At 48.2% G+C, this 72,089-nt stretch overlaps 1 long non-coding RNA gene across 1 annotated transcript; it reads left to right on the top strand.

Annotated features, from left to right (window-relative positions):
• The first annotated feature begins 31,861 nt into the window (after positions 1-31,861).
• LOC146865980 (uncharacterized) lies at positions 31,862-55,812 on the top strand. Its single transcript, XR_014976745.1, has 5 exons — positions 31,862-31,966; positions 52,667-52,715; positions 54,765-54,864; positions 54,979-55,073; positions 55,677-55,812. It is a non-coding gene; the product is annotated as an uncharacterized LOC146865980 (long non-coding RNA).
• The last annotated feature ends 16,277 nt before the right edge of the window (positions 55,813-72,089 follow it).

Here is a 72,089-nt window from a genome sequence, read left to right as displayed (position 1 = left end):
CCTATTGCTATATTTGACTACTATACAGCCAGACACAATTTCAGTTCTCTTTCAGTTAAAAGGAACTTGATCTGAATGGTGCTGCAAGTGCAGTGGCACTGGGACCAAAATCTCTAGGGTCCCCAATAAATGCAAAATATTACTAAATTTTACTACTATACAGCCAGACACAATTGCAGTTCTCTTTCAGTTAAAAGGGGCTTGATTTAAATGGTGCAGCAGGTGCAGTTGCACTGTGGCCAAAACTTGTCATAACCCCACTAAACACCAATATATTGCTATATTTCACTACTAAACAGGCAGTCACAAGTACAGTTATCTAGCAAGCGACAGGTTCATTATTTGAATGGTGCTGCGGGTGCAGTGGTACCGAGTTCAAACGTTGGGAGTACTCTTTTAAACACCTAATAATGCTGTATTTTACAGCCATAAGTGCAGTTATCTAGCAAGTACTAGGGTCATGATTTCAATAGTGCAGCAGGTGCAGTGGCACCGGGACCAAAAGCTCCAGGCACCCCACTAAACACCTAATATTGCTATGTTGTATTCCTAAACAGGCAACCACAAATGCAGTTACTTTGCAAACAACACAGTCATGATTTGAACGGTGCAGTAGGCGCTTGTTTTAATTAGGTCGCCATCCTTCCAAGTGGATTAAACAGGCGTGAGGCTCACTCTGGTTTGTGCCGAATTTAAAGCAACCTTGCAGAAAATGTACCTCAACTTCTGTATAGTAGATTGATTGCATTCAAAGGATGTAAACAAAAACTATTTGGATCATACAAGCACACCCTGTTCACGTCAGGTGATCTGGGAACGTTTCTGTTGTGATGCGTGATCTTATCAGTGAGGAGGGTAATTATTTGAAATATATAATTCCTTATTTTGTCAACAAAAATGTGTAGGCATTACATTAATGCTGAAAGGCATTCCTTAGATGTTGCAATCACAAACCAATACCGATAAAACGTGTTTCCAGTTCTATTTTTTTAATCTACAGGACAATGCTATGTGCATGTTTTTCATAAAGAATGCGTCACTTCCTCCCAGTAGGAGTCCAGAGGCTATATTAAAGGTGTACACTAAATGTGGCTCACTGTATTCCAGGAAGGAAAGAAACAGCTACACTGTTTCTGTCAGCAAATTTTAGATTTCTCCATTTCGGTTGTTACCAACCAGACCTGACATGATGGTGACAAAACTGGAAACCGCTGCTTTAAGAGTGGCTACAAATTAAAATAATAACACGTTAAATTGATATCAAACAAACGAGTATATGAATAATTGCCTCTCTGATCTCAATTAACCCGCAGGATGAATATGAAACGGCCTTTGAAGCAGTTGGTGTTAGGTCTGGCTGAAAGGCGTTTCAGCAATGGCATGTGGCAGCTGTGTGTCATATCATAATAAACCAGAGATATGAGAACATTTGCATCACAGCTAGACATTACCCTTGCGGATGAAATTGCCATCGCCCTAGATAAGTCATAGCACGAGCCCAGACAGCTATATATTTGCCATGTAAGTAGCATATGTATACATGAATCCTTACATAGGGTTACTGACAAGCTATTGTTAATTTCGTAAGAGAAGTTGGCACTCACTGTTATGAGAAGTGGCTATTCTAATAGAGAGATGTGTCATTTTTCTGATAACTGCTGCACCTTGCCATCTTTTGTTAAAGTTAATAATTTAAATAGAGATAAACCTTTTTTGAAAAGACAAGAAGTCAAGGGTTGGGTTGCCGTGCTCAACTCTTGAGTTGTCTTGCATTTGGTGTTCTCATTAGTCATTTTTTTGCTTTACAGATGTTTGCATTGTAAGCTGAGATATTTTAATTTAATTGACATCAACATTCAATTCAAATTTCAAAAACTGAACAGATTTGCCAGTTCAACAAACCCGAACCACACCTGTGTTGTCAAACCGAATATACCGAGGCAAAGCTTCAGGCGCTGGTGGAAGGGCTGGACGCAGTGTTTAATAGACGTCTTGAACAATTTGTCTCACACACTAGTGGACACATGAAACATTTACTGTGGCAAAGTTTAACCGACAAGGTCAATGTTGTGGTGAGTGTTGTTCATACCATCCAAGAAATAAAGAAGCAATGGAATGATTTAAGGGGCATGGGATGGCAGAATGGTGTGGGACATATCAAGAAATTGCCAGTGGTCTTGTATGGCAACAGGTGGTGGCCTACCACCAGAATTTCTGATCTGGCCTTGGGGGTATTTAACATACACCATAATCGATGATGCGTTGATTTCTGGAATTCAAGCCATAGAGTGTGGATTACAGGGTGATTTACAGATACCCTGCCCCCTTGGCCTGGTGGGGAGGTTATTATTTTATTTATTAGCAGAGCAGACAGATAGAAAATGCATTTATTTTATATAAAGTTTATAAATATTACATTACAAAAGCGAACATTATATAGGCAGTGACCTAACTGCTCCCGAATTCTAAAAATTGGGAATGCCATCTCAGATCCAGTAAGTCTGCAACAAGGGGTCACACAAGGTTCAATTATCTTCCCAACCCTTTTCAACCTCTTTCTCAAACCCCTCTGTACGATCCTCAGGAACTCAGGAGTACTTTTCCACCTATACGCAGATGACACCCAAATCTACCTGATGTTGAGGCTGCGGGTTCTGACTATGCTGGCCAGCGGTGTCATGTAGATGTTGAACAGGGTGAGGCTGAGGGGTGAACCTTGAGGGACACCACAGATGAGGTTCTTGAGTTCTGAGGTGAAGTGTGGCAGGTAGATACTCTGTGTTCGTCCTGTGAGGAAGATGCAGTCCATTTGAGGGTGACTTTCTGGATGCCGGTGTGATGGAGTCTCTTGATGAGGGTATGGTTGGATATGGTGTTGAACGCTTCAGTTGGTCTCAAGAGGTTATAGAGGTCAGTGGATTGGGGTGCAATGTTTCTTTAGATGGTGTATATATTGGAGTGGAAGTAGTCCGCCAGGGAGTCGTAGAGTTCCTAGGAAGGAGAGATAGTGTTCTCTGGGTCTGTTGGGTGGGAGAACTCTCTGGCAATGCTGAGAAGTTATTTGCTGTGGTTGGAGCTAGTTTTGATGCGGTCTGCCAGGGTGTCTCTTTTCGTGTCTTTTAGGTGTTGGTGGAACCTGTTGAGGGCAGACTTGAATGTGGCTAGGTCTGTGGGGTCTTTGCTGGTCCCCCATCTTCTTTCTAGCTGTTTACAGTTGAGTTGTGTTTCATTGTCCTGAGTTCCGGTGTATACCAACTGGCTTGTTTGGGAGATATACTGGTCTTGGCGGGCTTGATAGGGGCGACTTTATCGGCACAGTTGGTCCACACAGAAAAGTTCTTGACATCTTGTTCAAGGTTGGTAGCGGAGTTGGGATGGGTATTGTTGAGGGAGTCCGTCCATTAGGTCTCTGCTACTTTCTACCAGCTGCGGTGGGGGGAGCTGGGAGGTTGTTGGTGCTTTATGGGGATCCTGTATTGGTGAAGTGCATGATTGCATGGTCGGTCCAAGTGACTTCAGTGACATGACTGTACTCGACTCTGTCGCTGGCCATGAAGATCGGGTGGAGCGTGTGTCCTGCACTGTGTGTGGGTCGGTGACCAGTTGAGTGAAGATGATGTTGCTCATGCTTTCCAGGGGGTTGGTGGTGTTTGCATCTTTGGGGCGGTGGAAGTTGAGGTCCCCAAGGAAGATGTAGTGATTGGAGTCATGGCGAGTGGGGCAATGAAACCTCGAATGGTGATGCAGAAGCCAGGGCGAGGTGCTGGGGGTTTGTAGGGGAGGGTGCCTCTGATGGTAGTTCTGCCATTGGTTTGAAGCTGGAAGTTGAGGTGTACCATGAACGGTATAGATTTGTCTTCGGTGGTGGTGCAGAGGATGGTTTATTTGTGGATGATAGCGATGCCTCCTCCGTGTTTGTTGGTGTGGTCCCTGTGTATTGTCTTGTAGCCACTGGGCATCGCGGTGGTGATGTCGAAGATGGATGAGGGGTTGAGCCAGATCTCTGTAATGAAGATAACATCAGGGCTGAGGGTGGTGATGATGTCCCAGATTTTGGTGGCGTGTTTGAAGATTCATAAGAGACAGAGTGGCATATATGTATTATATGTATTCTGGGGGATCTGCCAATCAGGGGCTGAGAAAACAGGAGGGGGGGTCTCAAAAGAAGTTTTCCATATGCATTTGTCCATAGAAAAATTAGACACAGCTACAGCTAAAACAACTGAGCGAAATTACACCAAATTTGGCAGAAACCTAGATTTTAGTCCAGAAAGCCCTTTTTTGTGACTTGGAGTAAACCAGTTCAGTAGTTCATGAGAAATTAAGTTTCAACAAAATTGTATATTTTTGCAGAGCTGACAGATCTTCAGATAAGATCAGATTAGCTGCCACCACACAATAAAGATGTGACAGCAGCCATTTTAAAACTCAGCAACTCAGTCCCCTGTTCTGGAAAAATGTTTAAAATATCATATAGGGAGGCAGGGTATTTTGTTTTATTGGCGGTGCAGACAGATAGAAAATGCATATATTTTATATATAGTTTATATCTATTACATTACATAGGCATGTGACCTAAAGAACTGCTCCCAAATTCTAAAAATTGGGAATGGCATCTGAGATCCAGTCAGCCTGCAACAAGGGGTCCTACAAAGCTCAATTATCTCCCCAACCCTTAAATACTTCTACCTCAAACCCCTCTGTACAATCCTCAAGAACTCAAGAGTACTCTTCCACCTATTCACTAATGAAACCCAAATCTACCTGAAGGTCTCATACCTAGATGACTGCACCCACTTATTTAACTTCCTGAATAGAATTCACACTTAAATGGTGAACAACAACTTCAAACTAAACCCAGCGAAAACAGAATTTCTTCTCATCTGTCCAGAAAAAGGGAACCCTCCAATTCAATACTGGATGGATCTCCTCCCAGACATGGATGGGGCCCCCTCCATCCTGCGGAATGCCAGTTCTCTGGGATTCATCCTAAACAGGTGTCAGAACCTCTAGAACCATATCTCCTCCATGGCTAAGAGAGCCCATTTCCAGCTAAGGCTTCTTTGGGGAATCAGGAACCTCATCCTTGCACACAACCTTAAATTTGTTGTCCAGGTACTTGTGCTCTCCAGACTCGACTATGGAATTTCACTCATTTACAGCATTCCCAAAGTTCACCTAGGTCCTTTCAGAGCAGTCCTAAATGCAGCAGTCCACTTTGTGACAGGACACAAGAAATGCAGCCACATCTCCCCCATTCTGTGTTCTCTTCAGTGTCTTCTCATAGAAGCAAGAGCTCAATTTAAAACTGCCTGCATCACTTATAAAGCTCTGCACTCCTCTTTACCCTCCGACCTCTCTGAGAAAATGAAAATCTCAGGTGCTAGCCGAGACTCTTGAAACGCTCCTCCTCGAACCGCCCACCTTCAAGCACAAGCAATAAATGAGCCAATCTGTTTCTAGAGGCGCCACAAGATTATGGAACTCTTTCCCGCCAGGTGTCTGCCTGACCACGTCATGTCACCTTCAAGAAAAGACCTCACAGCTTTTCTCTTTCAATGACGTCTGGCCTACCCTGCTCGTACCCTCTCACACTCCTGACAAGTGCAGACTAACCTCAACTAGCACAAACAATTGTTGTACAGCTCATGGTACTGTACCACCTGCCTGTCACTGCTATGTTGTACAATGAATACTTGTGAAACGCTTTACCTCACGGTGAGGCTAACCTGGTGTTCTCTCCACCTTTAATGCTGCATGTATATTTTCTATTTGTTATTGATATGTCCGGCTTTATTATAGAGAGCTCTGATGCCAAAGGGCCAAGTCTGTGCTATATAAAACCACAAAAATAAATATACAAATCCCAGTTCCCAAATATATATTCTCCTGAAAGAAACCGCTTGCACACAAATGTAAAACTACGAGAAGCTTCATGATCACATCTATGGCAATGGGCCTGAATATTTTTGGTTTCAAGTCCTCACCTTCTAACCAGCAGCGGCCTGTGCAGGTAAGAGCGAGGAGGGGGGGGGGGGGGAGGGGTGGAGCCGGGTGGAGGTGAGAGTTTTGACAAATAACCACAAGGGAAGATTAATTATGTATTTACTTTTCCCTGGTGATTGTCGGTCGAATCCCCCCCCCCCCCCAAACCTGTCCTACCGCTCTTTCCTTCACTGGCCGCAGCTGATTCTAACCCTAGAATATACTTACTGGTCCCCATGTTAAATTTAACATTAGTAAGTACATGTTCTTACTCATACCAAGTGGATCCATTCTTCAACGGAACACATGTGGAGCTATCTGTTGCCATCGTGCCAACTGAGCACTTGAATACACCCTTAATGGAACATATCCTTGCTCTTCCTCCTAGTGTAGTGTAGACACAGGCATAAGAAGCGGAACTGTTTGCACCTTATGGACAGTGACACTACCAAGGTAGGGAAAGAGTGTTTCACTTGCGATACAACCCAAAACAATCTTTTACATTTTTCACTACAGGAATAAAAAATAAAAAAACAGAGGCTGGCAACCACTTCAATTATTAAATTGAAAGAATGTAATTTTTCATAAATAAGCCAGCTAAAAGCAAGCGGTTAATAAACCCAGTCTCTCGTCCACACGGAAGACATTCCAGCTTCTGTAAATAGGGGAGAATGAGATAATGTCCTGTGAAACTTCATTGACAAGATCTGATATTTCACTCCACATTAGCCCCAATGTTTCTTCAAGAAATCCCAATACATTAGCTCAAAAACGTCACCATTTTAACACAAGGGAGGAAAGGTTCTGAATAGATCTGATCTGCATTTTTTACTCAAAATCACTACGCTCTTTGCTTTAAAAACAAGTATAAATGAGGGCATTAATGTAGGATAGCCTTACCTAGCAATATGAGGCTGTACGTATCATCAGGTATGATGCCAGTACCTGGTATGTGATGTCACTGTAATGTCAGTTGGCGCTGTACACAGGCATATGGCGGCTAAAGCTGCATCCATGCTGGATGTACCCCGACATGTGAACCTGCATGTGAACATAAGACACAGTACCTGGACATGTGTTAGCTGTCAATTAGCAGCGAAGGCTGTACCTAGAATATGACGACAGCACCTTTGTATATGAAACTGCACATGGAAAATGAAAAATCTACATATCATATGAGGCTACACTTACCTTACACAAAAGGTGTAGCTGAGCATATGATTGAACCTGGCAAAAAGGTGGTAAATAGATTATGAAACTGCACCTAGGCATGTTATTAGAGTGTACCTACTGTAGGGGGAAGTGCTTGGGCAAAATGGTATCTGATGCAGCATTGGGCATCTTAGGGCAATACCCAAGTGCTAGCTCTGTTAGATTGTAAATGTGTTTAGGGAGCTGTACCTAGACACATGATGTCTGTAGATGGAAATATAGGGCTGCACTTGATGTGAAATGGCAGTGCTTGGGCATATGATAGATCTAACGGGTTTATGATGAGCCACGTGATGGCTGTAATAAGGATGTGAGGTTACACCAGGTGTAGGTTTGCAATTCCAAAGCATAAGAGGGTGCAACTAGCATATGATGCCCGATTTTGGGACCAATCTTGCTTCTGCTAGCCACACTGCCCTACATTACATTGTGGAATACTCTGAAGCCAAGGCATATGCCTTACCTAACTGAACAGACTTGTATGACACCCACCACTGATACTCGGTCTCCCTTCACTCCCTTCCACTATTCAATATGTGGCTCTCTGAGTAACTTCCTTATTTCTCTGCCTGCGTTGAATCAGTACTACTATGTTGGATATAATATTCATTCACTATTATTATGGGCATATTCCAAGACATACAACTTATGTTATGTCAACTTATGCATGCATGATATGCCTATCCTCTTGCCCCTTATCACTGCACCCAATCCCCACCTGCATTCTCCTAGTGCTGGTCTATTCTGCAAGAGTTATCATACTGCCATCCAGTTTCCTGAATGGAAAATATACCAGAGGCCATAATATACTAAGTGCACAAAGATATAACTAGCATGTGTACCTGCTTTATGCTCCCGAGAGGCTCTAGGTTATTACAGAAGAAGTTAAAGATGCTTGTGCAGCCCTTTCTGTAATACAGATGGTGCCAGCACATATACAACACCAGTGTGATCCTAAGGGGGTGTTTCCTCATTTATATCATGGTGAGGCCATGAAAACCTGGGAACACTTACCACTAGAGCCCGTACTGTATTATAGATACTGGCACAGAGGCAAAGGAGCTGTCATGATGTGCACTGACTTTGTGCCACAAAGAGATAGCTCACAGTTAGGGTGCCCTCTGAAGGCACCCCTGTTGATGGAGAAAAGAGGGTGCCAGGCACCACCTCAAGCAACCTCTTGGAGACATGCAGTTACTCACTGCATCCGCCTGCAGGGGGACCTCTGCTCCCCCTTATAAAAAGAGGTTGTGTTGCTGCCTGCACAACAATACAGTCCAGTTGCTTCAAACAGCTGCTCCATCTTTCACTAATGCACTGCTCCCAGTGCAGGCGAGAGTTATTAGCAGTGTTGGGGCAGCGCATTAATTGCATTAGGGCACACCAGCAGTGGGCCCTGTACATAATAGGGGCCTAGGTCCACCAAAAATGGTCAGATTTAGACTGAGGCAAGAGATGTCAAACCCAAGGGAACCCCCTGACCAAAACAGATATTTGGCCACATGCTTTCACTTAGTTATTTAAACTTTCAAACATTTGTCGTAGACTTGTGGTTTTGGGCTGTTCTGTGCTTGATGCTTGCCAGTGTGATATCAAGTGTAGTACTGCCCTGGATATAGTTAAGGAGGACTTTGCATGTGTGGTGTGTGTCTGGAAATGCAGGAAAGGGGAAATTGGTCCATGTCTGTTGGACAGGCCACATAAAGGGCTTGCTCCCTCCCCGCATGACAGGGCCCGAGCCCCGGCCCTCCAGGTGTTACCCACAGAAGCAACCCGCACCCCGTCTCATACGGGACTCCTGCCCCCGGACACCTCTGTATCATGGGGTCGAACCACTACCGGCTCCCTCGCCCGGCCCGGCCGCCATCTTGGACACTGCACCACGAGGCCGCGTGGCCTCAGCTCGACCCTAACCCTGGGCCTGGCCAGGCCCCGACATCCCGGCACCACCATCCACCCAGGAGGTGAACGGACCACTTGGCAGGTCAATGGGAGAAAGAAGTGTCGATGGTTCTCCCCCGCCAGGTGCCGATCGCCCCCCAGCTCCCCCGGGCGCTGGCTCCACCCCCCTGCTGGGTGTCTGGACTCCCTCATCCCGGACCTCCCGACCTCCAAGTGCGAGGGTCCGGACATCAAAGGGCGCCAGACCTATAACTGGGGCAGCTCCAGAGCAGGAAGGCAGTTGTATCCTGGAGTCGAGAGACACCGTGAAGAACTCATCCTTGACGGACTACTGGCGTTGCCGTAGCCCGGCCTTGCGAACTATCGTCGGGACCTGCTGGCGCTTCCGCGGACCGTTGTCACTACCAACTTCACCGGGACCTGCTGGCGCTGCCGCGGACCGTTGTAACTGCCACCTTCGCCGGGACCTGCTGGCGCCGCCGCGGACCGTCACTACCTACGATCCTCCCGGGACCTGCCGGCGCTGCCGCGGCCCGTCCATCTAGAACGCCGAGCTCGAGGATTGTGAGCTATTCATCATATCATCGCATCTACCCGATTGGTAACAAGACTGTCCCGCTACCCCCTTTCCCAACCAAGAGACTAGAATCGAGGGGACCCCTGAGTCCTGACCTCCTTGTACCATTCTATCGTACCTAAAGATTGCTTATAAAGAACGTTAAACCTTATCTTCGTGTGGTGCACATCTGTGGGGGGGAAGTTACTCGTCTGTACGATCGCTGGAGACGGCTCTCCCCGGAGACCTCTCCCCTTGTCCTCGGCCGACCCTCCCGGTCCGTCTAACATTGGTGGCCAGCGGCGCGATCCGAATCAACGCGTAATCGTACAGAGAGTAGCTCACCCCACGACGAAACCACAATGACAACCAAAGAGAGCGGATCCACCGAGAAATTCCAGATGGAGAAATTGGAAGAGTACAGCCATCGTGAGTTGAAACAATTCTGCATTGAACTAGGCATTGCTACCACCGGTCTGAGTACCAAAGACGACTTCAAGCACGCCATTGAGTCGTGGGCAGAAACCGGGGCCGCCAGACCCCCGGACCAAAACATTGCAGCATCAGAGAGGAACACCACGGCTCCCGAGGAGCGAAGAACGGGTCTCTCGCAGGAAGAGATCCAAGAGAGAGAAAAAAACAGACTACATGAGTTAGAAATGGCACGGCTCAAAATGGACGGTGAACTAAAATTAGCCGAACAAAAACTGAACCTAGAACATCTGCGGCTCCGAGAAGAACGGGAAGAAAAACAGAGGCAGAGAGAGCTCGAAGAAAAGAGATTAGCGTACGAACACGAGCGCAACCTGGCAGAAATAGACCTACGGAAGCAGAACAAAGAACTGGGGGTGCCCGAGCAACCGCGCACCCCAGGAGCGACAGAAAAGAAAGTCCACATCCCCAAGGATGTCGTTCGAGAGTATTTCCGAGAGGACGACATACAACAGTGGTTCAAGGCCTACGAGATCGCCATGACCTCCCACCGGATCGATCGAAGTGACTGGAGAGCCGGTCTATGGGGGAGGTTCGTCAATGAAGGCCGCGATGCCCTGTTACAGCTCCCAGACCATCTGATGACATCCTACGACCACATGAAGGCTGCCCTCCTCACCCGATATGGGCTCACACCCGAAATGTACCGCCAGAGGTTCCGAGACTGCACCCGGATCCCGGGTACAACTTGGGTGGAATATGTAAACTATTTCAGCCGAGCCTTCGAGGGTTGGATCAAGGGAAGCCACGTAACGACCTACGAGCAACTTTTTAATCTCATGGTGTGGGAGCACCTCTCTAACAACTGCTTCGTCGAGCTCCGGCAGCACCTCCTCGACAGTAAATTGACTGACCCACGGCAGCTCGCCGCCGAAGCTGACCGGTGGGAAAGCACCCGAGTAGGCCGGAGGGGGCCGCACGAACAGAACCGGAACACCCAAGGTCAGCACCGTCCCCGAGGAGGAGGAGGAGGCCAGGGACGAGGAAGAGACACCGTCCCGGCCGCCCCCGCTGCCAGCACCCCGCCCCCGGCCAGCCGGGGCAACCCCCCGATGCGCCCGGGGTTCCGAGCCAATGTCACGTGTCACCGATGCCAGCGAGTCGGCCACTACGCCAATGACCCGAACTGTCGACAGAACCAAACTCCGAGACCCCGCCAGGTAGCTGCCGCCGCCCTGGGGGGAGAACAAATCTCCGAAGAACAGGAAGAATGCGAACAAGAACAACAAGAGTGGGAACCGGCCGCCATGATTCTAGCGTGCCTAGGGGGAAGAGACATGGTCCCGCGGGCTCCCCTACCCGCCAACACCAGAAAATATAGTCAGTGGGTGAACATTAATGGACGCAGGGCCGAAGCACTACGTGACACGGGGGCCAGTGTGACGGCCGTCCGCTGTCACCTGGTGACCCCAGAACAGATCCTGCCGAACATTCTCTGCCCCGTCCGTTCAGCCGACAATTCGGAGAGTCTATGTCGGATGGCCTGCGTCCCCTTCGAATGGGGAGGAGTCTCCGGCATGTTGAAGGTGACGGTCCGAGATGATGCCCCCGTGGACTGTCTCCTGGGGAATGATCTTGAGAGTTCCCCGTGGGCCGCCGTGGAAAGAAGAGAGCACCTGGGGATGTTGGGCCTCCCGGACTGGGCGTGCGTAACCACCCGGTCCATGGCCGCCCGTGCCATCCCCCGACCAGAAGAACCAGAATGGCCAGCCCCTCCTCCCCCGATCGCTCCAGTGGAGGACACCGACCATACCGACCCCCCAGAGCAAACCCCCGAAGGACTCGCTCAGCCCCAGGACCTTCCCGACCTGGCTCAGTGGTGTCAAGAAGGGGGGCCCACCCAGGAACAGTTCCGTCAAGAGCAGAAGACCTGTCCCTCCCTCGAGGGACTCCGCCAGCAAGCCCTCGCCCAGAGCGCAGGGGACACCACCGGAGCCCATTGGATCTATTGGGACAACGACCTGTTGTACAGTGAACAGAGAATCGCGGAGTTAGGGGCCAGTCGAGTGCTGGTGGTGCCCCTCCGTTTTAGAGACTTCTTGTTAAATTTGGCCCACGATGTCCCTCTGGCTGGACACCTGGGCCAGGACAAAACCTACAGTCGCCTGGTGACCCACTTTTTCTGGCCAAAGATGAGAAACGACGTCCTCAACCACTGCCGGTCCTGCCCCACGTGCCAGGCCAGCGGGAAGAGCGGCCGCAAACTTAAAGCACCTCTGCAACCCTTCCCAGTTGTCACCACTCCGTTCGAGAGGGTGGGAATAGACATTGTGGGGCCCCTGGACCCCCGTACAGCACAAGGACATCGGTTCATCCTGGTACTGGTGGACCACGCCACCCGCTACCCCGAGGCTGTTCCCCTGCGAACTGTAACAGCCCCGGTGGTCGGCCGGGCCTTAATGGGGATCTTCTCCCGGGTGGGCTTCCCCCGAGAAGTCGTCAGCGACAGAGGCACAAACTTTATTTCAAAATATATGAAGTCCCTCTGGCAACAGTGCGGGGTCACCTACCGATTCACGACCCCCTATCACCCTCAAGGAAACGGACTAGTCGAGCGGTTCAACCGCACACTCAAGGGAATGATTGGGGGGTTGGAAGAGCCCCTCCGTCGCCAGTGGGATGTGCTACTTCCGTGCCTCCTCTTCGCATATCGAGAAGTCCCCCAGAAGTCCCTTGGCTTCAGCCCTTTCGAACTCTTGTACGGGCACCCGGTGCGAGGGCCCCTCAGCCTAGTCAAAGAAGGTTGGGAGATGGGCCCCCTAAAGACCCCTCCAGACGTTTTCAAGTACCTCCTGACCCTACGCAATCAGACCAGGCGATTCAGAGAAATGGCGAAAGCGAACCTTGAGGCCAGTCAGGAGGACATGAAAAAATGGTACGATCAAAATGCCTCCTCCATCGAATTCGAACCTGGCCAACAAGTGTGGGTGATGTCCCCCACCGAACCATGTGCCTTGCAGGACAAGTGAACGGGGCCCTTCAAAGTGGTCGAGCGCAAGAGCCCCGTCACCTATCTCATCGATATGGAATCTCCACGGAACCCCCTCCGGGTCCTCCACGCCAACAGACTCAAACCCCACTTTGTGCGCTCGGAGCTCAGCCTCCTGATGGCTACAGACAGTGGAGCGGAAGAAGACTCCGAGCCTCTCCCTGATCTCCTAAAGACTCGTGAGAAAGATGGTTCCGTGGACGGGGTCCGACTCTCAGATGCCCTCACCCCGGAACAGCGCCAAGGCTGCCGGGACCTCCTGCTGCAGTTTGCGACCCTGTTTTCCCTCACCCCAGGGGTCACCCCCTGGTGCGTGCACGACGTGGACACTGGGGACAGTCCCCCTATCAGACATCGGGCGTACCGCGTACCAGATCGGGTACGGGCCTGCATCCAAGAGGAGGTGTCAAAGATGCTCACGCTCGGGGTCATCGAGCCCTCGGACAGCCCCTGGGCCAGCCCGGTCGTGCTGGTCCCCAAAGCTGCTGCCCCCGGCACCACTCCTGAGCTCCGATTCTGCGTCGATTATCGGGGCTTGAATGCTGTCACCAGAACCGACGCTCATCCCATCCCCCGAGCAGATGAACTGATCGACCGCATGGGGGCTGCCCGCTACCTCAGCATCTTCGACCTGACAGCGGGCTACTGGCAGATCGGTCTCACACCCCGGGCTCAAGAACGATCCGCCTTTTCCACCCCCGATGGCCACTACCACTTCAAAGTCATGCCATTCGGCATGAAGAATGCCCCAGCTACTTTTCAGCGACTGGTGAACCAGGTCTTGGCGGGACTCGAGGAGTTCAGCGCCGCCTACCTGGACGATATCGCTGTGTACAGCCGCCACTGGTCCGACCACCTCCACCACCACCAAGAGGTCCTGCAGGCCCTCCAACGGGCCGGCCTCACAATCAAGGCCAGCAAGTGCCAAGTTGGTCAGGGGTCCGTGACCTATCTCGGACACCAGGTGGGAAGCGGTCTGGTGGCCCCTCTACAACTCAAGATCGCTGCTATCCAGTCCTGGCAGCCTCCAGTCACGCAGACCGAGGTCCGAGCCTTCTTGGGGCTCACCGGCTACTACCGGCGGTTCGTGAGGGACTATGGCAGCATTGTGGGGCCCCTCACGGAACTCACATCCAAAAACCACCCGAAGAAGGTCAACTGGACCCCAGACTGTCAAGCGGCCTTCGAGAAGCTGAAGGCCGCCATGTGCACTGCCCCTGTGCTCCAGGCCCCCGACTACAGTCGGGAATTCATCGTACAAACAGATGCCTCCGACCATGGCATCGGGGCGGTCCTCTCCCAGTTGAACTCCGAGGGACTTGACCAACCAGTGGCCTTCATCAGCAGACGCCTCCTGGCCCGAGAACAGCGCTGGAGCACCATCGAGAGGGAGGCCTTCGCAGTGGTGTGGGCCCTCAAAAAGCTCCGGCCCTATCTCTTCGGTACCCACTTCCAGGTGCAAACAGATCATCGGCCCCTGCAGTGGCTAATGCAGATGCGGGGGGAAAACCCCAAACTATTGCGTTGGTCCATCTCCCTGCAGGGGATGTACTTCACTGTGGAACATCGACCTGGCCAAGACCACGCCAACGCGGATGGCCTGTCACGCTTTTTCCGCCTCGACGAGGAGAGTCCCCAAGAGGATGGGTGACTCTCCCCGCCTTCAGCTGGGGGGGACGCATGTTGGACAGGCCACATAAAGGGCTTGCTCCCTCCCCGCATGACAGGGCCCGAGCCCCGGCCCTCCAGGTGTTACCCACAGAAGCAACCCGCACCCCGTCTCATACGGGACTCCGGACACCTCTGTATCATGGGGCCGAACCACTACCGGCTCCCTCGCCCGGCCCGGCCGCCATCTTGGACACTGCACCACAAGGCCGCGTGGCCTCAGCTCGACCCTAACCCTGGGCCTGGCCAGGCCCCGACATCCTGGCACCACCATCCACCCAGGAGGTGAACGGACCACTTGGCAGGTCAATGGGAGAAAGAAGTGTCGATGGTTCTCCCCCGCCAGGTGCCGATCGCCCCCCAGCTCCCCCGGGCACTGGCTCCACCCCCCTGCTGGGTGTCTGGACTCCCTCATCCCGGACCTCCCGACCTCCAAGTGCGAGGGTCCGGACATCAAAGGGCGCCAGACCTATAACTGGGGCAGCTCCAGAGCAGGAAGGCAGTTGTATCCTGGAGTCGAGAGACACCGTGAAGAACTCATCCTTGACGGACTACTGGCGCTGCCGTAGCCCGGCCTTGCGAACTATCGTCGGGACCTGCTGGCGCTGCCGCGGACCGTTGTCACTACCACCTTCACCGGGACCTGCTGGCGCTGCCGCGGACCGTTGTAACTACCACCTTCGCCGGGACCTGCTGGCGCCGCCGCGGACCGTCACTACCTACGATCCTCCCGGGACCTGCCGGCGCTGCCGCGGCCCGTCCATCTAGAACGCCGAGCTCGAGGATTGTGAGCTATTCATCATATCATCGCATCTACCCGATTGGTAACAAGACTGTCCCGCTACCCCCTTTCCCAACCAAGAGACTAGAATCGAGGGGACCCCTGAGTCTGACTGCATGGCCAGTGCAGAACCTTGAAAATTGCCTCTTTATGACAGGATTCTGATTGAAGCTGTTAAAGAAGGGAGGGAAAATCAAAAGGCTGAAGAAGAGGTATTTTGGGGTCTGGCAACCATTTCTGTAAAGACACTGACTTACCTGGTTTCAGATCTCCTATTTACTCTTCATTACATACATTGTGTTGCAAAACCACATTATTGCATTGATCACATTTTGGGAGCTGTAAATTGAATTGCTCTTGTGGACATATTTACTGACTCCAAATGTGAATAATTTGATATTTTTGATCCAATCTCAAACTGTGCCGTTCTTGCATATAAAGTGGCCCAGCACTTTGTGGAAGGATCACTGCTTCTAATACAGTGTTTTTTTTAACGTGGTACCTTCCTAGCCCTTGCAAAATAATCTCTCAGATTATTTCCCTATTTAAAGGCAAAAAGTAGGTGGCCCATCATGAAACCATCATTGTGCCCAGCCTATTTGACAGTAACTCAAACCAATTATTAATCATCAGTCTTATTAGTCTTGGCACATAGTTTAGATATGGCCTGCCTAGCATAGAACAAGTCTCTCTTCCTTGCTTCTCTGACCTGAGCCTTTAGATGGCCCATATTAGATCATCAGTTGTACAGACATTCTAATTTCTGAAAATTAGTCTCTCTTTAAAACAGCTATGCTTAAAAATGAGAACTTGCTATTTTTTGTCCTCTTACCACCAAAGCTACTGCCCTCTCATGTGAACATTTAAGGGGTGAAGACCATTTTTACACCTGATGCATTTGCGGTGGCCCCACCACACCAAACTTGGCTAAAACACCTGTACCGATTTGGTATTAGATGGAATCATAGGACAGATCGACTTTCTGGTTCCAACACACCACCACTCCATCTCAGGAAATCTGCCCAAATAGCATCCGCCCCTCCCAACGTAGTCCTAAAATCCATCTCATAGATCTGATGTACAGCTTTGAGCCAATCTTCCGGTGAAGGTGGTGTTGGATCTAACCAACGTTTATATATCTACCTTCTGCCCAACAGTACAAAATAAAGCATCAAACATCTCTGAGTTTTCCAGAGAAGGCAGAAAGAAGCAGTGTCCACACCAAACAACATCAGCACTGAGTCCAACTCAATTTTAACTCGCAAATAAGGTTACACAAAATGTCCCAGTACCCGCGGATCAAGGAGCAGGTGGTAAACATGTGCTTGTTGTTCACTTTGGGGTGGCCACATCGTCTACATTTAGGGATCAGGTTCTGCACAAATCTAACCAGCCTTTGGGGAGTTCAATAAATTCTCTTGAGAGGAAAAAAAAATTCCTTTTTAAATTAGCCGGCTTAACTGTGGAGTACAACAAATTTAAAGATTCTGACCACAGATGCGGAAGAGCGGCCTCTGGAATCAACCCATCCCAAACCACATACAGAACCTTCAAAGCTTTATTGTCGGTATCCAAGGACTTCCAATATCATATGAATACTTCTTTATTAATAGGACAAGTTTCTTGCATGAGTGACTCAGGTTTCCAAGTCTCCGCCAATCTCCTGCTTAGCGCTTACATACCACGAGGAGAGTTGCAGGTATTTAAATCTAGAGAGGGACTGGTCCTTGCCTTGAGTACCTCCCACGGTAATGGCCTCTGAGCTGTAAGCAATTCTCCCCAAGGTGCTACCCCAGTCTTCTTAAGGAGATCACTCAGATCATCCAACATGCACACAGTGGTACCTGGGTAGTCTCGGACTGGTGCAAAATCTGAGTAGTAATAAACCCAGGATCTTCCTAACTCAGCACCACAAGCCTAGAGCGGCCTTTAAAACCTTCAAATCGACCTTTTTTTCAAAACTTCCGGCCCCAAGGTTCATCTGGGCTACTGGTGGGGCCAGACTCTCTTGGAAAACATTAAGGAGAAGGTTAAAAAAAGGGAGTCTGGTGCTACCAGACCTAATTCTTTGTTGTATGGTCTTCCAATTCAAGAATTACAGGATTCTTCTTGGGACACCGGATAATTCAACCTTAGGTAAGATCGTAGTAGAAATTATTAGAGGGTTGGGACCCAGAGGTTTTCTATATAGAAATTGCTAATTGCTCCAAATGCAAACTGTCCCTGAGCATCATTGAATAATATCTTTAGAAACTCAATGATTACTTCTTATTAGTGAGTTTCTTCTAGACTGCAATGCATAATAAGTTATTTTCAGGTATTACAGTCACATCCAGAAAATGCAGTTGTTTAATGATGCAGTTAATGGGGAATATTAGATCTGGAATCTATCAATTTTGTTTCAACATATCTCGCAACCCTACCAAACTACAAAGACCACCATCTATGTTGTGCTTCCATGTTATATTTGAAGCAAAGGATTCCGGTGACAATGGTGCATCCATTCTGGTTCATATGAATCTACAAACAGAGCAGCCAATAGGAGCAAATATACATAATTGAGCACTGCTGATACAGATCTCAAGTAACTATAACTCCTGCCATAAGGTAACTATAACTCGCGCCCTCGCCATGCACTGCTAATTACCCCACATATTACATCACTCATGACATCTTCTTTTACATAATTGATAATATAACTGCAACATTTGCAATTAAATTATTGATGAGAAAACTGTGCATGGCAGGGGGGTGAGTTACAGTTACCTTAGGGCATGAGTTATAGTTACTTGACATAACAATAGCTATAATTGCTCAATTTCTGTAGTTTGTAGAGCTTAAAACGTTAAGCTGAGTAATAAATACCATATGCAATCAATCACTTAATCGGAAGAAGAAAGAGCAACAGGAGTTAAAATGTAATCTATTTTAGCAGCTACTGAAAAATCCAGTACTGGAAAGCAAGAATATACCTGGTAAAAAAATAATACATATCACATTGAAAACGGAAAAGTCAAAAAGATTTTAAATGACACATACCATACAAGTTCAGTGTTGTATAATTTAATTTGTCCAAACACTGGGCTAAAATGCAGAAGGGTGAGAACACCCCAGGCACCCTTCTAAAATTATAATTTGACATACGATAGACAGCTATGGCCACCCAACGGTACAAAGGAGGGGGAAAAATATAATATATTTCATGTTTATTCTTCAACCATTCTAATCACATCTAAGTTACATGTGTTTGTGTTAAATGAAATCTACATCAGAAGTAATGATATCTTGACTGTGAAGCTCTAAAGACACCACTTAATTTGGTTTAACTCTAACAGTTATGATGAAAACATACTCTGGGGCAGCTAATTAGCTGTAATAAGTTGCACTATCCCTGTTTGCACTGTGTGAGGAAAAGGGGTGCATTATATGGTGTGGTTATGCGACCTCCCCATGTAATACAAAGACCAACTCCTTTAGGTTCAGTAGGTTTTGTCTGTAAATCCCTCAGCTGTGGCACTGAGTAGCAAGTCTTACACAGAGGAACAAGTGTAAAGAATTCAAACAGCATCAAACCAATTGAAAAAGTCGACACGACACTCAAGAAATCTGGCACCAATTTATAAAAATAGACTGTATTTTTAGAAGAATTTAGGCACTAGAATGAAAAAGATCCACCACAGTGTTCAGGAGATATTGATTTTACAAGTGATAATACATTAAAGCAATTTCACTCAAATGCGAACAAGCCTTGGAAAAGTAATCAAATTGGACACTTAGAAACTTTTTCAAAGAAAATGTAGGTAAGTGTTAATGCGGTTGGTTAGAAGTTCTTGAGGTGACCAACTCCGACAGGGAGATAGGAGGACCAGTATGGTCCCCAAGAAGAGTAACCTTCACAGAACAATCACTCCTTCAGCAGTTCTAGATAACTTTTCCGCATTGCAATGGATTTTTATGCATTGGCCCTGATGAAAGGGATGAAGGATGCCGCAAATGATGTAAGGATGCTGTGCATCCTATAGGGTTGACTGGGTCCTTCCTACAGGGGCTCCTGGGTCCACGAAGATGGTGAGCGGGTCCTGGTTGCTGGGTCAACGACCCTTAAAGCCCTCTCCATCCTGGCTGAAGTTCAGTCGCCACTGGACTACGAGTCACCCGTTATTGCAGTCATAGGCCAATCCTTCCTGAGTCAATAACTTACGTTCTGAGGGTCCCAGCGACACTTTGACAGCACTCCCAGGTTCAGTGAACAAGGGCGCAACTCTGTGTTGGGTCTTGGGCCACAGTGCTGCACAGACGCAGTGGTAGCTGTTAAAAGACTGTGGGCTACTTACTTGCCCCAACAAGCTTCTTCAGCTGTTGTGTCCCTGTACTGCGAACAGGAGAAGAGTCAGCTGGTCCTTGGAGTTCTCTTGACTTGACTGGGCTCACGACACACCAGGCACGATCCCTCTCTTCACTAGTCACCAGGTGCAGCAGGTGCAGTCTTCGACAGTGCAGTCTCTCTTTGCTGGTCCCTCGGTGCAGCAGGGCAGTCCTTCTTTGGTCCTTCTTCCAAGTCGGTTGTTATCTGGGTCCTGGGTCCCAGGGATGCCCTATTTATCTTCAGAAAATGCCCTAAGGGTAGGATATGGTTGGTAGCCTCCATCCTGATGACCACTTCCTGGGATGTGTGGCATCTGGCTATCCCAGGATGCACCATTCTGCCCACTCCCAACATGGTAAGACCTCTCTCTCGACACTAACAGCCCACTAGCCCAAACCCAGAGGTGTTGCTACCAAGGGGCTACACACCCCTGGAAAAACTGGTTTGAAAACTGGCTTCTCCCCTGACCCCAGTGCCAGCCTGTCTGCCTAAAAAATAGAGTGCCTCTCATCTAAGTCTTAGCCATTTGCCCTTCAAAGACGGTTTCTCCTTTGAAACTCACCTTTTGGGCTAACACTCATGCGGCTTCCTGCAGGAGTGAGGTAGCATCTCTCTCCCATGCAGGCCACTATTGTGTCCTTTCCTGGGAGTCGTTAGCTTGTCTCTCCAGGAGGGCAGAATGCTGTCTGTATGACAATCCTGTGTACATCAGTAAAGGGGCACTAGAAACCTTTGGCAACTAACGTGGCAACTTCTAAAGTCGCACTTTTGCCCACCAGTGGCATTAAATGTATGTAACCATTAAATTGGATTTAATGCACTGATTCTTTTGATATCAAACAGTAGCAACCTTAGTAGTCCCATGCAGAAGTTAACAAGGCCCATGGGGTGCCAGGATGTAACTCTATACTTGCCGATGGGGCCACTAGCCTTTCCACAATAAAAACGACAATTTAAGGTTTTTACTGATGGAACATGTAGAAGTACAGATTCCACTTTTAAATATGTTTTCTTTGTTTTCAATAATACACAGCAAGAAACTAGCAAAGTTGACAGCTTTACAATGTTAACAATGACCTCCATCGCCACAGTTAGGCTATGCCCCCCACATCAAGAAACATACATATCTAATATTTTTCCTCAATTTGTGGATTTACCAGAGAACTCCCCAGTACCCCCTCCTACCAGCACTGCTGGTCACTGCATCCCCCTTGTGCAGCAGGCCCTGCCGACACTGTACCTTCATCCCCCTCCTCAATGTGCGTGCACTGTGTACTCACAAGCGCAGTCTGCACTTTCACAGTCGGATCACAGATTCTACTTTTTATAATACAGCACTCTGCCTTACTGCTCATTAGGGCTGCCATAAGGGAGATATACATACAGTAAAAAGGGAGTTTTGGGCTTTGCCATCACTTTAAATGGCAAAGTCGAGTTAGCAGTTTTAAACTGCCCTTGCAGGCTGGCAGACTGGGAGTACTATTTTACCTTGTTGTACTCGTGGAGGCACAACTGGTTCTGCAGTGTACGAGAGACACCTCAACCTACAGGCCCTAGGTACCCCTGGTACCAAATACTAGAGACTTACAAGAAAGGCGCTGTGGCGAGGGGTCCATTCGCTCCATATACTTACCTGGAATCGGGAGTGTGGACCTGTCCGATGCGCACCAGCTGCAAAAGCAAAGAAACAAAATGTCAGAAGGGAGGAGGGGATGATGCTGTACCTCCTGTCAGCGAGGGTGAAGATGGACTTTGCTTTACAGGTGCACATGGAGGAGATGGGTCCAAAAATCGCAGAAGAACTCGGAATGGGCGTTCCTTTTCAACCAGCAAGACTCCGACCAAAATGAGGAGCACCGAAGGAAGGAAACTGGCGCCGCTGCCATGGAGATGACCACAAGTGGCCAAACTCCCGCAAGCTTCAAGGAATCGGTGACAGGAGAGAAAGGAGATGTGGAGGAGACCAAGGAAGACCTGGATGAAGGGAGTGAGGACTGATGGATGCCTCCAGCTTTCACCTGCTAGCTGCCACAACTCAGGAGAGTTGTGGCTTCTTTGGTGAGTGAATCGAGCAAAGCCTCCTGGGGGCATTGCTATTACCGGGCCCGATTTTGTACACCTATTTCTCTTTTTTGACACTATATTCTTCCTTCATGGTGATTATAATATATATGCTTTATTTATATGCACATACGATAGCACAACGCACTTTTAGAATTTATATGTTTTATGGCATCTTTGACTATCCTGTATTGTACCTGATATAGGGATATGCTCTAGCACCTTTTGTATACAAAAGTTGTATGCTATCCTGCTTATTTGCACAATCTTTTATGCAAATTTGCATTGTACCTGATCAATTTATCGATTGTGATCTTTTACTTTTTTGAAATTGTTTGTACATTATTTTTATCTTTTTCAATTCCAATGGTTGTCTTTCCTTTTAAAAAAAAATGCTTTTATGGTGATGCTTCTTGCACCGAATAAAGCTTGCTTTGAATTGAATTGAATTGAATATATATGCTAGCCTTACTAAATTCATCTGCACTTAGTGGGTTTCTAATGTTTGTTGTGACACTCATGAGCGCCAGACTAGTGAGAAAGTGGCGATGGACATCCCTCCCTTATTGCCTGGTAGTAGGGTTTTATGGAAAGAGAGCCTTATACACTGAACCAGGAGCGTAACCTCGGTCTCCATTTGAGCTGGAAGCCCTTTCCCTCGTTTTTCATGGGTGACTGGTGACGGGTTCCCTTTCCCATTAGTTTAAAGAAAAGATAGACAATCCTTACTCATACTTACCCATTCCCTTTTTGGTTTCCCCCGGGATGCTGGTGACGACCATCCAGAAACCCTAGGAAAAGAAAGGAGTTGATCAGACTGGGGCTACTGCACCCTTCATCATTTCTACTATTCAAGAAGCTGGATATACATTATGTGAAACTGCCTATGGGCGTTACCATCATTCTAATATTTTGTTTCATCTATTGTTGGTGTGTGATCAATAAAAGTCAACATTTGGAAAACAGAAAAGCTTCCAAAGCCATATTTCTGCCCTTCCCTCCGCAGTCGGGTCATGCCCATTGGGAATAAGCCAATTTAACATGCAGCATTTTAAGGGTCAGATATAGCAGGGATCAGGACATTTCAGAGCCGTTACCCCAGTGCCTCGTAGTCAAAATGGGGGCAAACCTACAAAAATGCTAATTCCATACACACTGGCACAAGTTAAAGGTATGCAGACAAGGACAATGAGCCCTTTATAACCCCAGGCCTCGAAAACATGATCACATTAAGCAATCTTTTTTTTTTTCTAATGCTTCCCATTTTCATTAAAGGAAAATGGGATGCGGTTTAAAAAAATGACACAAACCTTTTTTATGGGCAGGCAGTGGTCTCATGGACCACTACCTGCTCATAAAAAAACGTTTTGACGACCCCTTCCTATTTGGGAATGTCTTACTACTTACTTTGAGAGAGTGAAAAAATATGAATGTTTTGCAACCGGATTTCTGTTGCAAAACATTAATACATCCCTAAAGGATTTGGTATTTGGAAGGGACATGCCCCTTCCAAATGCCGATTTGGTTTCTTTTCCCAAACCTAATTTGAGGTTCAGTAATATTTGCTATCTAATCACCGAATCGCTAATTAGGTTTGGTAAATTAAAAAAATCCAGTTTGCGGTTGGAAAGGCTCTAATTTTATGAATCGAAGCCTTACCGACCGTAAAATGGCAATATGCACGAGGGCCTGTAAATTAGAACTGTTGGTATAGTCGAATATAAATGTGTCGTAACATGCCAAATAAAAAAATTGTTCAATTTTAATATTTTGATATTGTTATGTGTATCCTGCATGGCCCATTGTAGTTTTCCCCATGTTAGCCTAATTCTGTACGTTGCAGGCCGTATTTTTTTTTGCTTACGTTACTATATAAACACACTTGCTGTTTTACCATACTGTATTTTCACACAGAACCTGCATATGTTTTTGTGTTCTGCTCTTTCCTGGGATTTAGTCTGAATACCATAGACAATGGTCAAACAGCAATGCCCCTTGTTATTGTCTCTGGTCAGGCCCTAGCATCTAGACATAACACGAGAATGCAGCTGCTGTTTATGAGCACACATGTATTGTCATATAACTGAACACAAGAGCAACCTTTTTTCAGAACCCTCGCTCTGAGTGCCTACCATGGGGCGAGGGTTCAGAAACAAAGTTGCTACATCAGCTGAGATGTAAAACGTCCTTCTGTGTATGCTAAGGTATGCCACTAATCCCAGAGATCTTTGATATATAATCATCCAGCTTCAGTTGAAGGAATGGGGGTTTAGAATATTCTGGGCCAGATGTACGACCGTGGAAATAGCGACTCGCAAATTGCACGTTTTTTGTGACTTGAAATTTGCGAGGTGCTATTTCCAATGTACAACAGTGTATTTCACACTGTTAGCGATTCTCACTGGGGTCGCAAATTGAGAGACTCATGAATAATCTTTCAGTGGTATAGTCCCACTAGAAGTCTTAGATCTGCAAATTCTGGTCGCATCTATTCCACCAAAGTCTGTAGAGCTAGATGGGGGGGAAAAGTATATCACACTGTGCAGTCAGGCTGTGGAACCAACTGCCGATTACACTCAGACTCCAACCAAACATGACTGTGTTCAGGGAGGAAATAAAAACATGGCTGTTTCCTAAGGCATAATTGATCAGTACCAGGACTGTTAGATCTCTCCTCTCTCACACCAGCGTCAAGACGCCTTGGCATTCGAGCGCTCTATAAACTGTTATCCTATCCTAATATTAATGAGTCTCTCGCAATTTGCGACCCCATTGGGAATGGCAAGCCCTCCCAGGTATGGTGGCCTGCTGGGCTCAGCAGACCACCATGTCTGGGACTGCTTTTAAATTAAGCAGTTATTTAATGCAGCCTGTTTTCCTTAAAGGAAAACGGGATGCATTTAAAAAAACAGAAATTTGAAACGTTTTCGTTTCATTTTTTAAGGGCAGACAGTGGTCCCTGGGACCACTGCCTGCCCTTAAAAAATATTTTATCCTGCATTTGCAAAGGGGAAGGGGTCCCCTGGGGACCCCTTCCGTTTTGCGAGTGCATTACTACCCTCTCGAAGAGGGTGGTAATTTGCGAGTGTTTTGCGCCCGCAATTGCAGACGCCAAACATTCTTACATAGGGTTGCGCTGGCTATTAGGAAGGGAACGCCCCTTCCTAATAGCGAGTCGCAAAACCCTGTTTTGCGAGTCGCAAAAAACTGTGACTTGCAAATTAGGGTTCGTACATTCCCCATGCTGTTTTTGCATGCGCATATGGGTTTGCAAACCCGTTTGTGCATGCAAAAATGGTCATACAACTGGCCCCAAGTCTTATAACATGGCAGGGCTTTTTATTCTATATGCTTTATTGACCATGCCAATGGTATTTTTGGTATGCATTTATTTTCTTATTGTGGCACGAAAACTGCATTTTAGGACACAATTGTTTGAATACATATTCTAAACTTCTTTCATGTCTCTTGTTTATTTTATTGTGGACAAGTACGAGTGAGAGAGCGAAAGGGTGTGTCCTGTTACCGTGATCCCTGAAAGGATGGAGAGCATTGTGTTCTGGGGTCCCATTTTACTTGTTTCTATGGTAAGGTTAGGAGGTCAAGTGAGGCACTATACCTCGTCGGACTCTGGCTTATAGATTCTGAGGTGGCATGATGACTCAGTCCCTCTATGCCAACGGTCTATGATACGAAGATTAGTTCTGTTACCGAGCAGAATCCCTGCACCAATATTAAACCTAAATAATTAAATCACCAGATGTCCAAGGGTTTTAGCATTCACAAATCCTCTAATTCAGTAAATAAAGTTTGTGAATGCTAAACACTTTTTTTAAATGCACTAAGCCGCCTATTTAACAATTCGGAAAGACTTTTCTGGATCGCTAAATGAGTTTTGGAAACTATTCCAACTCAGTATTTGGAAGGAGCATTGTTAGGGCGTCCCTTCCAAATACCGATTCCTTATGGCATGTATTAATATTTTGTGACTGAGATCCAGTTGCAGAGCATTCATATTTTACTGATTACTCAAAGGAGGTGGTAAATCATTTTTGCAAATGGGAAGGGGTCCCTTGGGGAAGGTTTAAACAAATGTTTTAGGGGTAGGCAGTGGTCCATGGGACCTCTGGTTGCTCCTCAAAAGAGTTTGTGATCTTTAAAAAATTTTTTAACACTTCCCGTTACCTTCACGGAAAACAAACTGCATTTAATAAAAATATATGTTTTATTTAAAAGCGATCACAGTCATCAGAACTCCATCCCTTTGATGATAACGAATCGTTGTGGGTTACAATTTGTCACCTACCCCATTAATATTGACGAGGTAGGTCAAATTGTGACCCACTGCAATTCCGTATTTTGTGAACCGACCTATTAGTACATAGGTTGGTTCTCAAAATAACAATACATTCAGTAACAGCTGGTGTGAAAATTGTGACCACTGTGGCCCAAAATTCTTACTACTGACTGTACCACACTTTTGATAATCTTGATAAATATCAGTTCATTCAGACAGTCAATCAGATTTCAAAGATAGCAGCAATAAGCCCTCTGCTTCAGCTGTCACAAAATACAACTATTTAGAGTGGAGAGAGAGGGGTAGAGAGAAAGAGAGAGAGAGGCCTAGTACATTTATGTTTTAATGGCAATACTGACCTTGGAGATATCCAATGCTGTTACTTACGGTCCTTTATTACCCTTATGGACACTTGACTGACGCATGGACCCCTGATTTTGGTGAGGGCTATTAACTAGTAAAAATTACTGGCTTTGCTGTCAGTAAATTGCTAAAATGTATCTGAGGCCTTCACTCTTCTATGCTGAGGCTAACGACTGTGGCTCTATACATTGATGAAACCAAGAATATTTTTTTTCAAAGTGTCCTTCCTTGAGTTAGACCCACAGAGCCGTGCTTGACCAACAACTCCGCCGTTAAAAATGCTGTATGCTCCACTACCTTCTACTCCGTGGACTAACTTTTTGAATTGGGTACACCATAGAGATTTTGGAAGACCTCAAACTCACACACCCACCCTCAAAATATCATATTTTTATCCTTCAGCCAGCGATTAGGCAGAATGAGAGGACTGCGTTATCAAATGGCTTGACGTAATGTGCCTTGAGACAAATACGCAGTGCTTAATTTGTGCTTGTGGTTGAAGGCCTCCTTTGGGGACCTGGACTTTTCATCATTAGAATTCGAGTCAGAGCAGTAGAGAGGGATGAAAAAACAAAGGGGAAGGAGGAAGAAACAGATAGGAAGACATAATAATGGGAAAAATCAGGGATGAAAAAGAATCTGCAAAATGAGATAGAGACAATAAGTATATGGTTGTGGAAGCAAGAAATAAAAGGTGGAAGCAGGAATGGACAGGCTTAGTATTCGGCCACCCCAGCATTTGTCATCATCATCAATGGTCTCCAAAGAAAATCTTTTAGTCACAACTTTCCTTTTTCTTTTTTAGAAATTAGGCACTGCAAATACATTTATTGTATGTGCACTAAGAGCCGGTCCAGGGAAGGCATGGCTTGGCAGTTCGGGCGGGACTGTTCCCATGAGGCACAGGGTCATACTGATTTGCATATGGCCATGTCTGAACTGGGGTGGCAGAGTGGGCTAAAGAACGGTGATGGATCAAACCCAGATCTGTTGACTGGGTGTGAGTGTTTGATTGGTTCTGATGCTCCGTCCATCACCACCCCCTTTTGTACCACTAAGAGCCACATACATACATAATACACAGGTCCCTTAAGGCAGGCTGGGGACCCTTCTCCCACCTCTGTGGCTAGTTTAATATTCTAAAGAAATAGAGATGCCATAGAAAACATTTATCCACTGCCAATCCGAGCTTAAGTAGTGTGCATTCATTGAGTTAGGTCTCACGGCTGCTGCAAACAGGTCAGGTTGCAAGCACCAGATCGAAGGGGCCAGATGTATGAAAAGATTTACCACAAATTTTGTGCCAACTTTTTTAATGTTGCGATGCAACCTGTGTCATAATAGGTCGCAATGCAAAATGTCCGGGTTGCAGAAAGATTTACCTAATGAATAATAATTAGGTAGGTAGGTCGCTATTTGTGTCCTCCTGTGATTAGCTACAAATAAAGGGGTGGTGGGCTCCAAGGAACAGTGGTCCAGTAACTCTGTCTCTGAATTCGTGGGTAAAAAACCTACCTGTGTCCCTTGAAGGAACTGGTACGGCATAAAAAAATATCCCATCTGGGAACACATCGGGAGGAGGAGACAGCACCTGCTTCACAGAGGACGCCTGACATGATTCCCAAAGGGGAAGCCGCCCAACGCTCCAACAAAATCAGCTTGCCCTTTGTGAATCTGTTACCACCTCCGTGGGAGAGTCAGAAATGTAAGTGCACTTGTAAACCCTTGACACATACCATTCAGAATCCCAATTAGGATTTGGAATAGGTAAAGTACCTTGCAAAAGAAACATTTGCCGGTCCCAAACCTTCTGATCGTGAGAATCATAAGGTTAGTGACTGCAAAATAGCTCTGTAGCATTTGAGATTCTGACAGGACTGGCAACATGAGATTCCAAGGAGGCGTTACCATCCGGCTTCTCCGCTGGGCAATTCTCTGTCTTTGAAAATTGTATTTTGTTTCCAAAAATGGTGCGCACATTATTTTTTGTTGGAGCTCAAGAATATCCAGTGCCGGAGAACAGAAACGCAAGTTTTGTAAGAATAATTCAGAATTCAAGAAGATGAAGAAACGTGATGGGCCAACGTTGCTGGTGCAGTTATTAATTATGACCAGCAGATGTCAGTAGTGGCCCAGCGAGAGCTGATGTCCTTCCCTTCTTGATGAAACTGTTGCCCGTTATAACTGCCAATCAAGCTCCTTTGGCTGGAATGCCCATAACGCAATCCGTAATAGAATTCATGTTAGTTATTCTTTGACTAATTCGATAAAGTTGTAATCCAAAGTGCCATAAAAACATCACCACAGACTGCAGAATGATTGGTTTTCCCTTTTTGCCGTTCTCACTGTAGCCTGTCTGAATGCAAGGTTCGTGGCGGATTTACATTTCTATCCTTTATTTCACTCTCACAGACTGTCCATCCCAGAGGTGTTCGGGTGCCTTTCCAGAGAGAAAAGATCATACAACAGGCCACCCTTTCACGTAAGTAGCTGCCATTTTTTTTTCTTTTGCAATGGCAAGGTCCCTGTGGTGTTTGGGGCCCTAGGCCCTCATGCTGAGAATGACTGACGCGGACACATGGTTATATGGTGGGTTAACTGGCCACGAGCACGTGCGCTCGGCCCTTTTATTAGCCTAGTCACCTGACCCAGTGACGTAGGTGGTGGGTGGGTGTAAAGTGTAGATCATACACTTATGAACACTAGAACGTGTCCATGCTAGGACACTACATTCCTCCCAATCTTTAATAACAAAACCCGGAGTCAAATGTCCAACCTAGGGGAGAAAAAGACATATATATACAGATGTAATACAGTGACTAAACTTCTGCAGAGTCGCTCACGCTTCAGCAGCCTGGAGTCACAGACGATGTTCTTCCTGTCGCGGACGATGTTCTTCCTGTCGCGGGCGATCACCAGTTCACTGTGGCACCAGTCATGGGTGCTCGATGGAGTTAGTCTGTTTGACGGCTCTGCCTTGAAGTTGCTCTCACAGTCTTTCTTCGCTTTACTTTCTTGGCGACAAACGCAGGTGTTGAGTTCTTTTGGTTCAGCGCTAGATGTTGCCATTTATCTTTTTAGTCCAGTCCTTTTCTTTATCTGTGGCGTGTGTTCTGTTTTGCAGAAAGACGGGTTATTCGCAAGACACCCCTCTCACCAGGATGCCCCTCTCACAGGTGTTCCCCTGCCACGGGATATCCTTGAGGCCCTCTTCCTCAGATCTGGCCTGGGTTCAGTGTCCTGTATCGTGTTACTCCCATGCCGATAAGTACGGGTGCGGAGGAGACGACAGGTCTCACCTCAGATGCCGCAGTCAGACCTGGAGGGTGGCTGTTGGCTCCTGTCTTTAGCACGCGAAGTCTTCATCCTCCTGAGACCTTTGCTGAAGGGCGGCTGATGACCATCTCTCGTCGCGGGGATACTCTCTCTCACCGGCATCCCTGAGGCCTTTGCCCCTGAGTCACCACGGCTGGCATTGACCAGTGTCCGTGTAACCCCAAAGGTGGGTGTTTCGAATGGTCCGGCCTGCTCACCTCTGCAGATCCCAGGTGTGCTGAAAGCATCATCAAACAGATGGTCTTTTCTCCGTGCCACGGGTGTTCCTCAGGACTTGCGCACTGTGTTCTGACGCTTGTCACCTTCCTTGTCTTTGAGGTGTGAGTAGTCTTGCCACACTCTTCTCCTTGTCCTCTATTTCTTTCTCCGTGAGGCTGTCATGTCACTCTGACTTCTTCTCCTTCTTACAGTGGCAACCGTGCCACTCAGATCTTTCTTTCCCCTTTTTCCTTTAAGTGGCAGACGTGCCACTCTGATATCATCTTCCTTCTTGTAGTGGCAAACGTGCCACTCAGACATCTTCTTTTCTTGTAGTGGCAAACGTGCCACTCAGACATCTTCTTTTCTTGTAGTGGCAAACGTGCCACTGCGATGTCTTCTTTCTTCTAAGTGGCGGACGTGCCACTCTGGTCTCTTCATCTCTTCGCTTCACGACCTACTCTGGACCGTTCCTGTTCTCCTCTTATCTGGCCAGGCTTCTCCATGCAGCGCGCGCACTCTGCACGTGTTCCCCCTGGTCTTGTCCTCGTCCGAGAACACTCTCTTCATCTTCTTCAGCATTCCGAGTTCGGGTCGTGACCTTCTCTTCATCTTCACCTTGTCACCAGTTACTTCGGTTGAAGTTCGTGGGGCCATGCTCATGGTCCGCTTCGGTCTTCTCCCTTTCACCAGTTGCTTTGGTTCTTCTTGAGCTTCTCGGACCACTTGTCGGTCCGCGCTGCCGATCACTGGCAGGATATCTTCGGTCTTGCTTCAGACCTCTTTGTGCAACTCCTGGCGAGTCGGCTTCTTTGGGTGCGACCATGTGGCAGGTCGGCTGGGCCTTTGTGGTGCGACCATTTGGCTGGTCGGCTTGACCTTTGTGGGGCGACCGTTTGGCAGGTCGGCTTGGCCTTTGTGGTGCGACCATTTGGCTGGTCGGCTTGACGGGGTGCATCACGTCGTGTGACTACCTTTGTCCGCTGCCTTGTCAGGCGCTGGTGCGTGCTACTCTTCGTACCGTCGTGGTACATCTCCAGTGTAGCGTTGCTCCTAGTATCATGATCACTTGATGTGGTGGCTTCTTGGCGCCACTGGGTGGTGCTCGGCATCCTTGCCCGCCAGTGTTGGACACTTGCTGTGCCCATCCTCTTCAGTGGGTTCCTCTCCTGTAGGCGCTGCAGTGTACTGTCCGCGTCCGGGGTACCTCTGCGCTGAGTCCGTTTGTTCTCTTGAGGGTTCGCTCCACTTGATGCGGCGACAGCGCAGTCCTCGCTGGGGTGGATGTGGCTCGACACCTTTCTTCTTTCTACCTCCTTGTTGCTGCGGGATGGCGCTGCATCCCTGTGGCACACCGTCTCTTCTTCCTGTGCTTCTGTCGCGTTCCGGCGCTTCTGGCACATTCCTGTGCGCCTCCGTCGCTCACCGTCGCATTCCCGTGTGCTCACCTTCGCGCCTCCGTCAGACCTTGCGGTACTTGCCTTGCTGCCTCTTCTCCCTTTCCGTCGGTCTCCTGTAGCTGCTGGACTTCCTTGGCTTGCTGTAGGCTTGTTGGTTTCTGTGTGCTGCAGTACCACCAGTGGCCACTGGGTGGCAGTGTTGCTTTTCCTTGGCTTCAGCAGCAACCATTCTGTACTGCCAGAACTCTATGCCCCGTTTTCCTTTCCAGCATTTCCCCAGGCTCCGGTAGAGTGCAGAGGGCTGGAGGGGAGCTGGAGCCAGGCAGACCAGTGAAGGGCAGGACAGGAGCTGGGCAGCAGGTAAGTCTCTTCATTTAGTCTTTTCTTTATTTCTTTGTGTACTTAAGTTTATTGAGAGGCAGGGGGCACAGGCATTGTCAGGAAGCAACCCTCGAGTTACAGGCATTACTCTGTGGGCGTGTTGTGGGACTCTTGTCACTGCGGGTGGGCTCCGCTTTACTTTTCAGCAGCTGCATGGAGGGCACAGGCACGTGGGCTGCGCAGAGGGCGAGGCAACACTCCTTGGGGGCATGGTGCCAGGTAGTGCCATCGCGCACTCAGTTTTAAGTCAATTTCCGGCGGCGCTGGCCGCTTGCTCGCAGTTCTTTCGTGTGCTGCGCGGTGGGGCATACTCCTCCGGCCGGCGGCGGCCATTCGTTGCACTTAAGATCGCCCTCATGCGGGGTAGGCACCCGCTGGTAGTAACTTTATTTTTCTCTCTACTGTCTTTGCGTCGCGGGCCAGGCACCCCTTTGTTTATTTATTTAGCGCTCCGATCCGCGCCTTCCTCCAGTACGTTGCTCTCCCCGCCCTCGGCAGCTCCTTTATTCACTCGCTGGCCGGGGCGGGGGGGGAGGGATGGTGCCGCTATGCCGGGAAGTGTGTCCGGGGTCGCTGGTCTGTGCTGCGGGTGGGCTCCGCTGTTGCGTTGTTCCGCCCCCTCCCCGCAGCCGGTCTCCTCACTTTGCGGGCTGCGCAGGGAGGGGGTGCCCGTACCTCGCTTCTCTCTGGCCGGACCGGGAGCTTCCTTCGTGCCGGAGGGCACACCAGGTTCCTCTACGCGGGGTGGGCACCCGCTGGGACCTTCCTGCATATCTCGGGCTCACCTCCAGCCCGGCTGGGCTTCCTCGTGACGCGGGTGGGCTCCGCATGACACAGGCTCCTGTGAGGGGTCGTGGCCGACGCGGGTGGGCTCCGCTCGGTGCACTCTTCGAACCGGGCACGGCGGCAGGCTAGACAGGTTCGGGGTGGGCACCCGATTTTCTCCGGCTCAATCTCGGCGTCGCGGCCGGTGCGGGTGGGCTCCGCACGGTCAGCACTTCTCCTTCTGGGCGCTTCTAGGCACCGCGGCAGGTCGGGGTGGGCACCCGACTGCCACGCTTCCTCCCTGGGGCACAGCGTCGCCTACCAGTCTTCGTGGCGGTGCGGGGTGGGCACCCGGTCACCGCAGGGCCTGCTGCGGGCTCCGCTCGCCTGGCTGGCTTCTCGGCGCGTCGCGCCTTCCTGCAGAGGGTTTGTCCTCCTTGGGGGCAATTCTCTCTCCCTCCATGTCGTCGATGGTGCGCCGATCGGGGGCTGCACACGCGGGTGTAAAGTACCCGCCTCGTCGCCAATGTGGTGTTTGGGGCCCTAGGCCCTCATGCTGAGAATGACTGACGCGGACACATGGTTATATGGTGGGTTAACTGGCCACGAGCACGTGCGCTCGGCCCTTTTATTAGCCTAGTCACCTGACCCAGTGACGTAGGTGGTGGGTGGGTGTAAAGTGTAGATCATACACTTATGAACACTAGAACGTGTCCATGCTAGGACACTACAGTCCCTGTGGGCGCAGTGATTGCTGCAGGCGCTGTACTAATGTGTGTAATTGATTAAAGCGTTTTACTCCCATAAAGCACTCTTCTCATTAAGCAATTAGGCAATCTTTATCGAAGAGCTGGGGTCCTGTAGTAACAGGGGTTCTTCGACATTGTCATAGACAATGAAAAGGCTGCTTTCCAGTTACTTTTTCCACTACTCTTCATACAGGGTTACACACCTTTTACAAGCTCTCTACTTGATGTCAGATAAGGAAAGCGAGGCAAAGCCGAGTGGGGAGGTTGGAACTAGTATTCTGGTCTTCTGTTTTCATAGCTGACCATTTAAGGCTGAGTCACAAATAGTTGTGCACACTTAAGCCCAACTTAGGTGCATAAAAACATCTTAGGACATAGATTTCAAGATCGACGATCCACAAAGCGATTTGTTTGCCCAAGTGAGACTTAATTGTTTGCCCAAGTGAGACTTAAATTCACAAAGAGCGTCATTTAGAAGTGCAGATTCAATCTTGTGATTCTCAAAACATGAATATGCCCATAATATGTAAACTAAACTAAGTTCGCGTAAGTCTCTTCACAGGGCAGTGTTTGGGTGTTTCAGAGAGCAGAACTAGGCAACAGCTGGTATATAAGCTGGTACATCAGCTCGCTAGACTGTGGTCCTTCACAGACAATTGCAGGTGGTTTCTGATGCTGAAAAGAGTTACAGATGTACTCCTGTCATGGGTAGGAGCAAATTTGTTTTCAGAACTGGAAATGGAAGGTAATACCCCGCCCCCACCCCCACCGGGCCCATAAAAAGAAGACATTTCTCTTTGGGGATAAACACTTTCTTGGTGGCAAAACAAAAATGAAAGTTACTCAGTGTAAATGCACTGATAGGGTAAAATTATGCATTCTGAAATATCCACTCGATATGTTTCCAAATGTGTAAATGATTGCGATCGGAGGTACTCTTGGGAAGCTACAATTGTTACAGCTTCCTTGGAGCTCTCCTGGAATTCTTGGTGATTTTCAAGCAAGTCAGAAATTTGCTTATAGGAGCAACCCTTGAGCAGTACATTTCTGACATCTTTTTGAATCTGCTCCGAACCTCTGTGGGGATAATACTCACATATGGAACTTAAAAGTGAGGAAAATCTGCTAGCACAGCACATTTTCAGCAATGCTATGGAAAACGGTCATGGGAGGAAAGGGCCTGTGATGGTGGTGGCGCTACAAAATGCCTGGAACAGCCACACATTTGTAAGGTCGTGCTCCCTACCTTTGCCACCCGGGAAAAACACATAGCTAAAGGAAGGAGTACACATCTTTCCAGGGTGAAAAAGGAAAGGGGCCAGCTGCAAATTCCATGGGGACGGAGGTGTACGGGGATCCCCAAAGAGATAAAAATGCGCTTGGCGTCGATAAAAATTAAAATACAGTTTTTCTTGCAACTACATGAGTAAGGTTCATGTCAGAGAACTTTGCAATGGAGTGCACGCTTTGTGCAGATGTCCATGCATAATCAGATGGACTCTGTGAATCTACACAAAGTCAAAATCCTTGTAAAACATAGGTTTAGGTCCACAAATTGTCCCTAAGACTTTGGATCTCAACTTCTCATCTGGTGCCAACAACGCACCGACATATTGGTGTCAAATTTTCCTAACATGATGTCATCAGCAATGTTTTCAGGTTGCAGTATTGTCTCATAGCGGTTGGGGTGCAAATGATATATTGTGCCATTTCATAGGCTGGGTGATTGGAATACAACAGGTCATGGCATGTGCTTGTTGCATTTTGGAATGTGAAGTACATCATGCATGCCACATAGTTACATACCTTACACTACAAGATCTAATATCACTAGCCTGAATTTGTTCTCAGAGGAGGGTGAATCTTATAGAAGAATCGATGGAAGGCTGGTTAGGAAACCTAAGTTTAGACCCTGCGAGATGAAAAATATACCAACATTTCTAGATAAAGTGATACATTCTAGGGTACGGTTAACATGTTAAAACGTCCGCCCTCTTACTGAACCCAGGACTGCCCAGTGAAACTGCTCAGCAATGTAATAATAATACCAAACACTTCTTTTGCATAGCTCGTACTTTTGTAGTTTTGCTACTTTAAATAACTGTTGCTAAGAGACCTGGTGATTGTTCTAGTTCACAAGACTCTAGAATGATTTAAAGCGCATCATTAACCCCTCTCATTGCCAATGCAAAAAATAACGATAAAATCGGGGACTACTAAATCTGTTTGCAAATAAAAAGTACAAAGAAGGGGGACTTACTTGTTGTGTATGCAAAACATGCTGGATTTTTCTTGTCAGAATGAAATAGCAAATAATTAAACATGTCATTTTACAAGGATAATACACTTACTATGTACCGGTATTTACATTAGACAGCTGTATTCCAATTGCAGAGGCTTATGTTGTCTCAAAAGATAGTAACCAAAGGCGGTTATGAAGTATGTCATCTTTTCCAGATCACATGTAGTTTTGTTTGCAGAGACATGAAAGTGAAAGTAGCAAAATGAATACAGGTGTTCAGGGGAAGTAAAATGTAAATTTAAAAACACTAAAAGTTGCATATACAGTCATTCATGGAGGGAAATTAAGCCAAAAGTCAGCAAGCATGTTCCTATATGTTTGGCTTTAATTTATTTCAGGCTGTAGTAGAATTGTTTTCTCTAAACACACTTTAGATAAGTGAAATTAGTACATCCTCCACAGTTATTGTCCTCACCAATATTTATTTGGTGGTAACAATATTACAATCTGCCTCGAGACCCGCTATCTATTTAATACCAAAGCATGGCAGAAGCATGCAAAAAGGGATAGAGGCAGGGGGGGGGGTTGCAAGTTTTAAACAATTTAAGGTGCATGATGGAAAAATGCGATTTTTCTTTTTTTTAGAGTTTTATATAGCACAAACTAGACCCGATACATCGGGAATCAGAGCACTTTACATGAGTACCAATTTCGTTACAGATGGACACGTTCATTTTTGTTAGACACAGGGAGATTAAGTGATTTGCTCAGAATCACAGGATGTTGAGCGTCGTTGCCAAGACTCAAACCCGGTTCCCCAGCTTCGAGGTCGACCACTCTAGCCGTAAGGCTACATCCTCTCCCCATGTGCCAGGAGAAGTTTTCCAAGGTTAACGCCAGTTTGAAAATATTCCATCCAGGTCAACTTGATGATTCCACACAGTATAAACCAGATCTGGCTGGGTCAAGTGCATTTTTAGAACCTGTCCAAATCTACAAAACAATGCAAACATTTGCAGAAAAAATATGCAAAATTCGGTGGAAAATATATGAAAATATGTCTAGAGGTTATAAACTATAGAAATAACAGTAAGACAAGAAGGATCTATTCGAAACGGAAGTTCTAATCTTTGGCGGACACACTACCCTTTGGAGGGACTCCTGGCGGCCAGAGGAGCTCAGACCTACCCCCATGCACCAACCTCGGCATCATCCTGGACAGCGAACTCTCCATGAAACGCCAGTCAATACCCTCTCCTCAGCCTGCTTCCACACGATCTGCATGCTCTGCAAAATCCTCAGGTGGCTTCCCATCAGCACAAGGAAAACTGTGACGCAGGCCCTCATCAACAGCTGGCTTGACTACGTAAAGCACTCTATGCCAGCACCACCACCGAACTCATGCAAAGACTCCAGACAATCCAGAGTGCAGTAGCTAGACCGATTCTCAACCTGCCCAAGAGGGCACACATCACCCAGCACCTAAAAGACCTCCACTGGCTCCCTGTTCAGAAGAGAGGCCATTTCAAGCTCCTCACCCACCCCTACAAAACCCTCCACTACCAAGGACCAGCCTACATGAACCACCACCTGATCTTCCATCAACCTACCAGAAACCTCCGCTCCACACATCTCGCCCTCTCTCAGACACTACTTATCCGCCGCAGCTGGTCCGGAGCTCGCTCCTTCTCCCACCTCGCCCCCAAAGCCTGGAACACCCTCCCCCTCCACCTCTGCACTGCCCCCTCGCTGAGCCACTTCAGGAAGGGACGCAAGACCTGGCTCTTCGACTGATACCTGGGGTGATTATCTGCTCTATACAAATACTACTTGATTGATGGATTGATCTATGTAACATCTGAAGTAGGAAACATAATTCACACAATCGTTTTTAATGTATGCAATTATTTTCCATGTTGTTGATTATTTTGAAGTGCATAGAACTGCAGTATATCAGTCATCAGCACTTTAAGATTAATCCTGCACTTCTTCTTAAGGGAAAAATATTTACTTTTTTATTCATGCTTTACTGTTTTGTAACATATAAACTATATCCCATTTCTTTCAAAGCATATAGTCCTTCATTATAGAGTAAATACGTGCTCTGAGATTTAAAAAAAAAAAAAACATTTCTAACAAAGTGGATCCACACCGTGAAAATGTATTGAGGTTGCAACAAATAATATTGCCTTGTATAGTTATTCTCAGTTGATATAAAGCAAATGAAATATGTCAGCCTGCCCTCACACCTTCGCTTATACGGGTGGCGAAGTGCTTTCTTCTAGAATGGCCCTATACGGTACACTAACATGACTGTAAAATATGGGAATGTATATATATATCCTCTGCATGCATTATGGTTTTCCTATTCTGTCTGGGTGCTGGCTAAGCCTGGAGCACCAGAAGGCTCATCTGTTGTTGAATGAGAGATGTACCTACACATGCATCTTCACCACACCTCGGCCACATCTCACTCAACTTATATGCACAGCCCATACAAGTGTGTATAACATAAGTTGTGCACCTGCAACATTATGTGCAAAACCTTTGCATAAACTGAAACTTTTCACAGCGTGTTGCATATTGACCACACAGGGGTTTTGTAAACCTGACCCTAGATGTCCTCATATGGGGTTACAAAATGGGAGAGTGGAAATATACTACGTAAAAACTGCCAAATGGACGTGCTCAATCAGACACGCTTCATTTGAATTAAACTCGAGGGCGAAGGTTAATTCTGTTAAAGGCAAATTTAGAAATACTGATTTTTAACTAGTAAAGAGTTTTATGCTATGTTGTCACTATAGCATGCGTGAGTGTTTTGATCTAAAGGTACCCGAATCCAAGATGTGGCATAGTTTGTAATATTTTAAATTTATGGATAAATATATTTTTTGAAAGTCACTGCTTATACGGAGGAGCAAGCAATGTTTTATATCTGTGAAGGAATTATGGTGAATGTATTTTATATTTCACTAACATTGCATGGAAAGAACAGGTCTAGATACTAACATGATATGGTAATAACAGGTCTAGAAAATAAGATGAGGAGTTATATTAATATTACAGGGTTTGTACATTGCTGTTGTCAATTGGCAAAGCTCTTTCTCTTAGTAAAGTATACTTAAACCTAAAGAAACCCATTGTGCTTGCACGAGTTCAACATTCGTCATTCACAGTGGTGCTTACATGTAAGAACGTGGGCATATGTTACATACATGTGCAGAAAGTACTCTAAGGGGCATATTCACAAGAAACTATTGCCGAACTAACATCACTTTATTGCAGCCAAAGTCGTGATAAAAATACCTCCCCATTCACAAGCCTGTGAAAACAGCCCACAGCACCAATTTACCCGCGATAGCAGCCTAAAAAAACATCGCCACAGAGGCCCACCGCAACTATCGCTAATGAGATTCAGAGTGGGCGTTCCCGTGCCAAAAGCCGCAACAACATCACACCTCAACATTCTCAATGACCAGACAGACCTGCGATAAAAACACAAAACAGGCGATAAGGCGCGTTAGCACCAGGAAATCTACACCTGCTCTGACCTGGTGTAAAGTCGGACGGCAGCCTGCACCACAGAAGGGAGACGAGCCCAGGGCCACATCGGAAGGGCAACAGATGCCATGAAGCCACCCATCATGCGGCCAAAACACCCAAGAGGGCCACAACACCCACCCACACCACCCCAGGACCACAACCCACACCCGAACCCCCCCCCCCGGTCTACCCCAGACGCAGCGCAGACAAAGACAGAGGACCCCCAAGAAGCGTACCAGCCTCACAGACCCAACTGCTGACAATGTCACCGTCCACCACAGGCTGAAAGGGACAACCATCCCACACATCCCGACCATCATCGTCCAACAGGCCTACGGCACCAACAAAGCGGACAACCAACATCCCACCCCACACCAGGCTGCTGGCTTGGCTGCACCTGTTGGCCCCTGGCACCCCCCAACCAACACCCACCAGAGTTGGAGGAGTCTCACTGCCAGTCACATCCAAGTCCCTCACACCTGTCCTGGACATCACCATCACCCTGGTACCCCAGTCCCCATACGTCCAACACAATGCGCAGGTCACGCTGGAGACCAAGCAAGGATCATACGCCATAGCAGGATGCACGCATGTGTTGGGGTCAATCCACAGCACACGTACCACCTGTGCCCCCTGGTGACACAGCACACAATCACTGCAACAGAAAGCAAACGTCACACCCCAATCTGCAGGCAATAACAGAACACCGCGGAACCTCCAACAATGTCGCCTTCAAATACACAGCCAGTGTGCATGATACCTTCATTCTCCGACCGTCCATCACCAACCAGCTTACCCAGGATGGCAACAAGGGAAATGCACAGCACCATGGCAAGTTCCAAATGAACACCCCACTCACCTCAACTCCACAACCATGCAAATCACAACTCTGGCAATGCACACGTCACAAAATCACAACCAACATGCACAACAACATGCCCACTCACCAGACACAACAGAACAACTCACAATGGTTACCTGGCCAAGCCGTGAACATGAGCCGTCAACGGCATGGCACTTCAGCCACACAACAGCCGAATGTGGGGAGAGGTGGCAAACAGGCATGTGTGAAGGATGCAATAGTACCATGATTGGGAAAGTACACAATGCCAAGAGTGGCGGAGATGTGCTGGACAGACCGCAGTATGCAGCACACACCCATATCCAAGGCGACATAAACCTCTGGTGTATGGAGTGTAGTGGACAGTGGACGCAACCATGTCACCACTGCCAGTGGGGGACCTCACGAAATTCTTGCGTGTTACGCCCCCCCAAGCGTGATCGGAGTGGGATGGCCTGGTGTACGCCACGCCAGCGTAGGGGTGTGAATAAGAAGCACGTAGCCCTGGGCGTGGTCCTCTTCTGGAAAGCCCAACGTCTCTGCCAGGGTGGCTCCTCTCACCCTGCCACGAGGCCGACGCTGTCCTCTAGAGCGGAGTTGCCTGCGACACTGTGCGCCTGCCGGACCACGGCCCCCTCAGGCCTGCCCCTGTGCAGCCAGGCCTCACTGATCACCTGCCGACACCGGCGTGTGTCAAGGAGGGCCCACCACGTTTGGGCACACGCTCCAGGCCCGAGTCTCGCGACCTTGGCAGCCTCCTCAGACCATCACGGCCTCTACGACATAGGCCCGCATTAGTCCTTTTTCGTTGACGTACTCTACTGCCGCCTCAGACCTACTGCTCGGCCCAGTAGGTCCCATGAGTGAAACTGTGTCCTGAGTCATGAATGGCAGTGACCCCCAAATGCGGGCCACTGGCAACAGCACCAGACTCAGGGCCGGCTTTAGCGCTGGTGGTGCCCGGTGCGACAATCAATTTTGGCGCCCCCACACCCTATGACCGCCTCCTCGGATTCTCTCACTACCACTAGACATAAGAGCCCCTCCAATCATAAGTTATTGCTAAACAGAGCACACCCCCCTGAGCTCAGGGCCCCCTCCAGAGTTCTGCGCCCAGTGAGGCCGCACCAGTCGCACTGCCCTAAAGCAGGCCCTGACCAGACTCCCTTCAATCAGTGAGACATAGTTCCATATGGGCTTCTTGCGACACGTGATGCCACTAAGTCTGTTCAACTCCTGCCTGCGACACGTGGTACCACTAACTCTGTTCAACGCCAGCCTGCGACACGTGGTACCACTAAACCTGTTCAACGCCAGCTGGCGACACGTGGTGCCACTAACCCTGTTCAACGCCAGCCGGCGATCCGTGGATGAGGGACCAGGACTACCCTGTGAACCAGTAGGTCCCACATCCAGCACCTAGGCACAAATCACAAATGGCAGAGTCCACACCAGTGGTCGCACGGATAGGAGTAAGAGGGAGATGCGGCTCAGTCTGGACAAAACCCGGGTCACATACACAGAGGTGTCCGAACACATGGTGCCACTGAACCTGAACTACGCTGGCCGGTGGGGCCATCCAACCTATTCCGGCGACACTCGGTGAATGGCCCGTGCTGACTGCTGCCTCAGGCCTACACCATGGTCAGGTAGGTCACACATTTGGAACTGAGTCTTGATTACACCATGGCAGTGAACACCATTTAAGGCATAGGACTAGTCACTATACCCCCTTCGATGTGGTGCCAACAAGTCTGTGCATGGCATCACAACCTCACGTGTCTGTGGGCCTAGGCGGATTACTGCCCTCGGCCTATGCTGCGCACGAGTGGGACACAGATTTGGAACTGAACATCGGTTATTCAAAAGGCAGAATACATGTCATCGCATCCACAGAGAGGCATGAGAGGATGACGTGTTGCAGTCTGGAGGGAACAAGATCATCGTTACGGAGGTGATCGAACACTACAGACAACTGCCCTTGTGTCACTAACTCTGTGCCTCGCCAGCCAACGACACGTGGCTGTGGGCCACTGCTGACCGCTGCCTCCGGCCTACACTACAGTCCGGCAGGTCACAGACTCTTCATTTTGCAATGGCTGAGTTTATATCAGCATATCAGCATCATCGCAGACAGCATCCCCTCCCAGTCCGGTGCCACTAAATCTGTTCCCCGACAATCTTGGACACTCTCTGGTCGAACTTTGGTGGCGTCTGAGTCTATGGACTAGGGGGCAGTTTTCATCCTTATGTAGCTGATACCGAATTGGTGGTGGCAATGAGGCTGTCACATTCCACTCCTCCATTTGCTGCTTCCGAACAAAATCAAACCTTTTGGCATCATGCCCTGGAGGACACCTTCCACTGTCCCCCGAGACCCTCCGCAACATACACCTTGGACATTGATGGTGACCCGCTCAGGTCGCATGGCCCATCTGACTGCACCGCAAGTCACCGTTCCATGGCTGGGTGCCTGTATCAGCCGCCGTGAATCCAGGGCCACTACCTCTGTGCTGGTCAGGTCCGGGACCCCTTCTTCTGAGCTATTTGGATGGCCCCTGAAGTGTTGGCCTTGGGGTCATCAACGCCATGTGTCTGTGGCCCTGCATTGTCCGCAGCCTCCGGCCTCAACTGCGGGCCACCAGGGCACTCACATAGATTCGGGTCCTGACCGGCCCGGACGTCGCATCACCGCAGGAGGCGCACGCCACCACCACAAGGACCACCTCCAAACGCCATGTGCCAGAGTTGATACAGTGGTCCTGACAGACCTACAGAGTTGCTCAGACCTGTCGTGGATGCCATCATCGGCCTGATACCCTGCTCAGCACTCCAGGTGCCAGTGACTCAGTGCACCACAAGCCATTGTCCGTTAGTGATTGAGTTTTGTTCTGTGTAGATATTGCGCAGCTATGTCCCCTCATGCAGTGTGGAAGACCTGGGAATATGATGGGGAAGATGTGTCAAGTGTGCGTACGGGAGATGGCACATACAATGGGAGGGCAGGAGGACACATACCCAAGGCAGGAATGCAGACAGGAGGTGGTAGTCGAGCCACACACCCGGAACCATCATTACTGGCTATTGAGCTGTGGACTGCGGATGCAACAGTCACCTCAGGCAGTGTGGGAGACATGGGACGTGGATGAGGAAGTTGATGCAGGTGTTACACACCCCACTGCATCTGCATCAGGACTAACCCAAAGGGACACAATCCTAGCAATTCCTTCACATGAGCGCACTCATCTCTAGTGCCCCTACCTCAGTGCACTGCAACTCACGGAACCTCCTGACTGAATATTGGGGGACCTCTGTCCTTACTCCGGCTCCCACCATGTTACTGTGCAGTTGACTCTGTTATGCATGTGTTTTCTGTTTCCATTGCACTGGTGTCCAATGTTCAAGTTGTTGCCAGCACCAAGCACTCCATGCGGGCTGGCGTACACTCACCCCACACACATCCAGCACAGGCGTCACTGTACATGTCGCCCTGCCAATAAAGGGGCCGGGCACACGTGCCCGTAGCCAGTTCGACATGATATCTACGTGTGTCCCTGTGGTCTTGCATGCATGAGGGCCCTGGGCCCTAGGACATTACGCTGTGCTGTGTACATCGGATGCAGACATGTCACCCCAGGCAGCGGGTTGGAGCTTGGACATGTAGCTTTGTCGTCACCCACTCAATTCGTAAGGGGATGGCCAGGGCCATCGTACGCAGAGCAAACATGGGTGTGTGACCGCAATTTGAGCACCCCTGCCCGTGGTTCTGTACTGTGAATGTGCAACTGCATGTGTCTCTATGTCAGTGTGGGTCTCCTTAGTGGGGTGTTGGTGGCCCCTGAAGGGTGATAGACACCTATGTATGTGTCCTGGTTCGTATTCCATGGGTTCGGCCCCCACCCACACCTGTTGGGCCACCTCCTTTCTGGCATGCAGGAACATGGCATTGGGGTGCGATGTGTGGGTGGGGGAAGTATCGTGGGCCAGCTGTGCTTGCAGGTGCTTCCTGCTGTGTGGTCTGTTGCAGGCTCGGTGTTCTCCTCTGAGTAACTTGGCTGTCCGGGTCCTGGTGGGGGGTTGCGTGGGATATCCATGTGCTGTTGTAGGGCGTCGGTGTCGATGGTGTGGTGGTCCTCTTCGGCATCACTGATGTGTTGTATTCTGTGCTCTGCTGAAGGTGTTGTGTGCCCCTCTGCAATGTGAAGAGGAGGTGCGTATTGACCTTGGGTTGACATGGATGTTGGCGCATTGTGCAGGTTTGCATGCAGGCTGTATGGCAATGTACATTGTGACTGTTTGGGGGTGCTGGATTCTTCTGCGGGACAGTGTACGTTTGGTCTACGTGACGGATGTGATGTCGTACACGTACATTTCCATTTCACAGTTTCTGGCTCCGTCAGATGTAGTAGGCATGTTTCTGTGCATGTGCGGAGCCAGTTGTGTCCTCTGTTCTGCAGTTTCGGCTATGCTCGTGGTTCCTCGTTGTCATCAATGTGGGTGTGCTGTTCGTGCTATGTGTGTGTGCTGCAGTGTGCCAAGGGGATCGGGCCCATGGACCTGGGTGATTGTGGGTGTGCAGTGTGCTACACCTCGTTGTGCATGTATGCCATTGTGCCCACTCCCCCCTGTCCCCCCAGTCCCTGTTTGTTGCACTCCCTGTTGATGTTGTGTCAGGTCCTCTCGAGCTGTGTCCATACTCCCTACTCCTTGCACCGTCTCCTCACTGATGACTGTGACCTGGGTTTCCTTCAGCTCCTCAGGTGGCGCTGGACTGCCACCTCCTGTCGCCATTGCTGCCTTCCTGTTGGCAGTGGGTTTGTGCCTGGTTTAGGTAGTCACGTCATGCCAGCACCGATTGGCCTCCTGGATTGGCCTTCTCGGCACTCCGACTGCAATCCAGGTGGTCTGCTAGTGGGTCAGTTGCTGGTAGTGTTCTGTCTCCTCCGTGACGCTGGTTTTGTTTTCCTGCGGTCTGCACCCCGTCTTCCTCTCCCTCTTCTCCTTGGCCTTTCCCAACCCCGTTTTTCCTTGCTGGTAGTCTGTGGGGGTTGTGGGGTTCGAGTTGGCCCCTGCGCTCTGTCAAGGTGCATCCATGTTGCTACACGCTTTGGATTGTTTTGGGTGTGTTATTTTCTGTGGTTTTTATGGTGCATTGTTCCACCAGATGCATGGGATTTGCAGGCCTGTAGCAGGTTTTCGCTACTTTTTGTGCTGTGGTTGGCCTCATCGCATGTTTTTTTGCGGTCGCGTATCGCATTTATGCGGTGTGGTGCTGATTTTTACTCGGATATTTGGCGGGTTATCTGGTGACTATCACATGCTACCGCCTTGTTGTGAATTCCATGTTGGCACGGGGTTATGTTCCCGCGATAGGCTGCGATATTGAAAGTTGCATTACGCTACTCTTGCGGTAGTTATCACACATTCTTGTGAATATACCCCTAAGTATTTACGCATGCATATACATTCTGACTGGTTCTATTAAAAAACAAGATTTTGCAATGTTCTTAACCACAGACACAAGCAATGGGCATCCTGCATACAATAAGTACAAAGAGGGATAGAAAAGTCCCTGCTGCACATAAATACAAAACAAACGTGAGAGGACATTAATGCATGCTTTCGATAGGAGCTAGAAGAGAATATAAATACACACTCAAAAAGCCATGAACAATTCACATGCACCGCATATGAGCTGTAACGCTTGCACACAACTGTGAATTACCCCTCACTGACTACAGCATGGTCTAAGCATTTTCCAGGTCATCCAAAGTCATCCAAGTCAAGAACCACAAAAAGATAGGTGGGCCCATATGAAAGGGTCAGTCCGGCTGACTTATATGAAAATTCGAATCAGTCCCAGTATTGCCCTCTGAGACATTCTACTATTTTCCTAAAATAAAAAGCAGCTCTGTTTAGGGATACCTTCTGAATACCGTTATCCTCAGCGATTACCCAGCATCTCGCCTCCAGGCTACTTTTCATCAGTACTGTCCTATATGCAGTTCCAATGGTTTCCTATAGTGCAGGCAGGGCAAGTGAGCTGGGTCCTCCTGGCAGAGCAGGTTGATTAAGTTATTGGAGAATTAAGTTTGGCATGATTTATTTTTTTCGCCAAAGTATTATTTTGTCTGATAAATAGAAAATATTCTTCCAAGTAATCCCATAAATGCCCTTTATGATTTGTCCTAATTATTCCCCAGACTAAAGCCACCGCATCTGACTTTCAGGGATACGGATTTTATTCTTTTGTAACGCAGAATTGTTTGATCTGGGATAAATGTTTGGTTCCAAAATGGAAATGTCTGACTTTTTAAGGTCTTTTTAAAGTTACCAATCTGTTCCTTAGCTACAACAACTATTAGGAGATAAAATTCCATAGACCCTTTCCTGAAAAGAAAAGGCCATGTTAATATGTGTAATTTTCTGTATTCACCATTTCTTCCTCTAGCCGTCAGTTTCTGTGTATCTCTCAAAAGTCTGTGGACTGGATTGTTTTTTGTCAGGATCCACTGATCATGTTTGTCTATCCGTTTGCAACAACTAGATAGTTTATGGTGTAAACCAACACATCTTTCAGACAAACCACCATTGGCAATGTCAATATCCAAAACCAAATGGCCAGTTGTACAAGTTATCAATGATGGAGCCTTTAAGTGACATTGTGAATCATTGATTTAGATCCAAGCTACATTGATGATCGGTGAAAAATGTATCTACGTGCAAACTGCTAATGGCAGACTTCTCCACATACCTACCCGTGCATCTGTCAGTGGTGCAGGTTGTGCCCAATTAATGGTATGGGTGATTTCTATGGTTGAATCAGAGCAAAGAACTGTAGAACAGAACATTTAGTCAGCCTCACTTATGCAATCCCCCAACCCCCAAAAGAGGTGCTGCGTTGGCTCTACCACTGTGCATTCCCTTCTTCATGTCCTGCATTGGTTGAGTCCATTTTGCTGTGTCAAGGCTCACAATACCAGTTCTGACGCAAGGTCATCGAGATCTCATCTTGTGGCTATGCGTTTCTTCGATGCTTGCAGCGTCTTCCGACCATGGCCACTTGCCTTATACTAGGCATAAGATGAAGAGACCACTTTTACATTGCTCTACCTACTCCTATCCAATGAGCTGCTCTTACGGGAGATGATATGGCCTTAAGGTCAGAGCTGCCAACTTTGAAATTGGGGAACCAGGTACAAGTCTCAGCACTGGCTCAACATCCTGGAATCTCGGCAAAATTCCTTCATCTCCATGTTCCTACAAAAATGAATCTGACCTTGTGTAATGTAACTAGTGCTCATGTAAAGTGCTCTAATAACCTTGGGCTGCATTTGTTCTATGTTAGATTGCAAAAATAATCACTTATCTGCTGTTGTCAATGAAGGGGCCAGTCTCCCTCAAAGCTCTGTGTGGACTTTCAGGGTACAGACCTTTCATCAATCAAAATTCAATAAACCCTCCTCTTAATTCTGTCCCTGCTCGGTGAAAACTGTGTTCTTTCAAAAACCAATATTTTGCATAGAGAGGATAAGGGGTCACTCTTTATTCTCATGGGTTCTCCAGCTTATGTAATGAACTGTCTCTTGATCCCCAAGCCACAAGCATTCATCTTCTCTTAAGGCCTATGGTGAAGGACAATGTATTCGCTAGGCCCTAGTGTCTGGTGTTTGTGTTGTACAATTGTATGCAAGGCGGCCACGTGTGCCTTGAGTTTACACTATGCGCATACTACTAAGGCAGTATGTTCTGAACAGAAGAAAGAATGGCGTTCTCTCCTTTTTTTATATCGTTCTCTTCAGTCAGTATGCTGCATTCTTAAAATTACTAAGTCTGCTGCACACCAGTACTTAAGTACCCTACAGCTCTTGATTATTTTTTTTAATGGCTGTGCTGTCCTAATACTTTATCAAATTATCTGTCAATTCTATTTGTATTTTATGTCGTCCAACTGATACGTAGATGTGAATATCTTTTACTATACAGCAATGACAAATTATACGGGTACAGCTAATGTGACTTAGTGACAAATTAAAATTAAATTATGGTAGAAAAAGAATGCAAATCCTAAACCATAGTTTTCTATAAGGTGCCCTATGAAAATCTTTCAGTTCCGTAATTGGCATTTCATTGTAGGACTGGTTCAATTACATATAAATGCTATCTAGTAATGGGTTGGAGCAGGTAACCCATCCCTTGAAAATCTGTACTTTCATTTTTTTGTACCTTTATTAAAGTGTCACAAATAGGGGAACATAACCTATTGCAGTAGAATGACATACAATGAGAGAGTTCTTGTTTGGGAAGTTGGCAAGACAAATTGTGTCTAAGAACAGTTTACGGGCAGTGTTTGTTAGGAGTTGTATCCTTGCTTGTACCCACGCTGACCAGTTAATCATTTCGCCCCCCCATCTTAAAATTCATGTTTTTCCAGATAGGTGGATATTTATAGAGCCTTGCGTCTATTTTCAACTGGGCATGGACTTGGAGCCATGTTTGTTTTCATTGTGTGGCTTAGATTGTTGGAAGGTAACTCTTTAGGGGATTCAGCTGAATTAAGGAAAGCCAGTCCAGGTTGACCTGCTAACTAATGGCATTCAATGCATCTTATGGATGTAACATGTCTGATGCCTTCAGCGATGGATCCTTAGGGCAAGCAAAAATAAGAGTGATGATCAAGGGCACTCATGGTGCGTGCTGCTATAAACGTTGAATGGGTCAGAAAGGAAATCTCCACAGTTTACCTGAGCCATAGGTTTGTCATACGGCCACTTAATTTCCATGAAAAAAACAGTCCCCAAGCTGAATCTACATAAGATATTAAAAATGTAGTTCCATTCATTGTGATTGAACCTCTTTTTGTCATCCAGGCAGAGTCAGATCCTCTGCTGGTGCATCTTTCATTGTCCATAAAAGATGTGGGAGGGTGTGAAAATGGTTTCTCGATGATTTCCCAGAGACAAACCCAGTTTGTGAAAGATGTATCAGTGCAGGGATTGCTATCATAAGCCTATTGGCTAAGACTTCTGTAGACATGTCCTGTAGGCTATGTCTACATTACATATAGAGATATTGGGTGACAACTGCCATGGATCAGCTGGTCTTTGTCTGGTTTGAAAATGACTGACATCAGTGCTTTATTAGAAATAGCTGTCAAGGAGCCTTTAGCCTCTGCTTCCATGAAAGTATCGTACAGGATCTTTGTAATATCTCCTCAACATCATTTCTAAAATTCTCTAGGTAGGTCGTTTTCCCCTTGAGCCTTGTGGTATGGGAACGCAGAATTGGCAGACGCTATCTCCTCTATGGTTATCTCCCCCGTCTAAGAGTTTACGTCCTTCGGGGATAAAGGGGGGAAGATGAAGATTCTGAAACAATTGATTTTCCCCTTCTATATTGTTTATGACTTCTGAAGCCTATAGGGTTCAATAGTAGGTTGCTAAAGTATTCACTATCTCCTGTGGGAGGTATGTTAGGTCATCCTGTTAATTGGATATGGCAGGGATAGCCATTGACGCCCCTCTTTGTCGTAACTGAGATGCCACTTGTAGATGGTGCTGAGAGTATTTGGCTTTTGATGTATATAAAGAATTAAGCAATATTTCTGCCTGTTCTAAGAGTTTTCTATTAGCACTTTTAGGGTGTCTCCATGGACTTCCTAATTAGTAGTGTAATATCCTTCCCTGAATCCATTTTTCTATTTTACTTATGTTTATTGGCAGTTGTTGCATCCCATATAATCTGCCTCCTAAATGTCTCCTTCCCTGCCAACAATAGGACATGAAAGGAAACAATGGCGTCTGCATTGTCCCTCAGGGATGACGTTACGTGGGCCTTCAGAGAAACCCTTTCTGTTGGTAGTTTGTATTGGGTAAAGTTTAGTCGCCATGGTTTGTGTACTGAACGTTGCAGGTCATGTTATAAGAGTATTTAGACTGGTGCATGGGGCGCCTCTAAAATGCCACGTCGTAATTGTCGAAATTTTGGTTACTGGTTGAGGGGGTGAAACCCTACTCAAGCAGCAATCACAATTCTTTTCAGCGTGAAACACAAGCAAACCCCAAATTAACATGTGCAGTCAGGAAAAGAGTGCAAAGTATTTATACAGCACTTCAAACAGTAATAAAGCAAACACACAACCTAAGAAAAATGCCACACCAATTTATAAATATAGAGTGAAATGTAATAAATTATTTGAGAGCAAAATGACAAAAACCTAATCCGTAGAACCAGAGATATGCAATTTTAAACATTTAAGTGAAAACAGTGACTAGAAGCCCAAGCGCCAAGTGTTATTATCTGGTCAAGCTGGATTTGGACAAAGTCACAAGTTCAGGCCGACCACGATGGAGCACGGCCAGACACATGAACCAGGTTAAGCCTACTGTACAAAGTAACTCAAATCTGGATTTCGGAGCGTTGCAAGATCCCATGGGGATGATGCATTGCGCAGCAGTGGTTCAGATGGGCTGCTGGCTGCAATGCGAAGTCTGCATCAAGGATGCGTCGTGCACCAGTGATTCTTGGGAGGTGCAGGGCTGCGATGTGACGTCCTGCGTCGACGATACATCGCGCAGCAGCAGCTCCGAGGAGTTACAGGGCTTCGATGTGAGGTCCTGTGTCGAGGAGGCGTCACACAGTCGTAGTCCTGAAGAGCTCAGGGGTCCTGCATCAGTGATGAGACTCGCAGTGGTGGCCTCCGACGCAGAGCTGCGGGGTGATGCATCGCGCTATGTCAATTCTGCTAGGACCACAGTTGGACTAACAGAGCACCTTCCGGACCACTTCCAAAGATCCAGGACTAGAGTGGCACCACTTGGTGGGGTAGGACTCACAACAGTCAGAATCCAGGTGCTGGGTTTATGAAAGGTGGAGGCTTACTGTCCCTGAGGGTCTGGTCAGGAGGTCAATCACCTAGCGCTTGGAGTTACTCTGTTGGTCCTAAGTTCAAGATGCATATCTAGTCCACACTCGGACAGCAGGGCAGCAAAGTAGCAGTCCTTCTTGCAGAGCAGCACAACAGTCCTTCTGAGTCTTCCACAGGTCCAGAGGTGTACTGAAGAGTTGGGTTAGGGGGTCCAATAGTTATACCGGGTGCCAACACTGAAGTAGGAGAAGGTTCTAGAGGTTTCCACCCCTAGAGGTGCTTGGGCTTTCCACCCCTAGAGGTGTTTGGAATTTCCTTCCTCACTGGCCTGGCCCTTGCTGGGCTGGGAGCACACAATACTAGTGTCAAACCCTTTATGAGTGTGCCCAGGAAGAGGCTTCATGATGTGCAAGTCTGGTAGGATCTTAAAAGCTGACTTTATCATTAAAGAGGGGTTTAAGTTATAATTTTTTAGACACCAAAGTCGACATTCCTACTTGCTACCATTTGAAAGTTATCACTTATTGGATATAATAAGGTAACCTAAGGTTATCCTATGTGAGAGGTGAACCTTGCAGTAGTGAAAACAAATGTGATAGTTTTTCACTGCCAAGACGTGTAAAACTCAAAAGTACATGTCCAATGTTTTAAACACCACACCCACCCTCTGGGCTATTTGGGCTTACCCTAGGGGTGACTTTATGTATTAAAAAGGAAGGTTTAGGCCTGACAAAAGATGTATTTTGCCAGGTTAAAATGGCAGTTTAAAACTGCACACAGGCTGCAAAGGCAGGCCAGTGCCATGTTTAAAATGCTACTTAAGTGGGTGGCACAATAGGTACTGCAGGCCCACTAGTAGTAGTTCATTTACAGTCCCTGGGCAAATGTAGTACCTCTGTACGTGGAACTTACAAGTAAATTGAATATGCCAATTGGGTGTGAGCAAATGTTACCATGTTTAAAGGAAAGAGCACAAGCACTTTGGCACTGGTTGGGAGTGGTAAAGTGTGCAGAATCTTAAAGTCAGCAAAAGCTAAGTCAGCAAACAACAGGAGGATAGAAGGCAAAAAATTGGGGGGAAAACATTGGCAGGGATGTCAGGTCCAACAGTAATACTCAAGGTGTTAAAGATCATGAGATCACAAAGTAGTCGATTATGCATCACTTTCCATGAGAGTATAAGACAAAAGTGTTGTTTTTGTGGAGGGGATGTATAAGGCGTCAAATGTCTAGTGAACTATGTACTGATTTCACATCTCCCTTCACAGCTCTGTCATTACTATTCACAGTATCCACCATACAAGATCTGTCTAGGTCAGGCCTCGCGCTAGGTTCCAGTCTCCATCCATCACCAATGAGTTACTCTTGAATTCCATAGGATCTCTGAATATCTTAGCAAGAAACAGGAGTTTTACACCATTTGGGGCATAAATCAAGCCTGTTATGATGATGTTATTGTTCATACGTAATTTAACAAATACATAATGTCCCTCTACATCCGCCCATGTTTAAAAAATTGTACAGGGTAGTGACTGTTATATTAGAATTGCCCCGCTGCATTTTTTCCAAGAGTTGTGAGATGGAGCATCTTCATCAGATCTGCTCATTCAGCTCCTGCATCTGACCTTACATATCCAATCTCTTTAAAGTTTCTCTTATTTTATCCCAGATAGGCGAGGTTCTTGCAACAGGGCAAAATCCGTGTGCTTGGATGCTAGGTATGTAAAGATCGTCTTTCGTTTCATGGAGCTAGACATACCATTTACATTAAATGAGGTAAGTGTAACTGGGGATGATGTGATGGTGGTGGCTCTATGTAATAAGTGCAAGAAGGGCAGCAAATATTTGTACACGGTGGATAAAAGAGTAAAGAATATCCTGTCAGGAATCACGAGGTAAACTGGTTTTCCTTTCATCTACTCGAATGGCAAACTAATCTTTGCCAGAGGTGTGCACAAATGTTAGTTAAATGACACAGAGGGTAGAGATTGGGGAAATAAAGATTTGAGGTGTGAGCGAGGGGATATATGGTGTGGCGATGCAGGATATTAATATAAATAAGAGTTGAAGCTAAATCGGTAGAGAAGGGGAGAAAAACCTCCTCTCCTCTTAACTGCCTTTGGTTTGCAGGCTCGTACCTCAGAATGCAGAGATCCGCAGTCACTTGAGGCACTTTTCTCTGTAGGATCAGGCAAAAACTTTGAATCTGCCCTTGTAGCCGTGGGCAGGAGTGTGCCATTCAGTAATCAAGGGTGAGGGTGAGGATCTGAAGACCCAAGTCTAAGTGTCAATGTAGAGGGATAAGGGTTGTCCCGCCATGCTACTTGTATATTGGGCCGGGTTACATCCATACCAAATAGTGGGTGTGCGTTTCTTCCCATTCATCTCTGCATTCCCATTATGGATGACTGAGGGGCATTAGGAAGTAGTCAATATGCATCCACCCCGGAAGAACGTTAATATAAAAGGGTGTAGATCAGGCATGGACGCAAATAGGCGTTTTAAAATGGCGGCGTGCAGACCGACACGGACGGTGAGTACTACATCGTTGATATCAAAGAATGAAGCAGTTTAGCTTATTCGAGGAACAAAAACTGATAAGTCCACTTTAATAACTTCAGCACTAGACGCCGGGCGTAAGGAGTCATGATTGTTCATATTTTATTAATATTGGGATAGTGCTTTGGAGAGGTTCTAACGATGCCTTTTAATAATCGACTTAGAAACATGTGCTATTTGTAAGGATACACACAATTAAGATCTATCCTGCTCCAAACACCTTCAACGGGGTGTGTTAGGAAGGCTTAAGAAGATATGTTGTTGATATTTTTTTCCAATAGGGATATATTCAATGTTTGATTAAAAAGGGCCAGTGATGAGTGCAGGGTCAATGTATATACCCATAAACATATCACTAGTCGTTAGATAAGGGGCACTGGAGGTGAGCCATTGGCTACTCATGTATCTAATGGCCAGCAAAAATCCAATAAATAAAAGACCAAATAGCGACTTTACGCTGGTAAATAAGTAGAGTTACTGTAGGCACTACCATATATATCTACCTACCTCAGATGTATGACGTTACAACGCATGCTGTTACAACGCATGCTGTTACAACGAAAGTTTTACAATGCGAGTGCATTGACAACGCAGGACATTACAACGCAAGTCTTTACATCGACTTGCACTAGATGGCGTGCTAACATTAAAAAAGTGTGATTTACTATTCCAACTCCAGTCCACATAACAGTAGGGAAGGTGTTGGGATAGTAAACTACACTATTTTTAATGTTAGCACGCCATCTAGTGCAAGTCGATGTAAAGACTTGCGTTGTAATGTCCTGCGTTGTCAATGCACCCGCGTTGTAACAGTTTCGTTGTAATGGTAGTGCGTTGTAAAAGTTGCGTTGTAAAGGTTGTTCCCCACCTACCTCACCATAGATAGCCACATTCAGGGTCCATCTAATCAACGTGCGGGACTACAAATGCTATAGTTAATCAACACAGAAAATGAATAACCTTTTGATGATGAACCTGATTTTTCTTGGATAAACTGTTCCATTTTAGTTAATTGACGATGTAGGATCCATACAGAAAACCATTTCTCAATAATACATGTACCTGAAGCCATCTGTATACTCATTGGAGGTCATCAATACACAGATCAGTACCCATATATATGGGCAGGGCCTATATAGATTTTACTTTGATAAACGGCAAAACAGATTTTAACAATAAATCCACTTAATTTCCAAATCTATTCCTAGGTTATGGTGGTCTAGTATTAATACTCCACACGCCAAGAAAAAGCCACCAATCAAATTAGATGAATATCTCTTGCTGTGTGATCGAGTGCTTCAAAGAAAGGTAAAATATGACATTATTGATCTGGTTCACTATATATCTAGCATCTAAATTCAACAAGGAAGTAGAATCCTGTCCAGTAACTACCCTTTCCCTACTTCTATTTTTATCCAAAAGAGAAGATCCTCTATCTACCAGTCAACGCCAAACTATCCCCAAACCTGAAACAACAAACAAGGGTTGCCCATTCCATCAAAGATTGAAACTTGAAGGTAGTACATAATTTTATGTCGCCATTCGCTTGTTAGCCCAGGGGACTTGCACTGTAATTATCATTTTGTTCAAAACTTTTCCTTTTCGCCTTCTCTCCTTTTTTTCATGCATATAGGAAATAGTGATCGTGCAGGAAATTCTATTTATAGGAATCAGCATTTACGCATCTCTTGTGTTGATACCTGGATCACTGCAACAAAAATAGATATGACCTCCAATATTAACATACCAGTAATAACCTATAGATTAAATGGTCCACAACAAGATAGAGAAAGTGCTTGTCATCTATTCTTTGAGCATGCGCATCTTTCTCATCCTTGTATATATATATCTGTGCTGTGTAGCATGATCAGAACAATCTTTAAACCACTTGTAGATCTTCGGGCATGTACACATGGTTACTCGTATACTTTTTAATTCTCTTCATGGTGATTTTGTTTCTTTTTATATTTCCACTGATACAACAGCAATAAGAGTTACAACGCTATCATCTTAGCAATCCTTCTGTATGTTGCCTGTCACTTTAGTGTAAGATTTTAATCGTTAATATCATTGCGGGCAGATTAATTCTGGGTATTGATGTTGTCATTTACTTCATTTAGTGATACTGTGACAGAGTCCTGATGAAGGCCATGCCGAAACGTGCGTAGTCTGACAACATACCGCCAGTCTCTGCACATCATCACCAAATTGTTTCTTTTTTCTCTCCCCTTTTTTATAAAATCGGTTTTGTATAGTCTAGCAAAAAGAAAACGATTATATCTGTACATATGTCTACATAGTTGATATGAGGCAATAATGATATGAATGAAGTATGACAACATAAGCTAATGTTTTGAAAATGATTTTTAAGAAATCCATTATGTGTAACAGAAAAAACATATATATTTATATTTTAAGAAAAAAAGAATAATGGATGAATTTTTGATAAATAATAGAAAAGAATAAATGAAATAAATATACACTGGCTGGATATCTGTTTTATTACTTAATGTCAGGCAGTATGTTCGAATCTCAGATTTTCTCTGCCTGCTTTAATTGTTAATTACCAAGCCCAGGTGTGTTCTTTTCCATGTTATTGACCGAGGGGCACCTACAGTTACCACGTTATGTCTCAATTTGCCTGAAAAGGTAAGTATCTGTTCTCATGGTCAAGTGTTAGTAATGAAGGGACATGATATGTCAACCATGAAGGGAAGAGGGATGGTGAGAGACTCGGCCCAAAAATGGAAAAACAAGGCAGTCATATAATAAAGTACAGAAGTTCCTAGGTTCCAAAATTTAAGGAGAGCATGAATTTGTCTAAATCTAGTGTGTACAATGACAGATACAATTGCAGGTTCTCATTGACTTCCTGCTGGAACACATAACACTACTTTTCCTCTTCCAGGTAAGGGAGGAAGATCCTCTCGATTACAGCCATCGTATTCGTCTCCTTGAGAAAGAGAAATTGAAACAAAAGGACGGAAGATAAGAGAGTGGGTAATAAAGAGAGAAAGCGAAAGAGTGAGATATCAAGTACTTGGCATGATCTAGACGGAGGGCACAGAGATGGATACTGATGAATAACTCTTCTCTGTTACAGGAGATTCTAGGTTGTCAATGTTCACTGTTTATTGTTCAGTATCGTGTCTGTTGTTGGCTTCAGAGGTGATCTTGAAGTATCCATTTTCGAGTCATGCATAATGATTGCAACAATCTTGATCAGCCTATCTCACTCAGGATGTTTCAAGGATGATCTCACCCTTGGTCTTTCAGGTTATTGTTCCCTTTCCGACATTGACGTGGAGTCTTGCAAACATGTAGGGGGTAGGCACTGTGTTCGTAGACTCCATGGGGGTGGAGTCCAGGCTGTTCAAAAACACTCCTCAAGTCTTCTGGATCTGTGTAGTCCCCCTGAGTGGCCATCCTTTGTGATCCACATATTTGCAAGTTCCAGGCCATATTTTATGTCCCAATATTGTAGTTTACGGCAATGGTTAAGAAACACTTCCCTTTTCATGCTGGTCTCCTAGAACAAATGCAAAAACAACAGTTGATGGACAGAATGCAGAACAATGTCATACATTCACCCCAGTACAGAGATCTGGGCCTAAATCCATTGTTTTTTTGCTCACCATGCCATTCCAGTTTGGCTTGGCAGTTCGGGCTGGACTGTTCCCATGAGGCACAGGGTCAGACTGATTTGCATATGGCCATGTCTGAACTGGGGTGGCGGAGTGAGCTAAAGAATGATGATGGATTAAACCCAGATCAGTTGACTGGGGGTGAGTGCTTGCAACGTTCAACACTCCGTCCATCAACCCCTTAGGTTTTGCGCTGGTTTCCTAGGACAAGTCTACAGTGATCTATATTTTAGTACCATCCAATAAAAGTGGGGCACCCAGGCGTGCTGCCTAGAGTCCCTTGCTCACTTTGCCACTGCATTCAAGCAAGCCTGGCTGAAGACGGCTGAAATGCCAGAAACCGGTCCTAGGAAGCTTGTTTTCGGTCCAGGGAAGACGAGGAAGGCGGGGCCAGCATCGGCCCCGCCGCCATTATGGTGGTCGGCCGTGCCCCCCGGAACCGTGCCCCCAATCGTGGTCTCTCGCCGGCGCTGGTGGACATGCCCCGGAAGTGATTGAATCACTTCCGGGTCATGGGAGGCTCCCCCGCGCCCCGGAAGTGATCTGATCACTTCCGGGGGCGTGGGCGACCCTCGGGTCCTTTAAAGCCGGGGGGACGATCTCTTTCTCCCCCCGGCAGCACATCCGTTGCATGTGCCACCCCTCCCTCGGGAGGATCTTTAACTGTTTTTTCCTTTCTGTTTTAGGTGTTGGCTTCGAGGGTGCAGGCGTGTGAAACGAGGACGTCTCCCCGGCGGTTTTCCCTGCAGCTGGAGGTTTTCGTGGCCATCGGACGCGACCGGGAGGCTGGGCCTGCATTTTTGGCACCCCCCCCCCTTTTTCGAACTGCGGACGGGCGGACTCCCGGCAGGAACGCGGACAGTGCTGTACGACCCGCTCAGGTGGCTTCGCTGATAAAGCGAGGTTAGCGCTCTAGCTCGGTGTCCAATTTCGAAGCGGACGCGCGTTGGTGGCATCTTCGTTTCGTTTGACGAGGTAAGGTGTTGGGGGCTTGGGCGGTGTTCGTGCGGCCTTCCCGGTCGACAGATGATTTTTAGACACGGGTGATTTTCTAGAAACGGTAATTTTTCAGCTCATTTCACCAAAGTTTTAGGTTGCAGTGAGTTGTGATATTCAAACAGAGAACGCCCGGCGCCACGCACAATCTTCTCGGCACAGACTCGTTGAATCACGGGCGGGGGGGAGAAATAGTGAGGTGCTTTGTGCCAGCCCACCGGGCGGATCGCTGCGAACGTGTGAAGCGTTGTGCAGCCCATTGGGGAGCTTGGTTTTGACCTTTTGTGTGCAAATCTGCAGGGGGATAACACAGTGATCGGTGGACAACGTGCGTGGGGTGACGTTATCAGCGCGGTTGCCCGTCCATTGACCTACTTGGCTACTAGTTACATTTTGTTTTCCCAGTGTGGGGGCGCGAAGTGTGTCATCAGGTAGCCTAAATACTCGATTTTTCACAGAAAAGGTCATTTTATTAATCACTATTTTTGTTGTTTGCATACCAGGAAGGCGGTGACTGTATCACAGCTTTGGTTAAAGAGCCTACGCGGATCGCAGAATGCAGTTTCAAGTGCTGGCAGGTGCCTTCTCACCGGTGTGATGCGACGGTGACCAGCGGCGGAAGCGCAGGGACGTGGGGACCTACGCAGAGGGTGCCTGAGGACACGGTCAGGGGTCTGCATCCCGGTGCTGCTGGGAGCCAAGCGGGTTGCAGCCTGTTGCCCACCTGCCCTGCTGGGCTAGCCAGTAGTGAGGCTCCGGTAGCGAGGGTGAAGTGGCCCGCGTGTTTCCTCCATCAAAACATTGGTAAAAGTTGGTACAGGTAGCAGTGTAGTCATGCCCCCGAAGGCTAAACGTGGCGAGCGGCGCCCGGGTATAGCGACTGTTTTAGACGCGCTCATGAGGAAGATTGGGGAGATGGATAGTACCATGGCACAGCTGGCAGAGAGGCTAGATGCGCAGGAAGGGCCATCTGGGAGGTCGCGCAGGGATGCTTTACCACCTAGGGAGGCTTTTCCTCCCTTGCCAAGGAAAAGTAGGGCTAAGAAAGGCCCGCGGGTTGTCCCTGGTAACGGTGGGGCCCCAGTTTTGCCTGTAATTCCCGCATTCCCTAATGCACCGGCAGGCGAGCCTCTTCCTGTCGATCCAGTGGGGGGGGCTGTTCCTTTGCTCCCCGCGACGCCTGTTATCCCGCCGCCAGCACCTGCGCGCCCTATCCCTACTCCCGCGCCAGCAGTGCCAGTACCAGCAGTTCCGGTGCCAGCGGTGCCAGATCTTTCCTTACCTGTTCTCCCTGCACCTGCAAATCCTACCTCGGCACCAACACTGCCAGTCCCGGCGGTGCCTGCACTTTCGGTACCTCTTCCCCTCGCACACGGGGGGGGTGCCAACACTGCCTCCCGATTTTGTTTCCAGTTTAGCAGCTGTGCTTCCCTGGCTGTGGGGCATGGGTTTGAACGTGAGTGCGGCGGGTGTTGTCGGGGCGGATGCATTGGAAAGGGCGAAGCAGCTTATCGATCTAGCGAAGCCTAAAGACGTGCCGGCGGTCGGGGCCCCCAAGGAAACCCCGGGACCTTCGCAGGGTAAGCCACAGACGTTGCCAATGTTGGGCATGGGTGAGGCACGCACGTCTTACGAATCTCTCTCACGCCACCTGTCGAAGGAGGTGAAGGAGAGAATTTGGAAAGGGACATATATCGATATTTTTTCACTCTTGATAGATGTGGTTGAGAGGGAGGAAATGAAGAGGAAGAAGGATTATATGCCTGCGCGTGAGTGGGCTAATGAAATGTTGAAATAAAGGGTTGAGGAGAACATTAGGCATTGGATGCTGGCCTACAACATTTACATGGCAGTGGTGACAGAGCGTTTCCCTGAGGAGGCACCTGCGATGGCTTGCTATATGTCTAGGATTAGAACGGCGCAGGCGACAAAAGGGGGCTCGGGGTGGTTGGAGTATGACAAGAAGTTTAGGCGCATCAGGGCATCTGATCCTACGTTAAAGTGGAATCAGGTGGAGGGAATCTCATGGTTGGATCATGTGGGCGGCCTTTCAACTGAGGCTGCCAGTGACCCGCCGAAACCTCAGCCCTTTCGGGCGTTCCCCCCAGCTGCGCAGGGCGGGGGGGTGGAAAGAAGGGATGTTGCTGGGATTACAACAGACGCTCCTGCGTTAGGGCACCAGGGACATGCAGATTTAGACACGCGTGCAGTTTCTGTGGCAACTCAGGGCATGGCGAGGCAAAGTGCCTTAAGAAGCAGAAAGATAGGGGGGAAGAAACCAGACGGTAGGGGTTTCCACCAGAGCTAGGACACCCATCCTCCTCCACGCCATGATGCCCTGGTTAAATAGATATAAGTGCGCGACCTCAGCAAAAACCTTAATTGGGGGTTTCAGAGACGGTTTTAGAATTCCCGTGGAGAATTTTGTGGGTCCCTCGTTCTGCAGGAATCAAGTATCGGTCACCCAGAATGCTGGGGTGGCAGCGGCCAAGATTGGAAAGGAATGTAGATTGGGTAGAGTGGCAGGGCCCTTTGACAGAATACCTGCGCATAACTTCGTTTGTTACCCCCTGGGGGTAGTCCCAAAGAAGGAACCTGGAGAGTTTAGGCTGATTCATAATTTATCGTCGCCAAGGGGGCAGTCTGTGAATGACTCCATTGATGATGATTGCTGCTCTGTGCGTTATGCATCTATTGATCAGGCTATTGAAATGCTGAGGGGTCTGGGGCCGGGGGCACTGATGGCGAAATCAGACATAGAGTCTGCCTTCAGGCTCCTGCCCATACACCCGAGCGATTTTCACCTCCTGGGCTTCCAGTTTGAGGGCAAGTTTTTTATGGACATGTGCATGCCAATGGGGTGTTCGGTGTCATGTGCCTACTTTGAAATGTTTAGTACGTTCTTAGAGTGGGCTTTCAGACAGGTGACAGGCCATGGGCATGTGCTGCATTACCTTGATGACTTTCTCTTCCTGGGGCCACCAGGGGGCGCAGGGTGTGGGCAGGCGCTGGAGCAGTTCTGCGCATTAATGAGGAGCTTTGGGGTACCCCTAGCGCAAGGAAAAACCGTGGGCCCCTCCCCGGTTATAGAGTTCTTAGGGATTGAACTGGACTCAGTCGCTGGGTGCTCACGGCTTCCCGCTGACAAAGTGGCTAGGTTTGGGGAGACACTGAGGCAATGTCTGGAAGCTAAAAGGGTAACGTTGCACCAGCTACAACAGATGGTAGGGCAGTTAAACTTTGCACTACGCATTATACCTATGGCACGCCCCTTTTCAAGGTCCATTGCACAGGCGATGTCAGGCCTTAAACAGAAACACCACCACACCAGATTGAGCGACGAGGTCAAGCAGGATATGCGGATTTGGCTAGCATTCCTGCGGGACTTCAATGGCTCTGTCCTGTGGCCCGGCCCTGTCACTTCTTGCGCGGAGTTGGGCTTAATGACAGACTCCGCGGGCAGTGAGGGGTTTGGCGCCATTCTGGGCATTCAGTGGGTGGCGCAGCATTGGCCAGCATGGTGGGTGGACAATGGACTCACGGCTAACATTGGTTTCCTGGAACTATTCCCCATTTGGGTGGCGTTGTGGGTCTGGCTGGAGCAGCTATGCAACAAAGCAGTGGTGTTCTGGTCTGATAACATGACAGTGGTGGATTGTATAAACAACCAGGCAGCAAAATGTAAAATGATCTTGCGTTTGATTAAAGAAATAGTATTGAGATGCCTCCAGTTGAATCTGCATTTTAGGGTGAAACATGTCCCGGGGGTGTTGAATCATGCTGCTGACGCTCTATCTCATTTCAAGATGCAGGTTTTCAGAGCCCATCTCCTGGGAGCAGCACCATGCCCAACGCCTTTTCCCGAACAGCTCTGGCAGATTGGTGCCCACACTTACCAGACTTGGTGGCAGCGAGCCTAGCACCAGGAACAAGAAAGGCATACGAAGGGGCGTTTGGTGCATATTGTAATTTCCTAAAAGATCAGGGTGGGACAAATTGGGCTGATTCTGCCGGGGTTTGCTGCTTCTTGCAAGCCCTGCGGGACGACGGGAAGTCGGTTGGGGTGGCTAGGAGACACATAGCAGCAATTTCATTCTTTGCACAGATGGGCGGCGGGCGGGACCCTACGCAGTCATTCATAGTGCACAAGGCATTGAAGGGTTGGCAGCGGTTGCAGGGGACTGCGCCGGATACTAGACGCCCTATAGGTTTGAATACCCTGACTGCAGTCTTGGCAGCGTTAGAGCAGATCTGCGACGACGTTTTTGAATGCTTATTATTCAGGGCAGCCTTTACTTTGGCTTTCTATGGGGCCTTTAGAGTAGGGGAATTAGTGGCTAACAACAAAAGGGACCTGGAGGGTGGTTTACAGCTGGGTGACATTCATTTCCATAACAGGGCATTGCAGGTTACAATCCGGCGTTCAAAGACCGATCAGCAGGGAAGAGGTCAGGTAGTTTTTCTCAGACGGGCACCGGGCAATCCCTGCTGCCCGGTTTATCATGTGGAGGCTTTCCTGCCATACAGACCGAGTGGTAGGGGGGGGGGCATTGCTAATACACATGGGGGGGGATCCACTGACAAAGTTCCAATTTAGACGGGTTTTAGACAAAGCAATAGGCAGGGCGGGTCTGGACCCCGGTAGTTTCGGGACACATTCCTTCAGGATTGGTGCCGCCACCGAGGCGGTTGCGCAGGGTCTTGGGGAGGAGGCTGTGCGCAGGATTGGGCGGTGGGCTTCCAATTGCTTCAGGCGTTATGTGCGTGTGGATATGTTGTGACTCCATATGTTAACGGTACTGATGGCACTCTTTTCTTGTTCTACTACCAGTTCCCTCGGCCTGCCACGCAGGAAGAGTGAAGGCGACGTCCCACCAAGACCGCGGCGCAGTCAAGTCGACGAGGATTTCCCCGAAGGCACAGCGGGAACGTCATGCATGTGTTTTTGGCCACTCTTATGTGTCCCGGTTGGGCAGTTTTTTCAGGGCAGGCGATGGGGCAGCGCGGGCAAAGCAGTTAGGCTTCAGGGTTTCCTTTTTCGGCCATGGGGGCTTACGTTTTGACAGGTTCAGGGAACGGGTAGGTCACATGCTCACCTCTTTGGATACCCCTCCCGACGCTATAATTTTGCATCTGGGGGGCAACGACTTGGTACATCTCAATAGGAGGGTCCTGATAGAAACGGTGCTGTCGGAGTCGGCATGGCTGGCCAAGCAGTGCCCTGAGACGGTTATCGTGTGGTCACACATGATACCAAGACTTGAGTGGCGTGGGGGGTATCAGTGAAGGCTCTCAACCACTCTGCCCAGAGGAACAATAACAAAATAGACAGGCTGTTTAGGACCCCTAGATTACAGGTAATTGCTCATGGATGCATTAGGGGGGACATGTGCTATGTGCAAGACGGAGTGCACCTGTCACGCTTGGGTAATGAGCTATTCCTAGGCAACATTTTAGCTTGGCTGGAGGGTTTTCATTGGTAAGTATGACCTTGGGTTTGGGGGGGGGGGGGCCTGATAGTCGGTCTACTATGCAGGCCTGTGCGGTAAGGTCATAGGTTGGACAGACTAAATTGACTCATCTTTTGGGCCGCCCAGAGGGGAGGGACATTTGGCTCTCACCAGACTCCAGGGGCAGTTACAACCGGTTGGTTGGAACGGTGCGGGGACAAAGGGGGGGTTACGCTTTCCATTGGCTGGTTGGCCACCACGCACGCGGGCGCAAGTAAGCTGCGCTGTCTGCATGGCCCCTTTATGGAGTAAGTCCTGAACGTTTGGGGGTTGCCTGGGGGTAAGTACTTCCGGGTCAGCTGGGCCTCCGGCGCATGCCCATCCCGGTTGGGGTGCGCGGGACATTTTCGGTGTAAGGGGGAGGGGCCAGCGTTTTTACCTTGCCGTAGGCCCAGAGGAGTACGCAGAAATGTGATCAGCAATGTGTTAGACTAGGATAGGAACATTTATGTATTAGAGTTTTGTTAAAGCTAGGATTGAAGCAAATGTACCGAATCCTGTCTTGTCATTTCTGCGTTATGGTATTTATGAATATAACTTGTTTTGTATGTTAATAAATACGATCGGGGGTCAACGACCCCCTATTCCAAAAACAAGAATGCTATCTTGGTTTTGTCACAGTCAGGGGAGGAGGGGGCGGTAGGCCGTACCAGACCATAATGGCTTGGCAGTTCGGGCTGGACTGTTCCCATGAGGCACAGGGTCAGACTGATTTGCATATGGTCATGTCTGAACTGGGGTGGCAGAGTGGGCTAAAGAACGGTGATGGATTAAACCCAGATCAGTTGACTGGGGGTGAGTGCTTGCAATGTTCAACACTCCGTCCATCATTTCCTTTGGTTTTTGCTTTGTTCGCCATAAGTTGGCAGGGTATGCTCAGACGTGAGTCCCTTGCTCACTTTGCCACTGGATTCAAGCAAGCCTGGCTGAAGATGGCTGAAATGCCAGAAACCGGTCCTAGGAAGCTTGTTTCCGGTCCAGGGAAGACATGGCTTGGCAGTTCGGGCTGGACTGTTCCCATGAGGCACAGGGTCAGACTGATTTGCATATGGTCATGTCTGAACTGGGGTGGCAGAGTGGGCTAAAGAACGGTGATGGATCAAACCCAGATCAGTTGACTGGGGGTGAGTGCTTGCAATGTTCAACACTCCGTCCATCATTTCCTTTTGTTTTTGCTTTGTTCGCCATAATTTGGCAGGGTATGCTCAGACGTGAGTCCCTTGCTCACTTTGCCACTGGATTCAAGCAAGCCTGGCTGAAGACGGCTGAAATGCCAGAAACCGGTCCTAGGAAGCTTGTTTCCGGTCCAGGGAAGACATGGCTTGGCAGTTCGGGCTGGACTGTTCCCATGAGGCACAGGGTCAGACTGATTTGCATATGGTCATGTCTGAACTGGTGTGGCAGTGGGCTAAAGAACGGTGATGGATTAAACCCAGATCAGTTGACTGGGGGTGAGTGCTTGCAATGTTCAACACTCCGTCCATCATTTCCTTTGGTTTTTGCCTAGATTACTTGGCGCACCTGCTTGTGCATCAGGAAATAAGCTATGATAGGCCTAGGCTGTGTAGTATGGCGATTGGTTAGGTCTCTGGGATGGAATCTGTTGACTAATTGGAATTTGAGAGGAGGTGAGAGGGAAATGTTCAACATTGTTGGTAGTATTTTCATTAGGAAAGTTTCCTCATCCACTTTTCCATTTTTTTGGAATTCCGTTAAAGTGCACATTGTCTCCCCTTACCCTAACTTCTATGTCTATGCGATTTTGTTTCAGTTGCCAGATTTCAGGGCCCCAGTCTTGTGTAGTTCTTCTAGACAGCCAACTCTCTTCTCCACAGTTTCCACCTTCGAGCTGAAGGCATTCAGGTCAGCTCTAGTTGACCTCATCTCTTCTGTCATATCTGGCATTCTAGAATTGATGGAACCAATCTTTGAACCTACTACAGTTATTACCTTTATTCCGTAGCCCAACGTTGTTTCCTGCTGCGTTGGTGAGGTCATCGCTGGTGCTACCACTTTGATGCACCCACTACTTCTATGAAGAGTAGTTGTATTGAGGATTTTCCAGTAGCCGTGTTACCGTTCCACATGTTGTGGTAGAATTTCAGTATAGTTTCACAGGTGCACAAACCAGGCAGTAATGTATTAAGTCGGCCACCACGGGTTTCTCTTTTACCTTGCTGTCTATGTGGTGGTCACTGTGAGACAGGAACTTCCATTGAATCCTAGAACTCCGTATTGTACTCTCGTCAGTTTTTTTTCCCTGTGGGGTTGTGTCTTGGTGGCGGGGGAACGACAAGTTCTGAACCTTACTACAACAGACGTCTTCTGATTTTGACCTTCTCTCTCTCTTCTGCCTGACATCTGGTGTCCACCACAGAAAATCAATACCATCCTATGTGATAAGCACACTGATCTAGGGATCTGGTGTTAGCATACTATGTTTTCAGATGCAAATACTACACTCCATCCACTCACTTGTGCCTAAGACAGCAGTTTTGTACCACAAGTTTGTGTCATCATCCAAGTTTTGTCGGAGTCAGGCACCACAAAAGGCAATTGATAGAGGTATCCCATTCAGTTATACAATGTTAGGTTGACAGTGATCATTATTATTATGAAATCTGTTTATTGGCATTTCGTTAATATAGACATAGCACATAGTACACATGAAGTACCGAACAGGCAATGAGTCAGCCACTCTGATTATATGCCACCAGTCATGAGCATGGTAAACAACAGGATCAAGCGCCGCACCTGTGTGCTAAGCAAGATGAATCTTGTGGGTCTCCGGACCAACGCCCTTATCTAAACAGTTCCATGAAACAATAAGAAGAAAAAGGCAAAACAACAGAGGCCCCATCACAACAGCAGCAGCAGGTTCGGTCTTTTACCATATGATCCCCAAGGTGCCTCCCCCGACCCGACCCCCCCCCACCAGCTCCCCACCCCCCGGTACAAACAGTTCCATTATTGGCAATTTTCAGTGCCCTCACACGCCCCCATTCAGCAAGGACCTCCGCGACATTCCCCATGTTGGACCCCCGGGCCTCACCTCCGTTCCCCCCCTCCTCAGGGAGTGCCTCCACAGCGCGTGTCCCACAGAGCCCCAGGGCGTCCCCATCCAGCTGCATCAGGGTCTGCAAATGTGTGCCCCACTGGTTCGCTATAGGTGTGCGCCTGAGGCCCAGCGTTTCCTCCCGCAAAAGGGCCGTACCCTCCGCCCCCGCCCACACCAGCAGGGAACTCCGCCATGCTTGCGCTCGGGGGGGCTCAGCTGCCTTCCAGCGCTTGGTGAGCAACCGCTTTGCCACCACCAAACCCAGGTCGAAGAAACGAGAGGCAACCTTCGTGGGGGGAGTTCTACGAAACAGGTGCAGCAAGCAAGCCGGCCACTCCCGCGGCGCCAGTGGGCCGGCGCATTTACTTAACGCTCCATGCACCGTCCGCCAATACGATTCTAGCGCCAGACAGCTCCACAACATGTGCACCAGCCCAGCATCCAGAGCCTTGCAGCGTGGGCAGTCTGCATCCGCGCGATGGAAATATCGATTTATAGAGTCAGGAGTGAGATATGCTCTGTGTAGTATAAAATATTGAATTTGGCGAAACCGCAAGTTTCTGGGAACCCGCGTCGGTCCCCGTAGCGCATCACTCCATTCCTTGTCAGCCATGAGGCGATCCAAGTCCGCCTCCCATTTACAGCGCAAAGGAGACAGGTCGGTCGCCACCTGGTGTACGCAGGGAGGCCGCGAACCAACGAATCATGTGACTTCCCCGTCCCATGACATGGAGGTATTGCATCATGAGGTGCTGCGCCGGTTCCTCCTGAAGAGCTCCCCACCGGCTCGTCAATGTCGTTATCAGCAAGCGGTGACGGAGAAATTGGCCGACTGGTAACCCCGTCTCCTCCACCAATTGGGCGAATGGGATAAGCGCACCATCGCGGTAGAGGTCCCCCAATGTGCAAATATCCGCCGCATGCCATTCCGTAAGTTCCGTCGAGCGTAGCATCCTCCGCCCGCTAGGGGAACCCTCAATCGGCATGGCGGGGCGTAAGGGACACTCGACCGGGTCAAGTAAAGGGCACGCCGATAGCATTTGTAGGCCACTGCCACAGTTAGGTTGACAGTGCTCATTATGTCTATATATGTTCTTAATACTCTGCGTCACAGTGGCGTACCACAGGCCCCCGTTGCCCACGCAGAGCGGAGGGCCCCCAAGCTGCAGGGACTCCCTCAGCACAGTACCCTGGCCGGAGAGCTCCAGATCAGGTTCGGAGGGGGCCTCTCCACGTAGCTTACAAGAGGAACCCATCAAGTTTCTTTATGCCACTGCTGCATCACCAATAGTATTATCGGTACCAAGATTGGGAGTAAACACATTCGCCTTCCCATGCGGTGGCATTGGTCAATGAAACACTCAGAAGACTCTTTTGCCAATCGCTGGGACTTAAACCTGCTGCTTAACCCAACCATCTTGCTCTTCTTGGCCTGTGCACTGCAATTGTACTTTGGAATGGGGGAGGGTGGTGCCCAGCCCGTGCCTAGTGGGGCTTGCCAGCGAGGCGAAGTCTTCGTTTTGAAGGGAGCTCTGCCAGCAGTGTCTGCCAGCCCCCATCATTGCCTGGTCTCAGATCCTGTCACATCCCTGAGGGGAGCCCGCAAATCATCCTCGGCCTGGTTGCGCCATTGGACCTCTACAAAGAGGGGCCCATCTTTTCCAGCGAGCAAGCTCTGCCCCCTTTATTTCTTTCTCAGTCTCTTGCAGTCAAGTAAGACTCTGCCTGAATGATACACTGTGATTTCTGTCATTACCACTTTCGAATGACTTTTAATTTTCCTAAACTGAGTCAGACCTCAATCCACATCAAGTTTACCCCCCCCCCCACACCCAATTACCTGTAATCTCATTTTTCGTTGCTCTGCTTTTAATGTGCCCACAAGTATGCACAGGCAGTGAAAACATACGTTGTTTACTTAATATGACCTGAGGAGAGTAGACACTATGGGCCCGATCCACAAAGGTATAGGACTCGTACCCCCCAGGATGGCTCCCGGCCCTGCCCCCAACCAAACCCACAAAGCAATGCTTGACGACCAGAGCTGTGGGTTAAAAAGGCCATGTTTATTACAAATCATCATACAAACATGACAATATATAATTCATACAATTTAATACGATATGGATTTATCAAATTCAATCGTTAATGAATATTTATATTTAAGTTGCCCCTATCTTCATGCTCCATCCGCAAGTCGGGCAGAACTCAATTTATTTACACTAAGAACGTTGTCTATTGCTCCAGCACTAAGGGGCCTTCTGGCTCGCGTCCCCCAACCAACTGAGAACCACGCAAGGCGCAACCCACCTGCGTCCTTGAGGGGTGAGCCCCTGCCATCTGGTCCTTGTCCGCCACCTGAGGGGCCCACCCCTCCACCACCAGGCTGCCCATCGGGGCTCGTAGGGAATAACCAGGGGCGGAAGCCCCATGCCCTATTTTAAACTGGCGCCCTTGCCCCCAGCCGGTGTCCTATTCTCTCTGGGGTGAGCTTACCGTCTCTCCACCTCAGTGCTGGCCTAAGGAGTATGCAGGAGGACTCCCCTTAACAATGTAAAGGCAATTTATGTGGCCTCTTTACCGCCGCTTAGAATATTCCACATGCAACACCTCCCCAAGCTCTAACTTTAGGGACGGGTGGGTGGGAGATTACAGGAGACCCCTGCATACCGGGGCCGGCGCAGTCAGAAAGAGAGGGCGAGGACAAGGGCAAGTTGCCCTAAATAGGCCCACGCCCTCTCACCCCTCGAGGCGCCGGCTCCGGACGGAAGTGACGTCACGTCGCCGCTGACCCGGAAGTACTTCTTGCTGCAATCCCGCTTTCTCCAAGGACGAGAACCACCAAAGGGGAGGGGCGCGACCGGGTGCCCGGGGGGCCGAGTCCTAAGTGCGCGCTTCATTATATTTCGCGCTTGGCATAGGACTCGTACCCCCCAGGATGGCTCCCGGCCCTGCCCCCAACCAAACCCACAAAGCAATGCTTGACGACCAGAGCTGTGGGTTAAAAAGGCCATGTTTATTACAAATCATCACACAAACATGACAGTATATAATTCATACAATTTAATACGATATGGATTTATCAAATTCAATCGTTAATTAATATTTATATTTAAGTTGCCCCTATCTTCATGCTCCATCCGCAAGTCGGGCAGAACTCAATTTATTTACACTAAGAACGTTGTCTATTGCTCCAGCACTAAGGGGCCTTCTGGCTCGCGTCCCCCAACCCACTGAGAACCACGCAAGGCGCAACCCACCTGCGTCCTTGAGGGGTGAGCCCCTGCCATCTGGTCCTTGTCCGCCACCTGAGGGGCCCACCCCTCCACCACCAGGCTGCCCATCGGGGCTCGTAGGGAATAACCAGGGGCGGAAGCCCCATGCCCTATTTTAAACTGGCGCCCTTGCCCCCAGCCAGTGTCCTATTCTCTCTGGGGTGAGCTTACCGTCTCTCCACCTCAGTGCTGGCCTAAGGAGTATGCAGGAGGACTCCCCTTAACAATGTAAAGGCAATTTATGTGGCCTCTTTACCGCCACAAGGGGGACCAGGGCAGACCGCCCTTCGCCCTCCCCACCACGAGGCAACCCCTGGATCCTTCATTTCCTACCAATCCTCCGGCTCGGAGCCATGTCGGATTCAAATGCCTGGATTCCTTCTCCTGGATCCCAGGTGTACCTGTGCCCACCTTTGCAGTGAACCCCGCGATCCCCATTTTTCGGCTGCATCAACAAGCAGGCCCCCTACCCAGGCCAACGCTAGGCCATACCAGCCTTCCCAGCACTTGGCCGAAATTTAACAGGGCATCTAACCATAATTGTGGCTCTTAATTTCTCCCTGGCGTCATGAAACCACGCTATCTTGGCAAAAGACCTACCTAAATATGGGCAAAATCAGGCCGATCTCCCTCGAGGCCCATTGGCCTAAATAACGCAAGATAAACCAACTCGGGGGACTGTAGTCCCACACGGCGTCATTTGCTAGCTGCCAATGTGTGGGTTCGGAGTCACCCCCCGACTGCAACTCGCGCAGCTGCTTGCAAAAGAGCCATGCTGACCCAATGCGTGGGCAAGTGGCCCCATATCTACCTTGCTTTTGGCAAACATACCCACTCCCTCTTGTCTGGTGTACTATCTGGCTTGTTGCGCATAACGTGGCACCACTCCTGATTAGAATGACCAACTACCCCGATCGCCCAGCTGCAGGAAATAATCCAGCACGCAATATGCACTCGCTAAGCACAAGTCCGCACCTGTTAATCGAGGGCCTGCGCGCCCCCCTGGGCATCCACCAGCCACTACAGTTCCGTACCTAGTAAGCTCAGGTCATAACCTCCCCCAGGGAGTAAGCTTGTACCTCACAAACCCAGTGAGCAGGAACTGCAGACCCCCCCATTGACAAGTTTTGGTACTGCTGATTTGAAATAGAACAGGAGGGTGAAACTAATAATGCCGATTTGGATTGGCCCAGTCCTATCTTTCTAAACAGCCTTCGTCATCCTCCCAGATGTGTCACCCAGTAGGTACCTGAGTGAAACCGAAAATAGTGATGCCTTATAAAGGAAGGTGTGCTGAAAAGCCCCCTTTTCCCCAAACGTCTTTTGTCCGAGTTTTATATAGTGCGAAGACCCGAAGGTATACGCGCGCTGCACGTGGGCCCCAATCACGATATAGACAGACACAATAAATTTGCTATGCATGGTCACATGGACACTGTGCCGTTTTTTGGCGTCATTTTTCCAAGGGCAATCAATCTCATATGACGAATGGGTCACCTGCGGGTCCTTCCAGTGCAACGCTACCTAAAGGGAAGATTCCCAGCACTTAAGTCAAGCCATCAATCCAGTCAAGACTGAGCCTGACGTAAGCTGAGTAAAGTGCAAAAAATTACCAGACCCAGAGGAGGTGTGGCTACTTACAAAAAAGGGGGGGTTACAAGATGCCTACAAGGGTGGTGTTGAAAGGACACTTTAACCCCCTACCCCAAGTATCCTAAGGAAGGTACGCGGCCTACTGGACTTACTAAGGTGAACTCAGATGAATCCTGTTACCCGAACAAGCTATCCATAAGCACTAGTTTTGCAAGCATGTTACCTGGCTGTACACAGCAGACAATGGGACACATGCTAGACCCCGTGAAACGGGCAACTGACTTATGACGGAAAAAAGGAGAGATTCCTCCAGTCTTGCGAACATACCTGTGTAAGGTATACAGCCCCACCCCTACCCCATGTACGCTCTCCCCTGGAGGGAGCAATGCAGCAGAGGGAGGGGGGGGGCAAGGGACCCAGAGATGCTACCCTAGACGGTCCACTGATGACCTATTGT

This window comes from Triturus cristatus, chromosome 2_1 (assembly GCF_964204655.1).
Source record: "Triturus cristatus chromosome 2_1, aTriCri1.1, whole genome shotgun sequence".
NCBI classification, from domain to species: Eukaryota; Metazoa; Chordata; class Amphibia; order Caudata; family Salamandridae; genus Triturus; species Triturus cristatus.
The sequence above is the reverse complement of the archived record's forward strand: the minus strand, read 5'-3'. Positions and strand labels throughout refer to the sequence as shown.